The sequence below is a fragment of the Ovis aries genome, chromosome 1, assembly GCF_016772045.2.
Source record: "Ovis aries strain OAR_USU_Benz2616 breed Rambouillet chromosome 1, ARS-UI_Ramb_v3.0, whole genome shotgun sequence".
Taxonomy (NCBI): domain Eukaryota; kingdom Metazoa; phylum Chordata; class Mammalia; order Artiodactyla; family Bovidae; genus Ovis; species Ovis aries.
Genome location: NC_056054.1, coordinates 14,645,513 through 14,716,997, shown reverse-complemented (window position 1 = coordinate 14,716,997; position 71,485 = coordinate 14,645,513). Strand labels below are relative to the sequence as shown.

At 42.3% G+C, this 71,485-nt stretch overlaps 2 protein-coding genes and 2 non-coding genes across 12 annotated transcripts; 1 reads left to right on the top strand and 3 right to left on the bottom strand.

Moving 5' to 3' along the window:
- The first annotated feature begins 25,276 nt into the window (after positions 1-25,276).
- Positions 25,277-41,170, top strand: PPT1 (palmitoyl-protein thioesterase 1). The gene is made up of 9 exons (XM_004001836.4): positions 25,277-25,416; positions 29,460-29,569; positions 29,795-29,922; positions 30,405-30,475; positions 31,985-32,087; positions 35,054-35,144; positions 35,980-36,078; positions 37,835-37,906; positions 39,740-41,170. The coding sequence occupies exons 1-9, from the start codon at positions 25,293-25,295 to the stop codon at positions 39,860-39,862; spliced, it is 921 nt and encodes a 306-aa protein (XP_004001885.3). The 5' UTR covers positions 25,277-25,292; the 3' UTR covers positions 39,863-41,170.
- LOC114111355 (small nucleolar RNA SNORA79) lies at positions 39,418-39,565 on the bottom strand. The gene has a single exon (XR_003587424.1). It is a non-coding gene; the product is annotated as a small nucleolar RNA SNORA79 (small nucleolar RNA).
- Positions 41,171-41,240: 70 nt separating the features above from the next.
- Positions 41,241-68,140, bottom strand: CAP1 (cyclase associated actin cytoskeleton regulatory protein 1). 9 transcript variants are annotated; one of them, XM_042246137.1, is made up of 13 exons: positions 67,932-68,140; positions 54,619-54,740; positions 53,918-54,021; positions 52,151-52,228; positions 50,336-50,479; positions 50,156-50,241; positions 46,901-47,006; positions 45,538-45,715; positions 43,982-44,157; positions 43,692-43,815; positions 43,470-43,552; positions 43,016-43,159; positions 41,241-42,412 (listed from the first exon to the last, which is right to left on the bottom strand). In XM_042246137.1, exons 2-13 carry the CDS (start codon positions 54,728-54,730, stop codon positions 42,329-42,331), a joined length of 1,419 nt encoding a protein of 472 aa, XP_042102071.1. In that variant the 5' UTR covers positions 54,731-54,740; positions 67,932-68,140; the 3' UTR covers positions 41,241-42,328. The 9 variants fall into 9 exon arrangements, with proteins under 9 accessions (XP_042102071.1, XP_042102078.1, XP_042102066.1 ...); XM_042246144.1 differs by having other exon boundaries at positions 68,014-68,140; XM_042246132.1 differs by having other exon boundaries at positions 54,619-54,743; positions 68,097-68,140.
- TRNAR-CCU (transfer RNA arginine (anticodon CCU)) lies at positions 46,321-46,393 on the bottom strand. The gene has a single exon. It is a non-coding gene; the product is annotated as a tRNA-Arg (tRNA).
- Positions 68,141-71,485: the final 3,345 nt, after the last annotated feature.

The window sequence follows — 71,485 nt, the reverse complement described above, 5'->3', positions numbered from 1 at the left end:
TTGAAAAAGTTGGCTTAAAACTCAACATTAAGTTCATATCCCAGCGGGACGTCCAAAAAAAAAAAAAAAAAAGATCAACATTAAAAAACTAAGGTAACGGCATCTAGTCTCATCACTTCATGGCAAATAGAAGGGGGAAAAGTGGAAGCAGTGACAGATTTTCTTTTCTTGGGCTCCGAAATCACAATGGATGGTGACTGCAGCCATGAAATTAAAAGACATTTGCTCCTTGGGAGAAAAGCTATGACAAGTGTTTTAAAAAGCAGAGACATCACCTTGCTGACAAAGGTTTGTATAGTCAAAGCTATGGGTTTTCCAATAGTCATGTGTAGATGTGAGTGTTGGACCGTAAAGAAGGTTGAGTGCCAAAGAACTGACGCTTTTGAATTGCGGTGCTAGAGAAAACTCTTGAGAGTCCCTTGGACTGCAAGGAGATCCAACCAGTGAATCCTAAAGGAAATCAACCCTGAATACTCATTGGAAGGACTGATGCTGAAGCTGAAGCCCTAGAACTTTAGCCAAATGATGTGAAGAGCCAACTCACTGGAAAAGACCCTGAAGCTGAGAAAGATTGAAGGCAAAAGGAGGAAGTGGCAGAGAATGAGATGGTTAGATAGCATCACCGACTCAATCACCTGAATTGGATCAAACTCCAGGAGACAGTGAAGGACAGAGGAGACAGGTGTGCTGCAGTCCATGCGAAAGCATCAGTTCTTTGGTACTCAACCTTCTTTATGGTCCAACACTCACAAAGAGTCAGACACAACTTAATGCCTGAATAACAGCAAGAGCAGCTGCTGCTTTACCAAGCACAGCTCTAACTCTGCTTTATTCCTCTTACCTTCTGTATGAAAACCGCAAGAAATTTATATAAATTAGCAGTTGTTATTTCTCTTTGCTTTGAATAATAATTACATAGAACAACAGAAGTTCTATGCTGTTGATTTCCAGTTTAAGAATCAACCTATAGACAAAGCACAGCACAGAAGACTGGATGTAAATATTTCCCATCTTGATCATGTAAAAATAAAGAAGACAGAAGGTCTGGAGGTAAAAGTGGGGAAGATGCTGAAAGGTAGAATTTCCTGACCAGGGTCAGAAGGGAAGAGGACTTGTTTCACGGGACATTTGACATTGGCTGGGGACATTTTGACTTGTCTCACTGGCAGGATGCTAGTGGCACCTAGTGGGGAGAAGCCAAGGATGCTGCGTAGCATCCTAAAATACATTGGGCAGTCCTCCACACGAGAGAAATATTCAGCCCCAAATCTCTGCAGTGCCATGGCTGAGCCATCTTGATCTAGAGTAAAAAGCAAGGTCCTTACCAAGGCTGATACAGCTCCTCCTGATCTGATGCTGTCTGCCTCTACTGTCAGCTCCTCCCACTCTCCACACTGATCTATTCTTTCTCAGACTCACCTGGCACATTTCTGCCTTGGGGGCTTTGCATATGTTGGTTCCTTTAGTTAGGAGACTCTTCCCCCAATAACCACACAGCTCAATCCCCCCTCTTTCTACAAGTTTTGGAAGAAATGTCCCTTCTCAATGAGATCTATGTTGACCATGTTACATAAAATTACAATACCTGCACAGGCACTAGCAATCCTTGCTCAATTCTATTTTTGTTTTCTTTTAATTCTATTTTACTTATCACTTACTAACATTTTTTTACTTTGCTTATTTATTGTATTTATTGCTGTTGTCTGTTATCCCTGTGATAAGCACCACAAGAAATTTTGTGCAGTTTGCTCACTGACCTACCCCTAGTGCCTGGAATACTTCCTGAAGTGAAGTGAAAGCTGCTCAGCCATGTCCAACTCTTTGCAACCCCATGAACTATACATTCCATGGAATTCTCCAGGCCAGAATACTGGAGTGGGTAGCCTTTCCCTTCTCCAGGGGATCTTCCCAACCCAGGGATTAAATCCAGGTCTCCTGCATTGCAGGCTGATTCTTTACCAGCTGAACCACCAGGGATGTCCAAGGAACACTGCCTGGCATATCTTTACGATCCCAAGGACTGTAGCCCACCACACTCTAATGTGCATGGGATTTCCCGGGCAAGAATACTGGTGGGTTGCCCTTTCCTTCTCCAGGGGATCTTCCCAGCCCAGCGATTGGACTCCTGTCTCCTGTGCCTCCGGCACTGCAGGTGGATTCTTAACCTGCTGAGTCATTAGGGAAGCCCACCAGTAACGGTCAATAAATATCAATTGCATGAGTTAAATGGATGAACTTGACAATTTCCAAAGCTTTTTAAAGTATTTAGGTATTTTCAGTGTCATTTTCAGCAAGATGAATGGACCTAGAGATTATCGTACTAAGTCAAGTAAGTCACAGAGAGACAAATACCACATGATATCACTTATATGTGGAATCTAAAATATGACATAAATGAACTTATCTGTGAAAGAGAAACAAACTTCAGACATGGAGAACAAACTTGTTGACAAGGGGGAGGGGCCGAGGAGGGATGGATTGGAAGTTTGAGATTAGTAGATGCAAACCATTATAAATAGAATGGATAAACAAGGTCCTACTGTGTATAGCACAGGGAATTCAACATCTTGTGATAAACCATAATGAAAAAAATAATAAAAAGTATGTTGTATACATATACATATATGTATATGTATGTATAACTAAATCATTTTGCTGTACAATAGAAATTAACACACTGTAAATCAATTATACGTCAATAGATTTTTGAAAAAGCATATATATCTTCTCTATTCACTACCAATTTCAAAATTCCAAAAGACTTTTAAAAATCAAGAATTTTCTAAAAATCCACATTACGTATTATAAATTATACCTAACAATACATTCTCACCTGCAAACAAGATTTTCTTTTCGAGAGTCTATGGATTGAATTAGGAAACTATCAAACTATCTGTGCTGGTCTCCAGGAAATAAATTGCGTAGCCAGTTAAACACCAACTGGGTTCCCAGAATCTCATTGCTTCCATATTGAATATTCAAGATAAAATTGCATTCTCATAAAGCACTGGACTGCTTACTCTAGCTCTGTTCATTGTATTTTGAAAATATACTGCATTTAGATTAACAAAATTAAGTCAATCACTGTTCATTTTTTTTGCCTGTAGATTTTCCAAATAACTGCAAATAGAGAAAACACTTTCCCTGTAAAAACATACGGGCTTCCCGGGTGGCTCAGCTGGTAAAGAATCTGCCTGCAATGTGGGAGACCTGGGTTGGGAAGATCCCTTGGAAAAGGGAACAGCTACCCACTCTACTATTCGGGCCTGGAGAATTCCATGGACTGTATAGTATAAACATACACACATGTGCACACAAATTACAGGAAAAATTATCCTTAAAAGCAATAGTTTACTTTTGTTCATAAAGATTTGGAAAACTCCCAAATAATTTCCATGAGTCAGGCAGCTTTTATTTGGCAGTCAACAACCCCACCACATAGAGTCAAATAATTCTTCATTTTCACCCACAGTAACTTAAAAATTAGTTAGGAAGACAACTTTTGCTTGTTTTTCACTTTGTAATATATCTGGTCAACAAATATATAATTTTTAAATTGATATGTTGATAAATTATGAATCTTCTTAATTAAGATGAAATAAGTAGTGTGTGTCAATTGTTAAATTGGAATAAGTTTAAATTTATCTCTGTGTATCATAAATATAATTTAAACAAAGTTAACAATGAACTGTATAGTAATAATATGTTTAGAAACATGCTAAACTAAGTTTTGTTATAGTATAAGTTACCCTGAAAGGGGTTCAAAAATCAAGAAGATGTATTAAATATTGATCTCTAGTATGAGTATTTTAATATATTTTAACGTTATTATATTCTGTGCTTTGCTCAGTACATGGTACTAGCATGGTACATTTGTATTGTCTTGAGCTCTAAGATTATTTTGTTTTCAGTATCTAAATATGCAGCTGTTGCCTACCACTTTACATTCTGAAATATGGTATAATTATTCCTTGCTCTCCTCTTTAAAAAAAAAAAAAGTAGGAAAATATTAAGGTCTACTGATAAATCTGACGCCATAGAAGCCCAGAATCTTGGAACCAAAAGGACTGAACAATAACTTAGCTTGTTGTACCCCACTTCCAATTGTTTTTTTTTTTCAAACTTTAAACTTTTTATTTTGTATTGTGGTATAGCCAATTAACAATGTTGTGGTAGTTTTAGGTGAATAGCAAAGGGACTCAGCCATACATAGACATATATCCATTCTCCCCCATCCAGGCTGGCACATAACGTTGCCACTCGCAGTTTTATAAGTGAAAAAACTCTGGTCAGAGATGTTGTAGACTGATCTGGCTCCTTCTCTTGATCTCTTTATACCGCATCCCCTTCTCATAAGTAAAAGACGAGTTTCTCTACCAACAATATATGGCTTATTAGATTTATTTATGTTCAAGCTTATATAAAAAATATATGAAGCAACTCACAGCCAGAGCACATAAACTATAAATTGAAATGTAGGACCATATCAACTGAAAAAGCTAGGCACCCAACTTTTTTTTTAGCACATGCAGGCTCATACCACATAAAATCCTTTATAAAAGTTGACTTCTCAGAATTGTGGCTCCAGGATGCCTTTGTGTCTTGTGAGTTCAGAAGTCTCATAAGAATTTGCAAGTCATAGGTAGCAGTGAGATTAGCTACTTGGTTCTCTGGAGTAAAGACTGTTGGCTTCAAATTCTGTTTCCTACCTGCCCTTCACCTTGACAACTTCATTGTCCTCGATTTTTCATCTGAAAATTGAGGCTGATTGGTCTCACTTCAGAGGGCTCTTGTTGGCTTCATTACATAATCTTCATAAACTTCTGTGAAATAGAAAAGATGCATGTTGTTCTTTGCCCCCAGTTCCTGGTACAGAACTCCTGAAACCTTTGTAATTTCTCAAGTGACAAGAGCACTAGGAACATCTTTTGCTCTAATATTTGGTCTTTGTCTCTGGTTCCTGACACAGAACTCCTAAATCCCTTGAAATTTTGAGGGCAACAGGAGTGTTTTTGTTTTAACGAGACAACTCTTAGGAGTCTCCTGTGGTGGGCTGGTCACCAGAAAGACCAAGCCATGATTAGATGCTTGGAAATTTCAACCCCACCCACATCCATCCTTTGGGAAGGGAACTGTAAACTGAGTTAAGATCAATCATGCCTATACAATGAAGCTTCCTTAAAAACCCCAAATGTGGAGGGTTTGGAGAGCTTCTGGGTTAGTGAACACATTTATATACCAGGAATGTGGCACAGTCCAGCTCTACAGACCTGACCGTATATATTTTTTCATCTCTCTATTCATGCGTATCCTTTATTATAATCTTTACAATAAATTTTATAATAAACCAGTAAACAAAAGTGTTTCCCTGTGTTCTATGAGCCATTCTAGCAAGCTATTGAACCCAAGGAGGGAGTCCTGGGAACTCAGATTTACACCCGGTTGGTCAGAAGTACAGTTAACAACCTAGGACTTATGATTAGCATCTGAAGAGGGCAGCCAGTCATGTGAGATTGAGCCCCTTTACTTTGGCGATCTGACAAGATAGCATCAGAATTGAGTTTAAACCATAGGATGATGGTTTAAACTCCTTGACATCATCCAGGTGATGTCATGGAATCACTTGTGTGGAAAACCCACACATCTGGTGTCAGAAGCAGTGTTAAAGTAGTGTGAGAGTAAAAGAGAAAGATACAGCAGGAGTGTAGATTTTTCTTTATGACCTCTAACAAAATTCACAGCTGCTGGGACTTCCCTACTAGTCCAACGGTTGAGAATCCACCTGCCAATGCAAGGAACACAGGTTTGATCCCTGGTCCGGAAGGATTCCACATGCAGTGGCGCCACAGCCAGCTAAGCCCGTGTGCCACAACTACTGAAGCCCAAGCCCTAGAACCTGGGTTCTGCAACAAAAGAAGCCACTACAATGAGAAGCCCTCACACAGCAACGAAGAACAGTACTTGCTCTCTGCAACTAGAGAAAGTCTGTACACAGCAATGAAGACCCAGCACAGGCAAAAAACCAAACAAAAAATTGATGGCTCATAGTAAGTGCTCAATAAATATCAGTGATGTTGACCTTAAAAATAAAATAGTTATTTCACCAGCAAAAACGGGTTTATTCAGGAACAGCTGGGGAATTGCAATTTGGACAAACAAGTTATAGCAAAAGCCATAGGCAAACCCAATAACAAAATGAGAGCAATGTTGCTTTACAGAGAGAAAAAGGAGGAAGTTGGAAGGGATTGTTTGCAATGAAAATCTATTGGAGAAAAGTGAGAGTTCAGGGTGACGAAGATTTCTCATTGACTGAGCTGCTGGTGTAGTCAATTTCTTGTAGGAGATGCAGTGCACATCTTTTCCTGTTCAGTTCAGTCGCTCAGTCGTGTCTGACTCTTTGCCACCCCATGGACTGCACCATGCCATTCTTCCCCATCCATCACCAACTCCTGGAGCTTGTCTGGCTCAAGCCCATTGAGTCAGTGATGCCATCCAGCCATCTCATCCTCTTTCATTCCCTTCTCCTCCTGCCTTCAATCTTTCCCAGCATCAGGGTCTTTTCCAATGAGTCAGTTCTTCACATCAGGTAGTCAAAGTATTGGAGTTTCAGCTTCAGCATCAGTCCTTGCAATGAATATTCAGGACTGATTTCCTTCAGGATTGACTGGTTTGATCGTGCAGTCCAAGGGACTCTCAAGAGTCTTCAACACCACAGCTCAAAAGCATCAGTTCTTCTGTGCTTATCTTTCTTTATAGTCCAACTCTCACATCCGTATATGACTACTGGAAAAATCATAGCTTTGACTAGATGGACCTTTGTCAGCAAAGTAATGTCTCTGCTTTTTAATATGCTGTCTATGTTGGTCATAACTTTTCTTCCAATGAGCAAGCGTCTTTTAATTTCATGGCTGCAGTCACCATCTGCAGTGATTTTGGAGTCCCCAAAAAATAAAGTGCGTCACTGTTCCATTGTTCCCCATCTATCTTTCCTGTTGGAGCCTGTAACTGATGGTTGTTTCCTGTGGATTCTTTCATCGAGGTCTGTAATTGACAGCTCTTCGTGTAAACCACGTGGAGTGCTACTGCAGTGAGAGCGCGCCTTCCTGGCCTATTGACTCCACTTTAGTGAGATTTCCATTTATTAATTTTCACAGTGATAGTGATCTGTCTTTGTCCTTACTCTGGGCCTCCAGGGAAGTTACAGCTACCAACAAACACTAAGCAAATACATAGCTTTCAGGTGGTTTTGATCCAACCCTTAGGTGGCGTTAAGAGCACCTACATGAGGGACAGATTCTGCACTCACTCCTGCAAGGCCTCCTTCTTCTGCCTGAAATGTTCTGTTCATCGTCAACTCCAATGCTGCAAAGTAAACATATCTTTCATATTGCAGGCCAAGAGTGACTTCCAAAAGAAAACTTTCACTGACCTCCCAGTCTAGGTCAAGTCCCCTTTCTAGAACTGATAGAACTAATCAGAAGTGTAATGTCATAATTTTTTCACAGATATTCCATTTGTATCTGCCTCCCCACCAAACTACAGGTCCCATGACGGCAAGACCTACTCCTTTTTGCTCATCTGTTTCCCCAGGACCCAACTTAGTGCCAGGAATACAGGAGGCATTCAAAAAACACATTTTATGAATGTGTGTCCCTCATGTTATCATCCATATATTTAAGTTCTTTTTGTTCGAATTTAATTTTTCAGTTAATTTTGTAGTTGAAAAATACTTTTTGCACTTATTATAATAGACTTCTGGAAAAAATATTCATTTTTATTTATTTATTTGGCTGCACTGGGTCTCAGTTGCATGACATGGAATTTTCTATTTTCATTGGCATTTTTGGGATTTTTAATTGGAGCAAATGGGATCTAGCTCTCCAACCAGGAATTGAAAGGGCTCCCTGCAGTGGGAGTTTGGAGTCAGCCACTGGACCACCAGGGAGGTCCCTACAATAGACTTTAATGGGTGTTGGTAGCATAGAACTGAACCTTGCACTCTCTGGTAAAATCCAGGCACACTGATTTGCTGGCAGAGGTGCCCTTAAAACAAGTTCCAAATAGAAGATCTATATAAGACAAGCTACATTTGCCAAAGTTTTTGTACTGTGGTGTTTCTGCGTCAGTTCAGTTCAGTTCAGTAACTCAGTCTTGTCCGACTCTTTGCGACCCCATGACCTGCAGCACGCCAGGCCTCCCTGTCCATTACCAACTCCCAGAGTCCACCCAAATCCAAGTCCATTGAGTCTGTGATGCCATCAAGCCATCTCATCCTCTGTCATCCCCTTCTCCTCCTGCCCCCAATCCCTCCCAGCATCAGGGACTTTTCCAATGAGTTAGCTCTTTGCATCAGGTGGCCAAAGTATTGGAGTTTCATCTTCAACATCAGTCCTTCCAATGAACACCCAGAACTATCTCATTTAGAATGGACTGGTTGGACCTCCTTGCAGTCCAAGGGACTCTCAAGAGTCTTCTCTAGCACCACAGTTCAAAAGCATCAATTCCTTGACGCTCAGCTTTCTTTCGGAGAAGGCAATAGCACCCCACTCCAGTACTCTTGCCTGAAAAATCCCATGGATGGAGGAGCCTGGTTGGCTGCAGTCCGTGCGGTTGCGAAGAGTTCGACATGACTGAGCGACTTCACTTTGACTTTTCACTTTCATGCATTGGAGAAGGAAATGGCAACCCACTCCAGTGTTCTTGCCTGGAGAATCCCAGGGACGGGGAAGCCTGGTGAGCTGCCGTCTCTGTGGTCGCACAGAGTCGGGCACGACTGAAGTGACTTAGCAGCAGTAGCAGCAGCAGCTTTCTTTCTAGTCCAACTCTCACATCCATACACGACCACTGAAAAAACCGTAGCCTTGACTAGACGGACCTTTGTTGGCAAACTAATGTCTCTGCTTTTTAATATGCTGTCTAGGTTGATCATAACTTTTTTTCCAAGGAGTAAGCGTCTTTTAATTTCATGGCTGCAATCACCATCTGCAGTGATTTTGGAGCCCAGAAAAATAAAGTCAGCCACTGTTTCTACTAGCAAGATTAAAAACTCAGTGCACTCATCCAATTCGTTCTTATCTTTAGATTTTTTTCCTAATGGCCACAATCATATTATTCTATTAAGGCCCACTGATCATTGTAACTCAGTTTATCTATTTATTATAAGTTTCCATTCAACTATTACTAACAGTTGAGTTATCACATTTTGATAGATGGTATCAAAAAGCTCTGAGGCTAACCAGCAGTCAGGGATTGCTGATCTCTGCATAGGTCAATTAATGTTGTATAGTCTGCAAGTTTTGGTAATTGCTCTTATGATGAAATAATCATATGTGCATTTAAAATTTCACTTTGATAAGAATCTTTGTTTTAAGCAAATAAATGACCATGTCCGCTTGAATAGACCCTGTCTACCCTGTTGGCTTAGTGTTTCTGGCTAATATCCATTAAAGCTGAGTTTCAAGCATCCCAGTGCTTTCCAGGGCTAAACTGCTGCCTTTTATTTTGTTTCTCAGCAGAAAAGAGCACCTCCTCAAAGAAAATATGAATAAATGGGCCTCTCTTTTGTTCTGAATGGTTCTCAAGTGAGCTAGGAGAGTTGAGAGTAGAAGAAATTCCAATTCTTCCTCCACAAGAGGCAATTGAAAGGATCTCTCTTAATAGGAGGGTATTAATAGAAATAGAAAGGCAGAGATATACCCAAATGAACAGTTTCAACGAATAGCAAGGAGAGATAAGAAGGCCTTCTTAAATGATCAATGCAAAGAAATAGAGGAAAACAATAGAATGGGAAAGGCTAGAGATCTCTTCAAGAAAATTGGAGATATCAAGGGAACATTTCATGTAAAAATGGGAACAGTAAAGGACAGAAACGGAAAGGACCTAACAGATGTAGACGAGACTAAGAAGAGGTAGCAAGAACACGCAGAACTGTACGAAAAAGGTCTTACGACCTAGATAACCACAATGGTAGGGTCACTCATCTAGAGTCAGACATCCTGGAGTTAGGAAACATTACTTACCAACAAACCATTACTTAGGAAGCATTACTACCAACAAAGCTAGTGGAGGTGATGGAATTCCAGCTAAGCTATTTCAAATCCTAAAAGATGATGCTGTTAAAGTGTTATACTCAATATGTCAGCAAATTTGGAAAACTCAGCAGTTTTCCACAGGACTGGCCACAGGACTGACATTTTCGGGTCAGTTTTCATTTCAATCCCAAAGAAGGGCAATGACAGAGAATGTTCAATGTACTTTACAATTGTTCTCATTTCGTATGCTAGCAAGGTAATGCTCAAAATCCTTCAGCAGTATGTGAACCAAGAATTTCCAGATGTTCAAAGGGGTTTAGGAAAGACAGAGGAACCAGAGATCAAATTGCCAACATTCATTGGATCATAGAAAAAGCAAAGGAATTCCAGAAAAATATCTACTACTTCATTGACTATGCAAAAGCCTTTGATTGCGTGGGTCACAGCAAACTGCGGAAAATTCTTAAAGAGAAGGGAGTACCAGACCACCTTATCTGTCTCCTGAGAAACCTGTATGCAAGTCAAGAAGCAATACTTAGATCCAGACATGGAACAACTGACTGGTTCCAAACTGGGAAAGGAGTACGACAGAGCTGTATATTGTCACACCACCTATTTAACTTATATGCAGAGTACATCTTATGGAATGCCAGCCTAGATGAATCACAAGCTGGAATCAAGATTGCTGGGAGAAATACCAACAACCTCAGATATGCAAATGATACCACTCTAATGGGAGAAAGTAAAGAGGAACTAAAGAGCCTCTTGATAAGGGTGAAAGAGGAGAGTGAAAAAGCTGGCTTGAAACTCAATGTTCAAAAAATGAAGATCATGGCATAGGGTCCCATTACTTCATGGCAAATAGAAGGGGGAAAAGTGAAAGTGGACCTTGGGCTCCAAAATCACTGTGTATGGTGACTGCAGTCATGAGATTAAAAGCTTCTTGCTCTTTTCCAGTAGTCATGTATGGATGTGAGAACTGGACCAAAAAGAAGGCTGAATGCCAAAGAAGTGATGCTTTTAACTGTGTTGCTGGAGAACACTCTTGAGAGTCCCTTGGATAGCAAAGAGATCAAGCCAGTCAATCCAAAAGGAAATCAGTCCTGAATATTCACTGGACAGACTGATGCTGAAGCTGAAGCTCCAATACTTTGGCCACCTGATGCGAAAGGTTGACTCATTGGAAAAGACCCTGATACTGGGAAAGATGGAAGGCAAGATGAAGCAGCAAAAGATGAAATGGTTAGATAGCATCACCGATTTAATGGACATGAATTTGAGAATACTCTGGGAGATTGTGAAGGACAGAGGAACCTGGTGTGCTGCAAACCATGGGGCTCACATAGAGTGTCAGATACAACTCAACAACAGTGACAAATTAATAGAAAGGAGAAAGGTACTTGTTTATTGGGTACAAACAGAGAGAAAAGAAAGCAGGGCACCAACAGCCTCATTCTCCCTAATTGCTCTTCTTTCTGCCAACCATGTTCTCTCTGGAGACAGAGGTATCTGGAAGGGCTGCTCATGGGCCCTCCTGAACCAAGACCATTCCTGTGCTAAGTAAGGATAAGGTATGTAATCAGAAAGAGAAATCCGCTGAGTTATCTGTGGTCCCAGGATATCATCTGAGTGAGCAGGTTGTACCCAGCAGGAGGCCTATTCCCTGAACACTCAGTCCTCTTAGAGCATTTCCAATCCTCTCTGCCACTGCACTCTCTCCCACTTTCCTATGTGAACAGACTAACCCATGTACTCCTTTCCTCATTTCTCAGGGTGTCACCATCATAAGCAGAATTTTCACAACTCCTTTATGAAGGCTTAGACTCTGGAGTCAGGCTCCATCTGACTTAAACAGACTTTTACGTGAAGTACAAACTTTGGATGTTCAAGGGATACAGTTTTATCAGTTCAAGTGATCATGGGAGAAGCTGGGAGTGAGGAAGGGAGAGTTACCTCTCATTCTAGAGTGTTCAAAACCAGAGCTGTCTTTAACCCTTATCTAAGGCCCACTCATTTAATCATTCATTCACTCAGTGTTGGTTATTGACTTATACTATGTAGACTATGAACTATTTTGTGTGTTAGGAACATAGTAGAAAACAAGACAAAGTTCTTGCTCTTAGGTAGATTACAAAGCAAGTCATAAAATCATGGATATAAAACAGGTGGAAAATAAACAGGAAGAGGGAAATAAATAATTATATATGTATATTTAACATATATTATTTGCTGAAAACTCCCAGAAGGCGCTAGTGGTAAAGAACCTTCCTGGCGATGCAGTTAGATACAAGAGAAATGGGTTCGGTTCCCTTTCCTCCTGGGAAGATCCCATGGAGGAGGAAATGGCAACCCACTCCAGCATTCTTGCGTGGAAAATCCCAGGGACAGAGGAGCCTCACAGACCACAGTCCGTAGCGTTGCACAGACACAACTGAAGTAACTTAGCACCGCTGCCTCTCTACATAGGTGACCACTGAGTGGCGATGAGGACGAAGTGAGGTTGTCAGCCACGCAAATACTTGGGGGAAGAGCATTTCAGGCAGAAGGAATAGCAGGCATCTTAAGGTGAGAGTCTGCTCGGTGGGCTCATGGAGTAGCTGAAGGCCCGTGCGCTAGAGCTCAGGGATGATAATGACGGGGGAAGAGATGCAGCCAGGGACGTGAGGCTGGAGGCTAGGGACAGGTCATGTAGGGTCTTGCAGGCATCGTAAGGATATTGGGTTTTATTTTAAGTGCGATTGGACCTTACTGGAAAGTTGAGGAGTAGCATCATCTGATTCACATGTTCAAAGAATCAGTCTGGTTGCTTGTGGAGAACAAATTGTAGGGGCCAAAGTGGAAGCAAGGAGACTAGTTTCGGGGCCTTTGCAGGAGCTCAGGAGAGAAATAACAGGCAAGAATGGTAGCCGTAGAGGTAGTGAGATGTTGCCAGATCCCGAATATGTTTTGCTGATAGGATTGGGTGGGGTTCTAAGAGAAAGAGAAATGGGAAGGGTGACTCCAGAGGTTTTGATCTGAGCAACTGGGTGAATATAGTGTCACTTACAGAGACAGGAAACCATGGAAGAGAAATAGGGTTTGGGCGGGGGGGGCGGTGCGTGTAGGGAGGGTTGCAGTAAAGAGGAAGGGTAGCCCAGAGTTCATTTTAGACATGTTGAGTTTGAGATGACTGTTAAACAACCAAGTAAAAATGCTGACTAGGCAATTGAAAATACTTATCTGAAGTTCAAGGGGAAAAAGTCAGGGCTAGAGGCATAAATACAGAAGAGTTCAGTATATAGATGTTATTTATTTATTTGTATTATGAAACAACTTCTAAACATATACAAAAGTAGAGAGAATAACATAACTATCCTGTACATACCTATCGCCTAGCTTCACCAGTTACTAATATTTTGCTAGTCTTGGCCCATCTTCCCCTGCTCCTCTCAGGGCTGGAGCATTTTAAAACAAATTCTGGATATTTATTGCTTTCCCCATAAATATTTCAGTATATAATGGATTGTTTTTAAACAAATGACATTGCCACAGAGTGTGTATAAATAGAGACGAGGTCAGAGACTTGATCTATGACTCTGCCTTGGAGATTAGGATTAGGAACCACTTGAGGGGGCTGAGAAGGAACAACAAGTGAGGGAAAGGGTAGGGAATGTGGGATCTTGAAAGCAATGTGAAAAATGGGTTTCAAGAAGGAGGGAGGATTTGGACTTCTCTGGTGGTCCAGTGGGTAAGAATCCGCCTGCCAATGCAGGGGACGCGGGTTCAGTCCCTGGTCCAGGAAGAACCCACATGCTGTGGAGCAACTAAAGCTATGCACCGCAACTACTGAAGCCTCACTCCAGAGCCCATGCTCGACAAGAGACGCCACTTCAACGAGGAGCCTGTGCACCGTAACGAAGAGCAGCCCTCGCTCGCCACAGCCAGAGAAAGTCCGCAGAAAGCAATGAAGACCCCGTAGAGCCAAAAAAATTAATTCATGAATTAAAATACTAGGAAAAAAAAAAAAGAAGGAGGAGGAGGGAAGGATCAATTGTGCTGAATGCTGCTGAGAAGCTGAGAAAGATGAGGACTGAAAAAAAAACCCTTGCATTTAAGGAAGTTGTGATCACCGGCGACCTCGATAAGAGCAGGTTAGCACAAGAGCTTGATTAAAATGGATTTAAGAGAAAATGAGAGGAGAGGCAATAGAGACTCCTAGTACACAAAGCTTTTAAAAGGGATCTATTTTTTTCCCGTAAAGAGAAGGTGGGAAACGGAGTCATTACCAGAGGATGGTGTGAGGCTCAAGGGAGGCATCTTTTAAAGAGAGGAGAAATGACAGCATGTTGGTAGGCTCATGGAAGCAATAAAATAGGGTAATTCTGATGATGTAAAGTGAGACAGAATAAATTCATGAGCTAATTCCTGGAGTAGGCAAGAGGAAGTGGGATTTAGGGTTTTAGATCACTCATTTCAGTAGCTACAGGAAATTCTGAAGACCCAGGCCTTGCCTCTTATAGGTCAGGTCTTAGGGTAGAGACCCTTCTTTATCAGCACTAGTTCTGGAGAATGAGCATCCTTGTCCAAAAAATGATTGGGCTTGTCATCAAGATAGATGGGATCCTCTCTCCCTAAGTGGAATCAGTTGGTTGTGTCTTACTCATTGTCAAATCTCCATGGATCTAGTGATTCCCACAGCAAGCCCAGTCCCAGTTATGCAGAGATATGAATCACTCCCTCCAATAAATAGCAATAAAGTTGAGTAGATCAGATATTAAGAATAGAAAGCTTAAAAAAAAATCTCCCTTCATATTATTCATTTTGTCTGGAGAAGCTGACTCTAACTCAGAGGTGGAGTGGATCAGTGCACACGTGACCACAGTCAGAGGTCCAGGGGTGGACTTATGATCTAATCCAATCCAATCGTAGCTTTTTTAGAAACCCTAGGCTAAAGATTCCTGATGCCAAACCCTGGAGCTTTCGGCATCGATCAGTTAACAAAAGCAGTCAATATTACAGATGTAGGGAAAAAAATGCAGGGACATCAGGAGGGGAACGAGCATGGGGTGAAATGGGAGATTGGGACTGGCATACATACTCTATTATGTATAAAATAGATAACAAATGAGAACCTACTATATAGCACAGGGAACTTAACTCAGTGCTCTGTGGTGACCTAAACGGGAAGGCAATCCAAAAAAGAGGGGCTATATGAATACATTTAGCTGACTCACTTTGCTGCCCAGCAGAAACTAACACAGCATTGTAAAGTAACTATACTCCAGTAAAAAAATTTTTTAATACAACTGGATAATCATGCCAGCCAGATACATTGAATGATATATTTCACCAGTAAAATGAAGGTCAAGGTAAGAAAGTGTTTATGTTTGCTGTATCCTCATTATTACACCTGGAATGATATTGTAAAATAGAATAATGAATTCCTTGTGTCACTCAATAAACATATATCTCATAAAAAAAGAAGTCAGTTTTACGACTGACTTTTTGCCAACATTTCAGAAGGCAGAGATAAGGGATGAAAATATATTACATCCTTGTTGAGCTGTTGGATTAGTGTATTACCTGAAGTTCTGATACCAAGTTTTAGCACAGTTCTGAAAATTTTTCAATTATGTCGAATAATATATTTCCCTTTATTGCTTATAGGAATATTGCTTAAACGGAATATATTCCCTTTAGGGCTTCCCTAGCGCCCGCAACAATAAAGTGTCTGCCTGCAATGCAGGAGACCTGGGTTCAATCCCTGGGTCGGGAAGATTCCCCTGGAGAAGGAAACGGCAACCTACTCCAGTATTCTTGCCTGGAAAATTCCAGGCACGGAGGAGGCTGGTAGGCTACAGTCCATGGGGTCACAAAGAGTTGGACACAACTGAATGATTTCACTTTATTGCTTAAGCCAGTTTGTGTTGGGATTTCTATTATTTGCAGCCAAATCATTATAACTGAAGCACAACGAAAGGCACTGTTCTCTATGAGGTTATACATTTATTAGACATGTTTATCATAGACTAGTTCTGTGTCAGGCATGTGCTATGCACCCGGGAGACAGTAGTAAACAAGGATGTGTCTTCACAATTTAAAAGCAACCCCCCAGGCGCTTTCTTCTGGAGGATTGTTGGACCCTTTGTTCTTTGCTATGAGCCCCTGACATTCAATCCTTGCTTCTCTCTTCTCAGAGCTGACACCTCCTGCCTTCACCACATGGGACCTTCTCTAAGCAATTTTGTCTTAAAGCATATTTGTCTTCTCAGCCCTCCTTGTCATGTCACTGTTTCAGTTGGAAGTCAGTCAGGGAAACAGAAACTATTTTAGATATTTCAAGCAGGAAGGAATTTATTTCGGGGAAATAGTTTTTTTTTTTTTTCTCAAACCATTGGAAGAGCTGGAGGGTTGAAGCTCAGAGTAAGTCGTCCTTTGTTCTCAGACCTGTCACTAGCTTTCAATGAGTCAGAAGTTTTAGGAACTGCCATGATTACTCCTGCAAGCGGCACGGAGGCGTGGGGAACTACTTGGAGACTACTGCAAAACCTCTTGTCTTCCTGCTGCTGGTCAAGAAGCAACAATATATAGCTTCCACTTCTCGTTTGCTTTCCAAATCTCATCTGAATGACTCATTGGCTGGCAGTAACCTGAACTCCACTGGTGAATTTCCAACAGACAATCAGACACAGCCATTCATCAAAGGAAGAACCTAACCACTTTCTTTTAAGGAATTGTCTGCTAATCACAGTATACCTGCTCTTTGAAGGCAGTGGGGATTTGACTGGAGCAGGTTCCTAGAGAGAATAGTTTACTCAACAAAAAGTAGATCTTGTATAAAAGGAACCAAGGGGTGGGGAGTGGGAAAGCAGCTTCAGTTGGAAACAATTCAGTAATTTTTGTTATTTTGTTGTTCAGTCTCTAGGTCATGTCTGACTCTTTGTGACCTGGTGGACTGCAGCACACCAGGCTCCTCTGTCCTTCACTGTCTGTCTCCCAGAGTTCGCTCAAATTCTTGTCCAATTTACCTTCATTCATGCACCTAACTTTCCAGGTTCCTGTGCAATAATGTTCTTTATAGCATCGGACTGTCACCACCAGACACATCCACAATTGAAGTCATTTCCACTTCGGCGCAGCCACTTCATTCTTTCTAGAGTTATTCGTAATTGCCCTCTGCTCTTCCCCAGTAGCATACTGGACACCTTCTGAGCTGGGGGGGCTCATCTTCTGGTGTCATATCTTTTGGACTTCTCATACTGAGCATGGCGTTCTTGCAGCAAGATTACTGGAGTGGTTAATATTGCCTCCCCTAGTGGACCATGTTTTGTTAGAACTCTTCCCTATGACCCACCCATCTTGAGTGGCCCTGCGCGGTGTGGCTCATAGCTTCATTGAGTTATGCAAGCCCCTTCTCCACCACAAGGATCTGATCTGAAGGGGGAATCAGAGATCACCTACATCCCAGGCACCTGCGAAGAAGACTGCATGATGATTTGATCTTCACTTCTTGTTCACTTAGAGCCCAAAGTTAAGGGACAGGTCTGCTGGGAAAACACACACACATGCAGAGGAAATTCAAGCTAACTCCCTATATAAGAATGTGCATGGGCAACCAGGTGTCTAAAGAGGCATAGAAGCAAACAAACAAAACAAGTTCTTGTATAAAGAAATGAGACTTGTCATCATTAGCAATGAATGTCATTATGAGGGAATAATTGTTTGAACCTAGTATTGTTAAGAAGAAATTGAGCCAGATACTAGTTATTGCTACTGCTAAGTTGCTTCAGTCATGTCCAACTCTGTGCAGCCACATAGATGGCAGCCCACCAGGCTCCTCCGTCCCTGGGATTCTCAGGCAAGAACACTGGAGTGGGGTGCCATTTCCTTCTTCAGTGCATGAAAGTGAAAGTGAAGACGCTCAGTCATGTCCGACTCTTAGTGACCCCATGGACTGCAGCCTACCGGGCTCCTCCATCCATGGGATTTTCCAGGCTAGAGTACTGGAGTGGGGTGCCATTGCCTTCTCCAGATACTAGTTAAAGGCTGTATAAAGACAGATTTTATTTAGTACCATTGCAACACGGCAGTGAAACTAAATTTAACTAAAACTCATTTTTGAATACAACAAAGACAGCTGGAAGAGCAGAGTGAGGGGGTCAGTGAACGGAAGTTATTAAGGGAAGAGACCGGAACGGTAGAGGGATTCTTGAGAAACATGTGTAACAGGATTCTATGGCTCAGCGGGTAAAGAACCCACCTGCCAATGCAGGTAATGGAAGAGATGTGAGTTCAATCTCTGGATCAGGAAGATCCCCTGGAGAAGGACATGGCAACCTGCTCCAGTATTCTTGCCTGGAGAATCCCATGGACAGAGGAGCCTGGCGGGCTACAGTCCATATGGTTGCAAAGAGTTGGACATGACTGAAGCAACATAGCATCCATAGCACGCAACAGAATTTTTGTTTGTTTGTTTTACTTACTTGGCTGTGCTGGATCTTAGTTACAACATGTGGGATCTAGTTCCCTGACTAGGGATTGAACCCAGGCCTCCTGCAAAGGGAACTCGGAGTCCTAGCCCTTGGACCACCAGGGAAGTCCCACAACAGGATTTTTGCTAAGAGCAGGCCAAGGACTTAGATATTAAGGGTAGGGAATCAGTAACTTCATGAGGTATCAATGGTGATGAGATACTAAGAATGGGGCAAGTCTTGCTAAACTAACTCGGCAGGATTCTTGCTAAAACTGGGCTAGGCAAGAGCCCAAGGATGAAGAAAAGTCAAAAAGAGGACTCAGAGTAGCCTGTCTAAAATTTGGTCAAGGAGTCTTTGTCAGAATTCTGTACACAGTCAAACTGCCAGCTGAATGTGAGGGCGAAATAAGAAACAAGTAGAATGCAAAATGTGTAACATTATATACTCTATGTGAAAAAATACTCACAGATACACTTCCGCAAAATGAAAATCGAATCTAACAAAGATCTATATAACATCGGATAAAAAAGATAGAGTATAAGACTAGACAAAGTGAAAAGGCTTGGGGAAAAAAAATTAAAGATCCATAAGATCCTGATACATGGAAGGCTTCCATTTGAGCTACAAAGTTTTGATGATATATGGATATATTTCTATCACTAAGGATCTAATCACATTACTTGGTTCTACAACTATTACTTATAGAATTATAATATGTGGTCACTTGAAATCTCTGTTAATTTTATTGAAAAATCAGTGGGTGTCTAGATCTTGGTCATTAATAATCATGTTTTTTATTTTTTATTTTTTTTTTCATGTTTTTTAATAGCAAGCAACTTTACCAAATTTTAATAATCCATAAAAAGTGTTTGCATTTCTCATCTGCAAAAAAAGAGAACTGAAACTTATGAGTGTTCAGATACTTCTCCAAGTTTTCATTGTTCCCTGCCTAATCAGGGAATGTATATGTATCTTATTAACTTTCAGTATTCTTTGAAGCTACATGGGAATTCAGACTTTGCAAGCTCTCACTTCCTATTATAATATTAATAAGCATCAGAAGCTACTTACTAGAATAACAATCTGGAATTGACTTAAATTGAAAGAACTTTGTCTCATACTAAATGGTTCCTCTTAAAACCAACTCCAAAGGAAGAAAGAACTCTGCTGGTACTTCTCTACACGGATACTTTGAACTATTTGATTAAAAACTGCTTGGGCAGGGAATAAACTGAAGAGATCAGTGGAAGAGACAGACGAGAGGTTGAGCTTTGTGGGATGGACGGTATTTGCCTGGAATAAGGATGATGAGCCCATTCGAGATGGTGTGAATGATGTTGGAGAAGGAGCAGAGAAGGGAATTTCAGGCAACATCTCTAGTAGATCAGACCAGTGAATTCACGATTAGAGGGGGAGATAGGTTTGGAAAGATAGTTTGGGATTTTTGTTTTTTGAGAGCAAAAGGATCAACCATATCCTGAAGACTAGGGAGAAGTGTTGAAATTTTTTCAATTTGGCTTTAAGAAAAATTATGCTGTTGTTCTTGTAAAAGATACATTTTCATGATAAAGAATTTAAGCAATGCAAAACACATACACACAAAGGAAAAATATTTTAAATCCCTCAAAACTCACCATCTAAAATAACCACTATTAACCTTTGGCTAACTTCATTCTAAATATCTTTACATGCTCTATTACATACAGAATGATAGATAAATAGGAATGTAAATGATATATCTAATGTTTTTAAATGGCATCAGAATTTATGTGCTATTTAAAAATTTCCTTGCAGGCAGATGCTTTACCGTCTGAGCCACCAGGGAAGTCCATATTTAAAGATTAACATGTGTTAAATTCAAACTTAGTTGAATTTAACAGAATTTTAAAAAACTAGAAGAAAAGCTAGACATCAAATAAGGGTTTATTCACAACAAGAGCTATCATTTCTTAAAATATCAATTTAAGGTTAGAAAAAGTAGTTTTGATATTGTTATCCTGTTGTTTTCAAAAAACATGTTTTAAATTAAAATCAGTTGATCCTCAATTCTTAAAATCTTCAGTTCAGTTCAGTACAGTCGCTCAGTCGTGTCTGACTCTTTGCGACCCCAAGAATCGCAACACACCAAGGCCTCCCTGTCCATCACCAACTCCCTGAGTTTACTCAAACTCATGTCCATCAAGTCGGTCATGTCATCCAGCCATCTCATCCTCTGTCGTCCCCTTCTCCTCCTGCCCCAATCCCTACCAGCATCAGGGTCTTTTCCAATGAGTCAACTCTTTGCATGAGGTACCCAAAGTCTTGGAGTTTCAGCTTTAGCATCAGTCCTTCCAATGAACACTCAGGACTGATCTCCTTTAGAATGGACTGGTTGGATCTCCTTGCAGTCCAAGGGACTCTCAAGAGTCTTCTCCAACACCACAGTTCAAAAGCATCAATTCTTTGGTGCTCAGCTTTCTTCACAGTCTAACTCTCACATCCATACATGACCACTGGAAAACCATAGCCTTGACTAGACGGACCTTTGTTGGCAAAACAATGTCTCTGCTTTTGAATATACTATCTAGGTTGGTCATAACTTTCCTTCCAAGGTGTAAGCGTCTTTTAATTTCATGGCTGCAGTCACCATCTGCAGTGATTTTGGAGCCCAGAAAAATAAAGTCTGACACTGTTTCCACTGTTTCCCCATCTATTTCCCATGAAGTGATGGGACCAAATGCCATGATCTTAGTTTTCTGAATGTTGAGCTTTAAGCCAACTTTTTCACTCTCCTCTTTCACTTTCATCAAGAGGCTTTTCAGTTCCTCTTCACTTTCTGCCATAAGGGTGGTGTCATCTGCATATCGGAGGTTATTGATTTTGCCCTATTTCTTAACTGACTGAATTTCACTCTAGGTATTTCTCTTTTCTATAAGTTCTTTTATATTTGTGGGAACTGCCCAATACCTTTACTTTTGAATGACATCTTGACTGGGTTTACAATTCTTAGATCACAGATTTGTCCTTTCAGAACCTTATAGACAATGCTTCACTGTCTTCTGTCTCTGAGTGTTGCTGTTGAGATATCTGAGGACAGTCTGACTTTTTTTCTTAGAGATGATCTGCCTTTTTTTTCTGCCTGGATGTCTGAATTTCAATAAAATAACTGAAATACATCTCAGGGTTAAATATTCTGTATCGAATATTTGGCCTTTCAAGCTACAGACTAACATCATTTTAGAGGAACTTACGTTCTTATATTTTTTAATACTTCTTATTCCATTAAGAGTTCTTAACTCTGAGGATACCAATAACTTCTATCTTCCATATCTAGTAGCTTCTTTCTGATTGTTTTAATCTCTTGGTGCTTTTTCATTTGCCTTTAATGTAATTATTTCAATCGTTTTCCACATCAATAATTCAACTTCCAGCCATGTCTATTCTGTTCCTTGCTGTTTTAATGTATTTATTAGTTCTTTAATGACACTGGTTTGGTCTCTGCTTTATCATATGTGTAATTTTGCTGTCCATCTCTGTAAGTTGTTTTATTGTCTCATTTTTGAGTTTTGCCTACTGAGTTTATCTTCTTTTTAAATTATTTTAGTGCTCAAAGCACTTGGGGTGATTTTTTCCGATTCTCTATTTGCCTCCTGAATTCCTTCCTACTTGATCTGAAACTGGTTTGATTTTCCTAAGGAACAGCAACTTGAGGCTGTTATTTTTCTATGACTCATAAGCTAGTTTGAAGGAGAGGAGGGGGCAGAACTTAGGGGAGGTAGGATGCAGTCTTTTTGTTAGAATACAAATATTCTGCAGTCACTTCTGAGGTTTCAAGGGTCTATTTCAGAATTCACTCTACTATGGGAAAGAGCCTCCCCTGATTCACTAGGCTTTCCTGGAGTCTTCACTGCTACCTAAAGACTTGGTCTAGTCTTCACTTCTCACTCCACCTTCTCCCCAGCAGCCATTTTCACATTTCCGGAGAGAAGACATAAAAGATAAGGAAGCCACTTACTTTTCTCTCAGGATATATGTGCATATGTATGTGTTAATTTCTAGGATTTTGAGTTTTAACAGTATGAGTATTGATGGAATGCTCCAGACCAGAATCTTCTGTATCTTTCCTTGACTGCCACTTGTTGATATTTAAGACATTAAGCTGTTACTCTTTGCTTGCTGTGGATGAAATTTTAACTTTTAAAAACTTTCTTGGGTATTGGTGGAAACAGAGTCTATGAGAAAGCTTTATTTCATTGCCTTCACCGAGAAACACAATAATTTTTAACATACATATATCTTTTACTGATTTTAAAAGTTATGTATCTATTATACATATTCATTGTGTTGTATACCTCAAACTAATACAATGTTGTAGCTATATTTCAAAAAAACTGGGGGATAAACAAGTTATATATCCTTCCTGTAAAAATTAAAACCATACAGAAGTGTATAAAACACAAAATGAAAGTGCCTTATAATTGGCAACTAAAAACTGTCACTCGCCATGTGGTGCTACAAGAATGAAGTCACTAGCCACTGCAATCTTTGACCTTCAGCATCCCCTGAAGGGAGTTCAGGGTGGAGATCAGGAATGAAGCACTGTGGGCTCTGGAAACAACTGGCAGAACAGGTCTCCAGGTAGTCAGAGATTTTCAGAAGATTTTATGAGCCCCAATTTTTGCATCTTCTCATGCCCAGGAAAGCACTGAAATCGTTAATGAAGCATCTGCTCCTCCTGACTAGCAGCTACCTTAGAGTGAAAAGCAGCCACCCTCTGCCAAAGTAAGTGCTTGACTGCAGGTCTCTTGCTTCTCCGAAATCACATTATACACTGACATCCCCCTGCTAACCTCTTTGGAGCAGATCCTCGGAGCTCTCTGAGAAGTTATCTCTGGGCTATAGTCTTCACTTTGCCCCAAATAAAACTTACATCACAGCTCTCGTGTTGTGCACTTTTTTTCAGTGGACATAATAACACTGTCCCCCAGACGTCACTTTTAACAGCTTCCTGATCTTGTTATATATTTCTTTTCTTTCTGCTTGTCAGTGCTTCAGCCTTTCAGTCAAAATCAGTAGAAATATGTGAATATACAGATGTTGAAAGAACAGCTTTATTAAGCTAGGTTTTACATACCATAATACTCACCAATTTCATGTGGACAACCCAATAATTTTCAGTAAATATAGAGTGGTATATCCATCACAATATATATACTTCTTTAAACAAAAAAACTTATTATTTATTTATTTTTGACTGCATTGGGTCTTTGCATTGCTGCTTGTGGCTTTCTCTATTTGCCCTGAGTGTAGCCACAGCTTCTCTGGTTGCAGAGCGTGGCACTCAGTAGTTGCCCCTCAGAACAACATATATATTTCCTGTAGAAATACATTTCCTAGGTTTTCCTTTCAGTTCCGTTCAGTTCAGTCGCTCAGTTGTATTCGATTCTTTGCGACCCCATGAATCGCAGCACGCCAGGCCTCCCTGTCCATCACCAACTCCCGGAGTTCACCCAAACTCACGTGCATCGAGTCAGCGATGCCATCCAGCCATCTCATCCTCTGTCATCCCCTTCTCCTCCTGCCCCCAATCCCTCCCAGCATCAAAATCTTTTCCAATGAGTCAAGTCTTCTCATGAGTTTTTCCTTTAAAATAAATCAAAAACATTTTGCCATGTCACAATATACAACTTTGGGCTTCCCAGGCGGTGCTAGTTGTAAAGAACCCTCCTGCCAATGCAAGAGAGGTAGGTTCGATCGCTGGGTGGGGAAGATCCCCTGGAGGAGGGTATGGTAACCCACTGCCCTATTCCTGCCTGGAGAACCCCATGGACAGAGGAGGCTAGCAGGCTGCAGTCCATAGGGTTGCAACAGAGTCAGACATGACCTAAGAGACTAAACAACCACCACCACATATACAAATTTACCTATCCTTTAATAAAATCCACCTCACAATTTTCCATTATATAATGGATACACTTTAATTCACTTAAACTCTCCATTTAAACAATTTCAATGTTTTGCTGAAAAAAAAATCATTTTCTTCTTTTGCGGGCAAGGCTTGAGATTATTAATCTGGAGGCAAGCAAAAAGTAGGAAATGGTGGATGAAAGGTTCCTACCATAATTCAGCTTTGAGTTTATACCAGAAAGTGGCAGTGGCTTTTTCCACCATGCTTACATCCATCAGACGTTTCTGTCAATCTGGAAGTTGCAACACTTCTAGAAAACACGTACCTTCCCTCTCTATCTTAGCTTATACCAGTCCTTCTCTGGCATTTTATCTTTGCCTTTTGAAGTTCTATCTTTCCTTCACGATAGTGAACACCACACTGTCATGATTAGCCCTGGAAATTATAACTCTCCTTCAATTTCTGATAAAGAGCTGAGTCAGCTCTTTTTTCCTTCCTCCTTCCCTCTTCCTTCTCTTCCACAAAGTACTTTTCTTCCAAAGGCAGGGCGATGCAAGGGTAAGAGCAAAGCCTTTGGATCCACCTACGTACTATCTCTGTGACCTTGGTTGCTAACCCACATTCTCAGTGCCTCAAGAGTCTGACCTGTAAAATGGGGAGAAGTGTATTTGGGCGTGATGGGGATTAAAGCAGTTAGCAGATGTAAAGCGCTGAGAACAGTGCTTGATGCACAGGAAGCACTGAGTATATGTTGACACGCGTTTGATTTCTGGTGGCGAGCAGTCCACTGGGGCAACTAGCCAGGAGAGACGCCCGTCGGCCCGGAGCAACGCAGGCCGAGGCGCGGCGGATGCGACGAGCCCGCGCCCGCGCCCGCATAGAGGCCGGGGCAGGGGGGCGCGGTCACGTGATAGAGTCAAGATGGCGTCGTCCAGCTGCTTGTGCCTCTTGGCTCTCGCTTTCCTGCTGGGTTCCTGCACTTCCCTGGCGCTGGGGGATCTCGACCCGCCGGCTCCCCTGCCGCTGGTGATCTGGCATGGGATGGGTGAGTGAAGGAGGGAGTGAGACGAGAGTCAAAAAGGTTTGGCGATCCTTTCCCTCTCCAAGCCTGGGTTCGCGTCTGCAAAGTGCAAGTGTGGAGGGCGAGGACCGTGGTCACACAGCACCGGACCGGCTCCACGTTTTAGGATTTAGGGGTTACCCTGCATTGGAAAGGGAGATGCTGAGGAGGGAACTGTCTTTTGGTAAGCGCTCACAGCGGGCTGTGCACTGCGGTAGGATTTTACGCGGTGTCCTAGTTTAATCTCAGGGCAGTGGCGTCAGGGTGCAGCATCGGACTCTCGCTCGGGAAGGCAGGGTTGTGCCTGCGTGACCGCGGCATCTCCATCCTTTTGTTCATTCATGCATTGAACGCAGATTTCTTAGGCACCTGTAATTCGTTTATACTTTTGACGCGTAGCTATTGATTACCTACTGGATCCTGAGGATACAGTAAACTAAACAGACTAAATTCTTTGCTCTTTTAGAACTTCCCAGTGGAAGAGACAAACGATAAATAAATAAACATATGTCAAACGGTGATTCGTGCAATGGAGGAAAATAAAGCAGCGGAGGGGGAGGATAGAGAGTGCAAGTGGGGGCTTGCAGTTTCATAGAGCAAAGTCAGGATTTACTGAAAAAGTGATTATCTGAGCAAAGGCCTGAAGTCCATGAGAGAAGATGCCATGTGAGTATATGGTGGAAAGATCAGCAAATGCAAAGTCATGAGGCAGAAGTATCTAGTATGTCTAGTGTGTTCAAGGAGCAACACTCAGGTCAGTGTAGCTGAAACGCAGTGAATCAGAAGAAAATAGGGGTAGGAGGATGGCCTGCATGTGTTGTTGGGGCTACTAAGGCTACTGTAGGAACTTTGGCTAGAAGAGATGGGACATTATTGTGAGTTTTGAGCAGATGAGTGACATGATCTGATTTGCATTTTAAAAGCACTCTAGTTCCTATATTCCTGATGCTGGGAGTGATTGAAGGCGGGAGGAGAAGAGGACAACAGAGGCTGAGATGGTTGGATAGCATCACCGACTCAATGGACATGAGTTTGAGTAAACTCTGGGAGTTGGTGATGGACAGGGAGGCCTGGCATGCTGCAGTCCATGGGGTTGCAAAGAGTCAGACATGACTGAGCGACTGAACTGAACTGAAACGAGGTGACGGTGACTTGAAAAAGTACAGTAAAAGGGGAGATGTTGAGAAGTAGTCAACATTTGGATACAGTTTGAAGATAGAACCAGTAGGATTTGCTAACAGATTATATATGAGATAAGAAAGGAGTCAAGGATGGTTCCATGGTTTTTGGTCTGGACAGCAAGAAGGATAAGGTTGTCATTTTACCAAAATGGGGGATCCTGTAGGGTGAACAAATTTGGGGTGAAAATCAAGAATGTGCTTTGGGACTTACTAAATTTGAGATGTTTGTTACATATTCAGGAGATGTAGAGGCATTTGGAGTGTGAAGTCTTGAGACAGATACAGGCTGGAGGATTAAGTTGGGAACCTGTGGCATATGGCTAGTATTTAAAGCCGTGAGACTGGACAGAATCACGTAGGGAGTGAGGATATTCAGAAGAGGAAAGAGGTCTAAAGGCTGAGTTCTGAGGCATTCCCAGCACCTGGAGGATGAAGAGATGGAATGCATGTGTGCTAAGTCGCTTCAGTCGTGTCTGACTCTTTTGAGCCTGTGGACTATAGCCCACCAGACTCCTCTGTCCATGGGATTCTCCAGGCAAGAATTCTGGAGTGGGTTGCCATTTCCTTCTCCAGGGGATCTTTCCAACCCAGGGATCAAACCAGATTCTTTACCCTTAAGCCACCAGGGAAGCCCCCAAGGGGATGGAGAGGAATTAGCAAAGGAGACAGAGACAGAACAGCTAGGGAGAAGGTGGAGTCAGAAGAGAGCAATGTCTTGAAACCACGTGAAAATGTTTCAAGAGGAAGGGATAGCAAACTGTGAAATGCTGGTGATAGGTCAACTAAGATGAGGGCCAAGAATTGGTTACTGGATTTAGCAATGGGAAGATCACTAACGACCTTGAGTAAACCACTTTTAGGGGAGTGGTAAGAGTGAGAACCTTATTGGAATAGGTGAAAGAAAAACATTCAGAGAGGAATTAGAGTCAGTAGGTAGAGAATGTTTTTCAAGAGTCTGTGCCAGGGCCTCGGGCTACTGCAGTGGAGATAAAAGAGAACATGAGAGAGAGCTCTGTGTCCTCCCAGAGCACAGCCAGTCTATTTGGAAGCCACCTAAGTAACCCATGATTATAGTTCAGTGTGAGAAACAGAACATGCTTGAGCTCTTTTCCTTCTTTAAAAACGAATTTTTAAGTTTAGCTCTCAGGTTGAAAATGGAATGATTAAGTTCAAAATGGAAAATGATCTTAGCCCACTTATCCTACTCAGCAGTCAGTCACTTTGCCTGCTATTCTTAGTTCTTGGTTCCTTGAAACAGGAAGAAAAAAAAGTGCAGAATGTAAGTTCAATGTCAGCACTTACATGAGCTTTCTTTACTTGTCTTGGTCTAGTCCTGGCCCTAAAGAGAGAGATTTCAAGGTGCTTTGGGGCCTGTGAACCGCAGATGTGCTAGATGATAAGAGACCATGCACCTCTGCTTATTTTCAATTGTGAATTTGGGGTCCCCATGATACTGTATTGGGCTTTTGAAGCTATTACGTGAGCTGAGCAAAAAATGTTCTTTTTGTTGTTGTTGAGGGGAAACTCATGTAACATACACTTACCCATGTTAAAGTACACAGTTCAGTGGCACTTAGTGTATTCATGTTGTGCAACCACCGCTTCTCTCTAGTTTCAAAACTTTTTCATCACTGCAGAAAATATGTGTACCCCGTTTTAAGGAATCACGCTTCACCCCGTCTTCCTGTCACCCCAGGAAATGTTCAGTCTGCTTTCTGTTTCAATGGATTTGCCTATTCTGGACGTGTCATATAAAAGGAACTATACAGTATGTGACCTTTCATTTCTGGCTTATTTCACTTAAAATAACGTTTTTGAGGTTCATCCATGTTGTAGCATGTTTCAATACTTTGTTCCTTTTTATGGCAGAATAATATTTTCCTGTATATATCTGCCATAATTTGTTTATCCAGTCATCCATTGATAGACTTTTGAGTGTTTTCCACCTTTTAGCTATTAAAGATAATGCTGCTTTAAATATTCTTGTACAAGTCTCTGTAGGGACGTATGTTTTCACTTTTCTTGGTTGTGTATTTAGAGTTGAAATTAATGGGTCAAATGGTCATTGTGTCTTTAACTTTTTGAGGAACCATCAAATTGTTTTCACAGTGGCTGCACCATATTACATTTCCACCAGCAATGTAAAGAGTTCCTATTTCTCCCTATCTTTGCCAACACTTGCAATTTTCTATTTAAACATTTATTTATTTATTTATTTTTGGCTGCACTGGGTCTTCGTTGCTGTGTGAGGGCTTTCTCTAGTTGCAGTGCTTGGGCCTCTCATTGAGGGGGCTTCTCTTGTGGTGGTGCACGGGCTCTGGGGCGAGGGGCTCAGTAGTTGTTGCACACAGGCTTAGTTGCCCTGTGGCATGTAGAATCTTCTAGGACCATGTCCCCTGCATTGGTAGGCAGATTCTTAACTACTGGACCACCAGGTAAGTCTGTTATTTTCCATTTTTAAATAAGTTAATTAAAAAAAAAAATTGAAGGCTTTAAAGGCATCTTGGTAGGTTTGCATTGGTACCTCATTGTGATTTTGATTTGCATTTCCTTAATGACCAGTGGTGGTGAACATAATTTCGTGTGCTTGTTGGCCATTTGTATGTCTGCTTTGAAGAGATGTCTGTTCAAGTCCTTTTCCTATTTTAATTAGATTATCTTCTTGCTGACTCGTAGAGTTCTTTGTATATTCCAGATGTTAAACTCTTATGAAGTATGTTTTGCAAACATTTTCTTCTGTGTGTTGTCTTTGCATATTTTCATTAATGCCTTTGAAGTACAGAGTTTTAAAAAGTTAAATAATGTTGTTTTCACTCATAAGTTTCCATGATTGTCTTTGTTGTCTAGGAGACAGCTGTTGTAATCCCTTAAGTATGGGTGCTATTAAAAAAATGGTTGAGAAGAAAATACCTGGAATTCACGTCTTATCTTTAGAGATTGGGAAGACTCTCAGAGAGGTGAGGCGCTTCACAGTTCTGTTCCTTTGAAGGCTTGCTGACTGATTTCATAGAATGTACTATTAAAATGCTTTACCTTGCATTTTTAGCGGAAGACCATACAGTGATACTTAAGTTTTTGAGTGGCTTATGAGGGTACCAGCCTAAACAAGTTTGCCTCTTAGAGAAGGTGCCAGTGCTTGTGTTCAGCCCCGTCCTTTCATTTCTCTGTGGCTTCTCTTTTAGGATGTGGAGAACAGCTTCTTTTTGAATGTCAACTCCCAAGTAACAACAGTGTGTCAGATTCTTGCTAAGGATCCTAAACTGCAGCAAGGCTACAATGCTATGGGGTTCTCCCAGGGAGGCCAATTTCTGTAAGTCCCTTTCTGTTATATCATACCACTTATATATGGTATCACGTGAAACTGACTGTTTGCCCTTTGATGCAGATAGATCTATCCGTTTAGTGTTTTTGGAATCTTCATCTTCCTTGGATGGGAAGCTCTTCTGAAATAGCCCCTTGAAAGAAGCTCTGTGGAACTTAATTTATTTTCTATGAAGGAATAAAGATTTGTGTTTGGCTGTATCAGAGGAAACTAAATCCTGAAACTTTGTGGCTTTGGGGAACCACAGATGAAGTAACTTAATCTGGGAAGGTTTTTTTTTTTTTTTAACTTAATTTTGTATTGAAGTATAGTTGATTAGCAGATAATGTGGTGAGTTTCAGGTGAACAGTGAAGGGACTCAGCCGTACATATATAGGTACCCATTCTCCCCCAGGCTCCCCTGAGAAGTTGATTATTGATGATCTGTTTCCATCTGACAGTGGAAACTGATAACCTTTTTTTTCCTCCAGGCGGGCAGTGGCTCAGAGATGCCCATCACCTCCCATGGTCAATCTCATCTCAGTTGGGGGACAACATCAAGGTAACTTTGTCCTTTTTACCTAAAATATTCTAGCATCTCTGTTTGTACAAGAAGTCAGCCATCCTCCCCCAAATCCTGTTTTTCTAAGTTATAACAGACTAGCCAGCAATGATGACAAAACAGGATTCCAGACACCTGGCATACAGGGGAGTCATTACATTACCACCTACTTTTCTCTAATATAATTGGCATGGTTTCCTGCAGTTGAGATGGTTGCAGCCCTGTAGCAGGCAGTGGTTGAGGAATTTGGAAAGTCCAACAATCTTTCCTGTTTTCTGACATGAGTGGTGTCCTATTGAATTGGGACTTAGGCAATGAATAGTGTCTAGGCTTTTTTTGTCTGTAAAATTAACAGCAGAGATGAAATCTTTCAAAAAAAAAAAAAACCCCAACAGGTTTGCTATTTAGACAGAATTAATAAACTTTTGGGGCAGATGTGTCTTGGGGTAGAACTTTATTTCTCTTCTAATGGATTTAGCTGTTAAGCTGGTTGAGTGTAGGAGCAGGATTCTCCTTATAATCAGGAGATTGGATTCATCCAATTAAGTGTTAATTGGACAAGTAATTTGGTATCGTAGGGTCCCTTTCACAGAGAGAAGCTAAAATAAGATGCTGCCCATCTTACGGGAGTTTTTCAGAGGATGAAATAAAATAACAGGTAGGAAAATACTTTTTAAAAGTATATGTTTTATTCAGATGCAAATTGGTAGAAACAGCTTTATCATTCATTCATTGATTCCATGAATATTTATTGAAAACCTCAAAACAAGACAGATAAGGTTTCTGCCTTCATGAAACTTCCATCCTTGTGTGGGGAGACTAGACATGAAACAAGTAAGCAAACAAAATAAATACAGATAGTAGTAACTGTGATAAAGAAAAAAATACAAAAAATGGAAGAATAGTGGTTATATTTGTGAAAGGCCTGGGCACTGGAACCAAACTGCTCATGTTCATATCTTGGCTCCATCACTTACTGTCTAACCTCAGACAAAGTATCTAACCTCTCTATTTAAAAGTTTCCTGTCTATAATATGCTCTAAATCATGATTTCTACTCCACAGGGTGGTTGTAAGGATTAAATTAATTATTGCCAATATATGCTTAGAATTGGTATGTCTGGTACCTCCCAAAATGTTATTGATGAGGACACAGGTATAACTGGGTTGGGGGAGGAACAGGGGTTGAGCACTGCTTGAGACCTGGGCTTCTCAGATATGACTTCTCTAAGCCAAGACCCAAGAGGTGAGAATGAGGCCCCCCAATGAAACAGTAACAGAAGCACATCCTCCGGAGGGGAGTAGGTGCAAAGGGCCTGAGGCAGAAAGGAGAGGGAACACCAGGAGGAAGCTGGTTAAAGTATCAATTCCAAATACATTATTTCCTTAAGAAATGAATGAATGAAATCAGGATCTATTTCTGGTTTTTGTTTCTGTCAATGCCCTGCACATAGTAGGTATTCAGAACATGATTATGAAAGGCATGAGTATCTGTCTTCTACTGCTGTAGGTGTTTTTGGACTCCCTCGGTGCCCAGGAGAAAGCTCACACATCTGTGACTTCATCAGAAAAACACTGAACGCTGGGGCTTACAACAAAGCTATACAGGAACGGTATGTATGGTTAGCCGAAAAGGATGCGGAACTGTCACTGCGTGATAATGTCTTATTTACTCTCATGCTAACCGTGATGCTAGGAGTAGCTGCTAGTGATATTTAAATGATATTCAGATGACTGTGAATATACTATCTGCTTCATTTTATTGTAAATCTAAAACTGCTCTAATAGTAAATTTAAAGAAAGGGAGGACATTTTTCTGTATAAGAAGAATGTAATTACATTTTCATCTTTAAAAAAAACAAGCCTATAGAAATTACTCAGGCTAAGAAACTACTGTTAATATTTGAAGGACAGATTCTTTATATTGTCAGCAGCAAAGGCTTAACCTCTTACATCAGTGTCCTCAACTACCTATGTTTGGGTATTTCAAAATACTCAGAATTACTTTTGGAGTAGGTTGTCCTTCAGTTGTTCCCAAACCTAAATTATATGTCAGGCCCCCTGAGAAATTCATTAAAAATGAATTCCAGAGCTTCATCCCTAGAAATTTGGATTTAGTAGGTCTGGAGTATTCTGGGTGATAGCTGAGATTCGGGATCAACTAGTATGGTTATGGGGCTTCCCAGGTGGCGCCAGTGGTAAAGAGCCTGCCTGCCAATGCAGGAGACGTAAGAGACTGGGTTTGACCCCAGGGTCAGGGAGATCCCCTGGAGGAGGGCATGGCAACCCTCCCGAGTATTCTTGCCTGGAGAATCCCTTGGACAGGGGAGCCTGGTAGGCTATAGTTCACGGGGTCCCAAAGGAATCAGACATAACCTAGCGACTAAACAACAACAAAGCAAAAGAATAAACTGTGATAAACTCACAAGGGCAAAGAGAGCAGGAGAGGAGAGAAGAGATGATAAAAAAGATGTCAATATGTTTTTTGAAAGAAAGCAGATGAATGAGTGATAACTGTTTTAGCAGAGCAGAAAATTCTGAAACCTTTATGTCTGTTGAAGGAAACACTGACAAGAAGGGACCAGTTCACTTTTTACAGTCTCAGAAAGAGTCAGGAGTTTAACATCTAAGATACTTTGGTGGAGTAAGTGCATGAGACTCTTCGTTGAAAATCTGTAGAAACAATGATCAGACTCCCCGAATCCCTTAAGTGTATGTCCAAGTGACTGCTCATCCCCAACCCTGACAAGAGAAGCCAAATTTATTTTCTGGAGCAGTTTAACTCAAGAAGTACCAGACTTTGGGATAATAAACACAGGATGGTGATAAGACACCATATTGAAAACCCACCTCCTCCTGTTTGATTCCCAGAATGATAGCAGCCAGGTTATTATCTTCTTGGCAGAAGTTTGATGGATCCCTCCCTGAAAAAACTGGTCCCAGAGAGATCTGCAGGTTGATATTTCACAATCCTCCAACAAATCAGGACTCCTTTGACTCCCACGTAGTGAAACCACCAGTAGAGAGCTGTCTAAATTAAAAGATGCTTACTCCTTGGAAGGAAAGTTACGACCAACCTAGACAGCATATTAAAAGCAGAGACATTACTTTGTCAACAAAGGTCCATCTAGTCAAGGCTATAGTTTTTCCAGTAGTCATGTATGGATGTGAGAGTTGGAGTATAAAGAAACCTGAGCGCAGAAGAATTGATGCTTTTGAACTGTGGTGTTGGAGAAGACTCTTGAGAGTCCCTTGGACTGCAGGGAGATCCAACCAGTCCATCCTAAAGGAGATCAGTCCTGAGTGTTCTTAGGAAGGACTGATGTTGAAGCTGAAACTCCAATACTTTGGCCACCTCATGCAAAAAGCTGACTCATTTGAAAAGATCCTGATGCTGGGATGGGTTGAGGGCTGGAGGAGAAGAGGACGACAGAGGATGGAATGGTTGGATGGCATCACTGACTCAATGGACATGGGTTTGGGTAGACTCCGGGAGTTGGTGATGGACAGGGAGGCCTGGCATGCGTCGGTTCATGGGGTCGCAAAGAGTCGGACACGACTGAGCAACTGAACTGAACTGTGTGAAGAACTTCTATTCAGCTCAGTGAAAGTGAAAGTGGCTCAGTTGTGTCCGACTCTTTGCGACCCTGTGAACAATACAGTCCGTGGAATTCTCCAGGCCAGAATATTGGAGTGGGTAGCCTTTCCTGTCTCCAGGGGATCTTCCCAGCCCAGGGATTGAACCTAGGTCTCCCGCATTGCAGGTGGATTCTTAACCAGCTGAACCACAAGGGAAGCCCAAGAAATCTGGAGAGGGTAGTCTATCCCTTCTCTGGCCGATCTTCCCCACCCAGGAATTGAACCAGGGTCTCCTGCGTTGCAGGCAGATTCTTTACCAACTGAGCTATCAGGGAAGCTCTTGTTTAAATATGAACAGTGAGCCAAGGACCGCCACCCCACCCCTCCATCAGACATCTGAGGAAAGCTTCCAAAATAGAAGACAGTCAAAACAACAAAAAGTAAAAAGGGACTTGGAAGAAACAGATGGCAATTCAAGAAGCTGAAGGAAACCTTAAACAAAAAAAAGCCTATATTATTATCTTCAGAGATAAAGAGATCATCCATGACTCTAGAAAAGAATTCAAATAAAACCAATCATTAAAGAGTAAGAGAGAGATCCTGGAAGTTCAAAGTAAGATAGCCCGGGGGACTTTCCGGATCCAGTGGTTGAGACTCTGAGTTCCCAATGCAGGGGGGCCTGGGTTCGATCCCTGATCAGGGTACTTGATCCCCCTTAGTACCAGCTAAGGCTGTGGCAGAAAGAAACAAGGTGCAGTGATGGACAGTAATGGAGGAGGTGCCTAGTTTGGCCAGAGTGGTCTTTGAAGAAATGATATTTAAGCTAGGTCTCAAGGACAAGAAGGAAGGAGCATAGGAGATGCTAAGGAAAAAGGGATCAGGCAGCAGGAACAGAAGGCTCTTGTCCCTTCGATCTCTCGGTGGCCTGTGCCCAGGGCCATGCCTCGGGCATACTGACTAATGTGCTGCTTGGTCACCTTTCCTTCTTTTTCTCCCACAGCCTGGTGCAAGCAGAATACTGGCACGACCCCATCAAGGAGGACATATACCGCAACCACAGCATCTTCCTGGCAGATATTAATCAAGAGAGAGTAAGTACCCAACCCAGGCTACCATAATTGCGCATTCCCTTTCCTGTTAGGGGCATTATAAACAGATGAGCAGTGACTGTCCAAAATATCCCAGGCAGAACCCAGGAAACGGAAGTTCTGTATTGGGGGAGGCGGTGCTTATGAGGTTCAGTTCCTTCTAGGGAGGCTGAAATTCACTTGGCTTTCTTCCTGTGGATTCTTCCTCTTGCCTAATGTTGAAGCAGCGGGGTGAACTCAATAGGTGCTGGCTGGCAGGAACCTCAACTGCCGCCTTACTGAGGGAAGCCTTTCCAGTGGATCGCTTTGGGGTCATATTTTTTCAGAAGAGTGAATTACTTAAGAGAGAGACTGCACAGGGGACTGAGTGTGTCCCAGAGATGAACATGGGAGATTCTGGCTCAATTTTTATTGGCTTATCTGGAGGTTTAAAACAAACAAACAAAACCAGAATTTGAAGAGGGGAGCGATGGGAACAGAATAGTATGGCAGAACCACTCAGAGTTTGCAGTTTCTTATTTTGCCTTGGCTTTCTCTGGCTAGAAGTCTTTGACCTATGTGATGGAGACCTGTAGAGTGCAGTGACAGATTCATGGTGGCCATTCATGGTTGCCATCTGTACGCCATGGTTGCTGGGAGCATTGTCAGTCAGATGGCATGTTAAGAAAAAGGCTGTACCTGGTGTATTCTGGGCAGGAAGCGAGAAAAGCAGCCCACTACCATGGAGAAGAAACCCAGGGTCAGGCAGACCAGAGCACTGTAAGGTTTTAATTCCCTGGCTAGAATCTGATGGTAATGATGGTAATCTGATGGTTCTTACTATTGACTTTTCCTCCAGGGTGTCAATGAGTCCTACAAGAAAAACCTGATGGCCCTCAAGAAGTTTGTGATGGTGAAATTCCTCAATGATTCCATCGTGGACCCTGTGGATTCTGAGGTGAGACGCTTCTTAGGCCACAACATGCCAGGAGACTGACGGAGAAAATGGCATTAAAACACAGCTGCCTGGGGACTTCCCTGGTGGTTCAGTGGTTAAAACTCTGTTCTCCCAATGCAGGGGATGCAGGTTCAGTCCCTGATCAGGGAACTACGATCCCACATGCTGCAACCAAGACCCAATGTAGCCAAATAAATAAATCAATTTAAAAAAAACGAAAAAAAAACCCAAAACCCACAGCTGCCTGCTGGGAAGAATTGTCAGTCCCTTCCACCCACATTTGTGTAGAGCAGGGGTTCTGAGGTCTATAAATGGGACACTCAGGGTTATAACCCCCCACAACCCAAAACTGTTTGCAAACTTATATACAGTTGACCCTTGAACAACATAGGGGTTAGGGACTCTGGTGCTTTGCACAGTCAAAAATCTACATATAACTTATAGTTGTCCCTCAGCATCCACAGTACTGAACAAAACCCACATATAAGTGGACCCAAGCAGTTCACACCCATGTTGTTCAAGGGTAAGCTGAAGTTGCATTCTCTGAGGAAGGGTCTAGAAATTTTTTATCAGATTTTCAGAGATCTGTGATCCAGAAAAGGTTCAGCAGCACCAGTCCAAAATCTGTAACTCCCTGAGGTTCACATTCACGTTCAGCCTTGACTTGGCTTTGATTTCTTTCCAACCTAATCTTACTTCATTGATCACTTCATCCCCTCTCTGACCAAGTCATATTGTGCTACTTGAAATGCCCTGCTCCTGGCACGTGTTTCTTCTTTTGTGCTCCTTTGTTCATGCTTTAGTCTCTAAAATGCCCTTCCCTGGCCTTCTCCACCTGACAAGCTCCTGTTCAGCTCAAATGTCATTTCCTCCATCCAGAAAGCCACCCTTCTTCTAGGCAGAATTTGCTCCCTCTTAAGAATTATCAGTGTTCATCACACTGTGTCAGAGCACACCACAGCCTGTGTGCTGAATCTACCCTGTACCTGCTTTTGTAGGGCCCACGAAGGAAAATGGTTTTTTTTTAAAAATGGTAGAAAAAAGTAAAAAATTTTGATAATGTAAAAATTACATGAATTACAAATTTCAGTGTCTATAAATAGTTTCATTAGAATGCAGCCATATTGAGACTTCCCTGGCAGTCCACTGGTTAAGACTCTGAGCTTCCACTGCAGGGGACGTGGGTTTGATCCCTGGCCAGGATCCCACATGCCATGCTGGGATACAGCTGGGGGCTGGTGGGGAAAGACAGAGGAAAAAAAGAATGCAGCCATGTTCATTTAAAAAATACTGTCTCGTGGCTTCTTTCGCATTACAATGGCAGTATTTAGTAGTTGCAACCACATGGCCCCTTAAAGCCTAAATTATTTTGTGTTTGTTGATTATGGAAAAGTTTGCTGACCCCCATGCTAAACAATTAGTTGTGTCTGTGCATTGGACCAGAGCTGCTTAAAAGTTGGGACTGTATACATAAATTCATCTTTGAATGTTTATACAGCACAAGGATTTTCAGAGTAGGTGCTCAGTAACTGTAGGAAGCAGCAATTCTAGGGAATGGGAAAGCTCTTCGGAATGATTAACTCATACCTCAGGATCCACCCTTAAGAAAAAATGACTCAAGACATGCTTTGTTGTCCCTCCTTGCTGCAGCCTTAGGGAGTTGTTTGTCAGTAGTCTTAGCTACTAGCCAGTCTTGAAATAGTCTGGCAGTGTGCGCGTGTCTGATCTGACCTCCTTTCTTCCTCCTCTCCTGTAGTGGTTTGGATTTTACAGAAGTGGCCAAGCCAAGGAGACCATTCCCTTACAGGAGAGCACCCTCTACACACAGGTAACTGGGGAGGAGCGGTGTAGTCCTTGTCAGCCCGACGCTGGGAGCTGCTAGGTGTTTTGGTGACATTCCTGATCCTGTACACTCTGGCACAGCAGGTGCTGTGGGCAAGGCTCGTTAGACTACTGATTGTGGCACCAGCTTATCAGGCTGGTTTACTGGTCTCCATCCTGAAGGTTGAAGGACCTGTTCCTCATGTTTTCAGGCCTGGGCAAGGGACATATCTCTAACTCCTGATAACAGGGTTAGAACTGGCTTCCTTTGCTGAGGCGCAGTCCATCACAAATCCAAAGAGCCCTCACATGACAAAAATATGGAGGGCTGTTACTTCAAAACACTAATATCAATAGATGCTGAAGTCCTGTTTTTAAACCAGGCACTGACAGGGGAAAGCTCCTGCAGGAGACTGGGAGGAACAGAGCTATGAATTTTGTTCAGCAGTGGCAACCCACTCCAGTGATCTTGCCTGGAGAATCCCAGGGACGGGGGAGCCTGGTGGGCTGCCGTCTATGGGATCGCACAGAGTCGAACACGACTGAAGCGACTCAGCAGCAGCAGAAGGCCTTTTTTTCAAGCAGCTTTTCACCACTCCCAGTTCTGGAGTCTCCCACACTCTCAGGCTTTTATCTTGGAGATACTCTTCCTAAAGTGCAGAAATGATGCATCTAAACCACTTGCCTTCTGTTCAGATCCCAAGTAATTTCAGAGGCCAATTGTCATCTCTTGACTTTTCTCCTGCCTCTGGTGCCCCACCACGGGTGAGGTAAAAGGAAGCTAGGGTTTGTTAAGTTTTGCAAGTTAGAATTAAGAACTTGTCATGAAACTCAAATTGGTGGTTTGATGCTTTTGAACTGTGGTGCTGGAGAAGACTCTTGCCAGTCCCTTGGACAGCAAGGAGATCCAACCAGTCCATTCTAAAGGAGATCAGTCCTGAATGTTCATTGGAAGGACTGATGTTGAAGCTGAAACTGCAATACTTTGGCCACCTGATGTGAAGAGCTGACTCATTTGAAAAGACCCTAATGTTGGGAAAGGTTGAAGGCAGGATGAGAAGGGGACAGAGGATGAGATGGCTGGATGGCATCACTGACTCAATGGACATGAGTTTGGGTAAACTCCGGGAGTTGGTGATGAACAGGGAGGCCTGGCGTGCTGCAGTCCATGGGGTCACAGAGTCGGACATGACTGAGCGACTGAAGAGCAGGAGCAGCATGCTGACTGCTCATCTTCCCAGCTCTTGTTCTTCAGCACCCCAGCTGTCATGACTTGTTCAGCTACAGAATGTCAAAGTGTCTGAGTTTTGTTATCTAAGAGTTGGGTATGTTTTAAGTTCTCTAGCTAATGTTCTCCCATCTTTGGCTCAGTCCCACTTGATATTTTGAGGCAGTTTTGTGCATGGCTTGCCCACTTGTAGGTGGTCCTCCAGAAGCTTTGGGAAACTTTCCAGAAAGCAGAGTATAAAACCCTGTATAGAACCACCTCAGTGGCACATAACTTTTTTTTTCCCCCCCAATTGTTTGACTCCATAAAAATCAGAAGACACTAGTGGACCACCAACCCATCCCCATGGTGTCCTAAGAGAAGACAAGTCAGCTTAGATACATGGTGGACTAAAATCCTACTACCTAAAGCTTCAAGCAGTGAGAGGAACAGCCATCAAAAACACGTTTTTAATATTAGGGAAAAGAATGGGAGGGAAGTACCCTTGTTGGCATTTCATTTACCTAAATTTTAATACTCAAGAGAAAATACTGCATTTTTGAGAATATCTCGTTAACTGTTACGATTTTACTGTGAAACCATTAAGCTTAATTATGGCCTTTTTCTCTGCAGGACCGCCTGGGGCTCAAGGCAATGGACAAGGCCGGACAGCTGGTGTTCCTGGCTCTTGAAGGTGACCACCTTCAACTGTCCGAAGAATGGTTTTACGCCCACATCATACCCTTCCTTGAGTGAAACCCTTGTAGTCTGAACCAGAGCTCAGGGAACCCCTCCCACTTCCAAACCAGTTCCCTCTATGCCCAAGCCTGAGCTCAGATCCAGCTAGCAACTAATCCTTTTCTTTAGTCATCATCGAACATGCCCCGCTTGGAAAGATCCAAGATACGAGTCTTATCCTTTGCCTCATCCTATCAGCAGATGGTGTGGAATGTCAGTTTAATTAGCTAACAGCCGTGGAGCTTGTCTTACCACCTTTGATATGGTCAGACTCTTTTAGGAATCGAGTTTGCTGCAGGTCAGTGCCAGAGCTTTGCCCAGGCCTGGAAGAGACTGAACAAACTAAACCGATGAGATAGTCTAAGATGAATGACTTTCTCAGGAAAATCTAGCCGCATCTCAAGCCGAGGGGCCAATACCCAGGCCTGAGGTATTCACATAAAATGCTTCCTTAACTGTTCTGGTGATATGACCAGTGCTCGGAAAAGTATTGCTTGGCTAATGCAACCACGTAATTTCTTTAAGGCTGCCCTCCTCTGAGTATGTTACTTTCTGTGTGTCTTGGGTATTATTTTACAAATTCTGGCAGCCCACGATCTTGCCTTGGTAGCACTGTCTCCTTAGGTAGTGATGAATTAGTTGCTCTGTCACAAAAGGAGGGAAGTAGCACCCAGTTGGATTGCTTAAGGCAGGAAGTATACATATTGCTAAACTTAGATGGGGAAGGTAGGGAGGTTTAAAGAAAAATGTAACAATTTAAAAAGGAGGCGGTAGCTGGTTCTTTCCATTCCACCCTTGATAAAGCTATCCCTTCTGAATATGACTGGTGGTCTGGATTCCAGAGTTACTCTATTGCTGGCATTAGCGAAGACTGGGAGGGGAAAAAATGTGAACAGATCAGGCTTTCTAACTTCCATCTCAAAAATGTGTATTACCAGCACACTCCAAACTGCTTCTGATGTGTTCTGTGAAAAAAAGATTGCTCAAGAAAGCTTAGGGAACATTCCATAACCCTTTTCTCTTGGAGATCTACGCACCTTAGAATATTAAGGACTCTTGAGAATTTCTGCTAAAGACATCTTAGCCCGACCCCCTTACCCCATGTAATCCTAGCACCACTTTTGGAAGACTTCTGCAGAATGCTCCGTCTGTGGAAATGATTAGCTGCGTCTGAGGGAAGCACTTTATTGAGTGCTACAAAGTTTACCTTCTGGTTTTCCTTCATCTTTCAAGACTTTTCAACTAAAACAAGGGGATGAAAGGCAAGAAGTGGGGACGGGTGAAAACAATTTTATGAAGTTGTCTAAAATAAAGAGTAGTTTCTTATCCTTGGTGTCATTTTTCTTTTCAAAGTTCTTACATTTTTGTTCAGCAAATATCATACATAAATACTAAGTGAGTTTGGTATTAATTTTATTCTATTTTCTGTATAACTTTAAGTACATAAAGGTTTATTTCCACAGGCCTCAGGAAATGGGTAGAAATCACAGGACAATCTCTCTTCCCACCAAAAAAAAGTTGCATATTTTGGTAAAGTGTTTGTCCTAGAGGAAAAACTGAAAGTTGCATTAGAAAGGCTGTGCAAGATTTTTACACAAGACCTAAAAACAGCCTGCAGTGGAGATTTTAGTCCTTTGTTCAGGTGCCCAGACAGAAGCCCAAAGTTGTGAGTATGACAGTGCCACGGAAGCAGTGAAGGTGGATGATGGGCACCTAGAATGGAAGGGGAAAGGGAAGCCACATTTCTGGGAATGGTGCGGTCTTCCTTTTTTTTTCTCTCTTTTTAAGTCATCTCTGTAGGAAGGTGCTGGGCAGGGGCCCAAGAGAGAGGGTCCGAGACTCCTTTAGCTGGCCTGGGTGCAGGGCACCACCACAGCAGCTAACACAGGACAACCTACGGTCAGGTTTGGGCAGGTGCGGGATGGAATGCAGAAGAAAAGGAATGCTTGTAGGAAATCATTTTGCTAGGAATGCTAGATGGCCAAGCTTCAGCCTTTGGTCCCGTGCAACCCTTGCCTCACTTGTCAATAGTGAAAATTAGTTTAAGTTAGAAGAACTAACTAGGATCAGCTGCTGTTACCTTCACACTCGTTGTTAGAAAAAGGTTAACTTGTGTGAACATTCTGACCTGTTAATTCCTGGGACTGCTATAGTCTTCCCCAAAGACTATTTGTTGGTCAAATAACCCCAAAGGCTGAAAGCTAAAACACACCTGTCCTGGTCTGCAGTTGCTTAAGAATGGACTGGCGTTGTGGTTGAGCTGATATGAAAGAGCTGCACCTTCCTGCGGAAGATCAACTGACCTGCTATTCCACCCCAAATCTCAGCCTGAGGTATATTTCAGTGAAGGCAGGTAGCTGTGCTTCTCAAAGCAGAGAAGCAGTTTAAGAGCAGAAAGGTAGAGGAAATCTAAAAAAGAACCATCTTGATACAGATTTATCCCATGGTGTGAGGGAGAGGGCAAGGAACCCAGTGGCACTTCGCTTATCCAGCAATTTCTGTCACTGTGGTGACCAACTTCTGCCCATTCCATAGGGTCTTGAACTGCTCAGGGACTGGGAACTCATTCTGCAAATAGAGAAATAACAAGTTTAAACCTGAGCTAGGCAACATGGAGTTAATTAAATGTTAACACTTTTCTCCCAATGCCTGTTTGCACTAAACTGTGAGAGCAAGTAGGATGTAATGAGAGCAATGGAATCCTCTTGTGAAAGCCTGGCTACGGGGGCTATGGAACTGGCAGCAGCACATCTCAGAGACCACCTCCCCCACCACTGCCACAGTGAAGGAGCCGTGCAGTGCAGGAATGAGAGCAGGGCCTCCAAAGCTAGACAGATGGAGGCTGGAGTCTATTTCCTACTGACCAGTAACCCTGGACAGCTGTTAACCCTGTGAGGTACAGATGGGAATGTGAATGGCTCAGCAGCGTGCTGTGACTCAACCCCAGTCCTTTCTGCTACCCTGAGCATCTGCTCAACCTAAGAAAGCCAGAAACCACTCTCCTTAGGGGGTCTACTTTGTGGGACCATCTCAGGCTTCCATGTGCTCGAGGTGTGCACAGCTGGGTTGGACCCACTTGGTACAGAATGTCCATCAACTAGCTTTCTCCAACACTAGCCTTTAAGCCCTTCTGTTTTCACATCATACTACTAAAGGGATCAAGAAACTTACGAAGTCACCGCCTTCTGTAGGAATGAGGACATTCATCTCAGAAGATTTGGCACTGACTATCTCACAATCCAGGGAGTTCTTGCTCAGGTAAACGTGGCAGCCATCTGTTTTGTTGATGGAAATGGTTGGCACTTTACCCATTACCTGCAGAGGAAACCAAAAGCACTGAGTTCTGGCCTCTGGAAGAACAGTTAACTGTAGGAAAAGCTTTCCGTTTCACAGGAGCACAGGAACAACTCACAGGTGTACAACAGATACTGGATACTAGGGGTGGGTGGGGATGGTGCTGGAAACAGCTCACAATAAGGGCCAACTCCTTTCCTGCCACATCCAGAGCAGCTCAGCTTACAGACCCCAGAGAGTCAGATTTCTACCACAGCAACATCTGTGGGTCGGCTGTGTCTCTTTCAATTAATCCCCGAGACCAAAGGAAGGAGCCAAGGTATCGAGTTACCTGAACTTTGACATCCTTACTATTGATTATCTCCACAATGCCCACCACGTCATCAAACACCAGACCAAGTTTCTTACAGTTATCTAGGAGAAGAAAGGGAGCAGGTTAATAGTATAACTTTAAAGGAAAGCACTCTATTAAGAATCTCTAGAAATAGGGGAGGTAGGGTGCCAGCCTTCTTGAGCTCTAGGACAGAGCCTGCCTTGGCCAAGAAGAACTCACCTACTGTAATGGAGTTAATTTTGCCCTTGATTTGCAAGGTCGAGTTCACACACTTGAATATGTAAGCCACCTGTTTCAGCTCTGTATCCTCTATCACCAGGTTGGAAACATTCTCCTGATTTTCCTGTTAAAAAGATCCCCTTTTAGGAACCTCATCACTAAGCACACCCCCAAAACCAGACTATGCCAAACTTTCTTTCTTATAATCAAAAGCCTGCACTTGTTTGGCTGTGCCCGTTTAGTCTCTGCCCCCTCTTCTTGTTCCCCAACTCTGGGTATTTTTAACTCACCACTCTCCACTTCTTGCCCTCCAGTTCAAGTAGAGCTGGCTCCTTCTTTGTGACTGGTTTGGGGGGATCTGGTTTAGATGCAGAGAAGGGTTTGGGGCCACTTCGTATCAGACCACTCTGAGCCTTCAAGGCAGGGTTCTTGTGAGTCTTCATGTCATCGGATACGTGTTTCAGGGCTGTAAGAACAACAGCTGCTTTGTTCCTGTCCTTCATACCAGCGCTTTGAGCTGAAGCAATAACCAACTTCTGCTATCAGAAGTTACACTGATCCTTAACCAAAAATTCAAAGCCAAAACCCAGAGCCTCTGAGATGTTCTCTCTCATACCGCTGGAGAAGCACTTTTATAATTCTCTTCTACCTCCAGGTTAAATTATAAAATTCCACTAAAAAATAAGTAAAATGCAGAATATGTATATATGGGGGAGATGGGGATAAAAACACAAGAAAAAGATTTAGAAAGACACTAAGTATATACTCACAAAATACATACATAGTTTTTAAAGCAATAGAGGAAGAAAAAGTACTATGTGATAATAAAAAAAATTTGGTAAAAGGAAAAATAACCTCATTCACAGCTAACTTACCACCCACCCTCAATCAGTGCTGGCACTTGAAACTTCCCTTCCGATAATTTTTCTATTCATAGTTGTTTTTTATTTAGATGCAAGCATACACACTTAGACCAAAAAAATTTGGTTTAACCAATTAACAGTAAAATTTTTCTCAAGTTAGCCTATAGTTTCTAAAAATATCTTTATTTTTTTAAGGGAAAAAAAATTCCATAATCACTCTCAATAGGCTGACACATGCCTTGCTTATGAACAGAGCCCAATCTACATAAGCAATGCTAGCTTTTTAGCATCACCACTCCATGTGGTTAGTTTTTTTTCTTTAAACACTGCATGGTTCATGGCAGAAAAAAGACTTAACAGTTGCATAATATTCCATCATGAGGAACATACCACAGTTAACCATTTCTCTTAAAGTTGGATATATAGATTGTTATACCATTCTTAGCTACTATAAATAGTAATGCCTAAAACTTGTCCTTTGAATATTTTTATAGGTAGATTCCTAGGAGAGTGTTGCATAATTTAGACTTCAACCTACTGTATATGAGAGTGTCTACCTTTTCTATGCCAACATTTGGTCATTCTTATGCAAGTTTTCCATTATGACTAATATACATCCTCGGAGGAAGTTAACCACCCCCTTCCATGATGACTTCCCAAAGAGACCATGTGGTAACATGGAAAAAGCTCTAGGGAAAACCACTGGCACCATGCCTTGGCACAATACAGTAGGTACTCTATATGTGCCCCTTAAATCACTTTCCAATGGGAAGAGAGATTCCCACAACTATAATGACCCATGTTCAATTTCCATTTAAGCCAGTTCTGCTGTCCCTTTAGGCAACCTGAAAGAATGTAACACCCCAAATGAATCTCCCATAAACAAACCATGATTCTGGTTTACAGACTGCCAGGTTGCTAGCTGGTAAGTTCTTGCCAAAACAAGTTGTTTACTGACTCCTCTTGCCAAAGCGTTCACTTACCATGTGTGATGCTCTCCCCCTGATTAATCTGCGCAAACAGTGCTGAGCGTGAAGCAGAGTCATCTGAACCTGAACTGGTGGGGACTGGGGGTGGAGGTGGGCCTGGTGGTGGAGGAGGAGGACCAGATCCAGCAGAGGGTCCAGATGGCAAGCCACTCAGTTCTTTTGCCACAGGCCCCTGGAACAGTAAGTGCAGGGAACACTGTCAACTTTTCTTCCCCTCGGTACCTGCCCCAACAGGACCTTACATGTGTCCAAGATACATGGGATTTTCACTGTAGTCCTTGATGCAATGACTAATGCTCCCGACCCACACCCAACTCAGCTCCATTTTTCCAGCTCTAAACCTAGAGTTCTAAAAATCTTAGTGTATCAGCAATACCTCAGACTTACAAAATCCAAGTTTGATTTTACCATCCCCTGCCTGCTCCCCTTCCTGTACAATCACCCCATTTCTATTTTAGCGAAAGGTATCACCGTCCAAGCTTGGCTGTTAATCATCTTCTCACTAACTCATTCTGTTCTCTTGGTTGGACCTCCCTAAGTCTGTTTCTATCAGCCTTTTGCACCATGAGTACTTACATAGTCTGAGCATAAGCCCTTGCCCCCAATCTATACACTAAGACTCTTTTTTTTTTTTTTTTTTACACTAAGACTCTTAAAGACAAATCTGATCATTACCACTATTTTGCTCAAATACCTATTATAGTTTCTTATCATCAATTAAAAAAAAAGTATTTATTTGGCTGTGCCAGGTCTTTGTTGTGGCACGTTGGGATCTAGTTCCCTGACCAGGGATTGAACCCAGATCCCCTGCATTAGGAGCGCAGAGTCTTAGCCACTGGACCACCAAGGAAGTCCCCTTATCATTTGTTACAAAGACTAAATGTCTCAACTACTTCCTTTTCAGCCTCTCCTCCTAAAACTTTGACTCTCTCTTCTTACTGAAGGCAGATGACCAACCTCTACATTTATTCTGCATTTACTTTAAGCTTTGCTGTTACCCATCTCTCCCACTTCCATCCTATACCTGACAAGTCTCAGATGAGAATATGACTCCTGCAAGTACAGTCTCTCCCAGTTGAGAATCACTTTCTCATACTCTGTAGTGTGCACCTTTGTAATAGCACTTGGCTTGGTGATTGGTACTGGGGTTTCGTATCTCTATACTTAAGCTTCCTGAGGGTTGGGATGTTATTTATTCATCTATCTCCCCTCCAGCCCAAGCATGTTCCTGACTCATGTTTACCGACACTGAATAGAACTGAGTATTCTTTCCCTTACCCTCGCTTTCTTTACTCTTTTACTCCTTTTCCTTCTCTCCTACTTTCTGGAGGAATGACAGGAGGGGATGAGAACTCACCGTTCTGCTCCAGGCTAGTCCGGTGGTATGGAACTCCTTAATGTAAGCCTGCAGCTCTGTCCATATACTCAAGTAAGCTTTGACCCAGTCCACGTGCTTTTTATCCCTGGGAAAATTAAACAACAACTCACTGCAGGCAGTCAGGGTACATTACAATAATGATTCCAGATCCTTCCTATCTATGAGCTCACATTTTCTTGCCTGTGACGCTCCTTAGGCTCTGCTCAATGGCAGCTTTTCTATCATAACTGAGCTTCTCTTTTCTTTTTTAAACCTATTCTCTTACCCTAATTAGACCAAAGTCCATACCGACAGGAACTCTGTATCTCTACCTCTTATAGCAATATGCCTTAAACTTTTTAAAGTAACAAACTGTTTTTTCAAAGCATAAGACTTTAGGCATAATCTTATATAAAAAACTAAAAAGAGCATATATTCTGTGCCTGAAGCCATGGTCAAGAGGGCTCTCAAGCATCACTCTGGATCTTCAGGACTCCAAGAAACTCAACTGTCTTGTAACACAATGCCTTAGGTCAAAAATATGCCTTCCTCCAGAAAATTAAAAATAAATCACTTCCCTTTAGGAGGAAAGATGATGCTGTAAAAGTGCTGCACTCAATGTGCCAGCAAATTTGGAAAACTCAGCAGTGGCCACAGGACTGGAAAAGGTCAGTTTTCATTCTAATCCCAAAGAAAGGCAATGCCAAAGAATGCTCAAACTACCGCACAATTGCACTCATCTCACACGCTAGTAAAGTAATGCTCAAAATTCTCCAAGCCAGGCTTCAGCAATACGTGAACCGTGAACTCCCTGATGTTCAAGCTGGTTTTAGAAAAGGCAGAGGAACCAGAGATCAAATTGCCAACATCCGCTGGATCATGGAAAAAGCAAGAGAGTTCCAGAAAAACATCTATTTCTGCTTTATTGACTATGCCAAAGCCTCTGACTGTGTGGATCACAATCAACTGTGGAAAATTATGAAAGAGATGGGAATATCAGACCATCTGACCTGCCTCTTGAGAAACCTATATGCAGGTCAGAAAGCAACAGTTAGAACTGGACATGGAACAACAGACTGGTTCCAAACAGGAAAAGGAGTACATCAAGGCTGTATATTGTCAGCCTGCTTATTTAACTTATAAGCAGAGTACATCATGAGAAACACTGGGCTGGAAGAAACACAAGCTGGAATCAAGATCGTCGGCAGAAATATCAATAACCTCAGATATACAGATGACACCACCCTTATGGCAGAAAATGAAGAGGAACTAAAGAGCCTCTTGATGAAAGTGAAAGAGGAGAGTGAAAAAGTTGGCTTAAAGCTCAACATTCAGAAAACTAAGATCATGGCATCTGGTCCCATCACTTCATGGGAAATACATGGGGAAACAATGTAAGACTTTATTTTTGGGGGCTCCAGAAGCACTGCAGATGGTGATTGCAGCCATGAAATTAAAAGACGCTTACTCCTTGGAAGGAAAGTTATGACCAACCTAGATAGCATATTCAAAAGCAGAGACATTACTTTGTCAACAAAGGTCCATCTAGTCAAGGCTATGGTTTTTTCAGTAGTCATGTATGGATGTGAGAGTTGGACTGTGAAGAAAGCTGAGCGCCGAAGAATTGATGCTTTTGAACTGTGGTGTTGAAGACTCTTGTGAGTCCCTTGGACTGCAAGGAGATCCAACCAGTCCATTCTCAAGGAGATTAGTCCTCGGTGTTCTCTGGAAGGAATGATGCTAAAGCTGAAACTCCAGTACTTTGGCCACCTCATGTGAAGAGCTGACTCATTGGAAAAGACTCTGATGGTGGGAGGGATTGGGAGCAGGAGGAGAAGGGGACGACAGAGGATGAGATGGCTGGATGGCATCACCAACTCGATGGACATGAGTTTGAGTACACCCCGGGAGTTGGTGATGGACAGGCCTGGCATGCTGCGATTCATGGGGTCACAAAGAGTCGGACACGACTGAGCTACTGAATTGCATCAGTATTAAATTACACAAGTAGCACTGCGTTGTAGTTCAAGTCTCCTCTCTTAAGTATTATTAGCTGGAAGACTTTATGATTACTGAGTGCCAAAGAATTGATGCTTTTGAACTGTGGTGTTGGAGAAGACTCTTGAGAGTCCCTTGGACTGCAAGGAGATCAACCCAGCCCATCCTAAAGGAGATCAGTCCTGAGTAGTCAATGGAAGGTCTGATGATGAGGCTCCAATACTCTGTCCACCTGATTGAAAGAACTGACTCACTGGAAAAGACCTTGACACTGGGAAAGATTGAAGGCAGGAGAAGGGGACGACAGATGATGAGATGGTTGGATGGCACAACCAACCCAATGGAGATGAGTTTGAGTACGCTCTGGGAGTTGGTGATGGACAGGGAGGCCTGGCATGCTACAGACCATGGGGTTGCCAAGAGTCGGACATGACTGAGCGGCTAAACTGAACTGAGCATAAAACCCAATTTCCTCAACTGTAAATTGTGGAGTACAATAGTGGGATATAATCAAAACACTGTGATGCTTAATTCCAGATTACTGGAAGGATCAAGGAACTGCCTGGTGTTCTGGGAGATATTTCAGACCCACATGAAGGCTCATTCCTTCAGAGTAGTCGCTCAACATATGCTGATTACTGAGGATGAACAGAGTGAAGAAAAGAAGGGTTTAGAGAGTTACGAAGCCAAGTAACAGGTGTCTGTAGTCACTCCAGCTCAAAACCAGTGATGGGAGAAGTTCACACTGGTGGACACATGTGGTCGGACATACAATAACTCCCCTTATCCAATACCTGCAGCGGTCAGGCAGCCTTCCTCTCACTTCACCTGACTATAAGAATAGTCAGGGTCACTTTATAGTAAATCTTGTTGTAACTTTTGCCATTGAGCCAGTTGGAAGTTTTCAACAAAGGAACAAAATCTTATCCACACAGGCAAAAAAAAAAAGGGGGGGGGGGCATTAGTTCATTTTCATATTCAGCAAAAGCTCCTAAACCTGTAAAGGCAAGGATGAGAAAACTCAAAAGCCCTCTACAAACCCTGGAGAAAAAGCAGAAGAGGAAGAAGAAACACTTCCTGCTTGCAAATGCAGCTTCTATGAGTCAACATCTATCACACTTTCCAAAAAGCAGCCCTGAGAGAAGAGAATCAACACAGCAGCCACAGCCAGCCTTAACTTAACCCAAAGTCCTACTCTAGCAAGTCAAGTAACCAGCTGGGTTTGTTCTTGACCCCTTGAGGACAAGCTGGACTTACACATCTTTGTACTCCTTGAGGACTCGATTTGTATAAAACATGGCAGCATCATTCATTTCCTTCACATATGGACCAGGCTTGGGAGCCTAGAAAAAGAAAAAGCTGTCAGTGACTCAGGGCCTTTCCAGTCACATTTCCTGGCCTCTGTCCCTTCCCTTCCATAGACGCTGCGCAGCTCACCATAGCCACCCAACCCAGGGCCTGGATACTTTCGCTGACAGCTGACAGGTGATTGAACAACTTGCTGCCTCGGTTCTTCTCCCGGAAGGTCACCACTTCTTGGATCTGCTCGGAGATGGGTGCCAACAAGTCAGAAAGCTTGTTCTAGAAAAAAAGAGGCAAGAAAAGACAGAGGTTAGAGTCCTTTTATGTTTTATGTTGCTCAACTCTGATCTTGTAAAGCAAGAATTCTTCATGAACTACAACAAGCATGCAAATAAAATCTGTGTTTATCTCCAAAGAGTCATATGGCTACACTACTACTCAACACCTCCTCAGAGTTCCAACTCCTCAGGCAGGATTTTGTGGTTCTTTATGATCAGGACCCATATCCCAGCTGTACCACAAAATTCTACCATTTCTGTCATTTGTCTTTTCTGTCCCACGAACAGGAGCTACTAGCTCCTTTCTGGGCCCTCACTCATGATGGGCTCGCTCCTCTCTTTCCATCTATCCACACGATCCTCTGCTTCATGAGGAACAGCCCTCCAATCCCAGCCACACTGGCCTCCTACAGCATCTCTCATCAGCAGAGCCAATTCTGACCTTACCACGCAACATTTATTAACGGACCCATGTGAACATGTTTTTCTTTCTCATTAATTCTTCAAACACAAGGGCTTTGTTTTAGCCCTATTTTATAATCTGCACAGCCCTCAACACAGTGCTAGCCATATAGCAGCTGCTGAGAAGAGATCTGCTGAATCAAATGCAATTAGAGGACTTGGCATTTGAGCAGGAAGCTTAGCATAATGGACGAATTTTGTGTTTCTGTGTTTTCATCCTTCCCACAAAGCTTGGTTTCCTGAACATCTCGATTCTCAGATCTCAGTATGAGAACAGTCTAAAGCAGGAGTTGGTAAACTTTCTGTAAAGAGCCAGACCGTAAATATTTCAATCTTTGCAGGCCATACGGGCTCTGTTGCTATTTCTTAACTCTGCTGTTGTAGTGCATAGAGCAACAACAGACAATACTTAAAAGAATGGACATAGCTGTGTTTCAAAAAAAACTTCACTTAAAATAGGTGGTGGGCCAGATTTGGCCTGCAGACTACAGTCTGCCAATCCTTGATCTAAAGTAAGGGAAATATAATAATATCTCAGCTGCCTAAATTGTTGTGAAAAGTGTGGGGTTGGAAAAAAAGGTTTAGACAGAATGCTTTAACCTTTCGTCTTTTAATTTTTAAGATTAAAAATTAGAATCTAACATATTTAACATTACTTCTGCTACTTTTACATTGTTTAGGCATGTTGAGGGTTCACAGGTTTTAATACAGCATTAGCACGAAAACTTATTTTATTACCCCTCTACCTAGGAGAGCCAAATGCAAAAAAGAAGAAACAAAACAAAACTAAAATGTGTGGCTCTAAGAAAAATCTAAATTTTCTTTAATTTATTTTCATACTTTGGCAGCATAAAATATTGAGGTAGGAATAAAGTTAAAGAGAGATGTCCAACCACTTAGGGTGAGGGGAGAAGCAATTCTTTTACGATCTCCCCAGCAGTCTTACTAATAAAAGCACATCCCCAGTGGAGCAAGAAAATCACTTTCTAGGGCCTAATCAACTTAGGAGACAATATGATGAATCTGGGCTAAGCCAAGAGGCTAGAAAAGACTGTCAGATGGCACATTCCCATAGTGGGGCTTAAAATCGGACTCTCCTGGGACTTGGTGCCTGGTAGGTCTATCTTAACATGTTGTGATAGCTCAGCAGAAAGCCCTCAAGCTGTCCTGCACATCAAACCATAACAAAACCAACCAGTAGTGAACTTACGCCTGCTGGCTGCTGGCACTGAGAGGCTGTAACCAAGAGAGCTCGCTCTAACTTCAGACCTGTGTGGACCATCTCCGCCTGAAAACAAGAGGACAGGAAAAGAATCAGCTATCAGCGACACTTCACAACTGGACGAGTCCTGATAAGAATAACCTGAAACCTCCACGTTCATGTATTCTGGCAGCAACCCAGGCACTTCATGTTGATTTCTTTAAGTAATCCAGATTTCAGGGACTGATAGCAGAATTACATATACCATTGCTCATGATGGAACCAATCAGGGTTGTATATCCAGAGCTGGAAATGAAGATACTTAGGGCTTTCAAAGAAGTCAAGTTTGCAGCTGCACATGTGGTATGAAGGGCACTGAAAAATCTCTCCTACCTCTCATCACCAAAAAAAAATTGTTTTGAAAAACCAGAGGTAGGAGTAAAAGCAAAAGCCTAAGCTTATGCCTCAAATTCTTAAGGTATTTACTCCATAAGGTTAAAGCTATTTTCAAGTATTGGACCATGACCTATCACAGATAATTAAATCAACTTTGTGACACATAATGAGTACTTAAGTGAAGTATAGTAGAACGAGTGCAATAATTTCAGTTAGAAATTATATATTTTTTAAGGTGCAATACAGGTTGCATAAACACTATTTTGTGAAACATCTATCTTAACTGGTCTTCCCAGGTGGCGCTAGTGGTAAAGAACCTGGCTGCCAACGAAGGAGACGTAAGAGACACGGTTTCGATCCCTGGGTCAGGAAGATCCCTGGATGAGGGCATGGGCAACCCACTGCAGTATGCTTGCCTGGAGAATTCCATGGACAGAGGAGCCTGGCAGGCTACAGTCCATAGGGTCGCAAAGAGTCGGACACGACTAAAGAGACTTAGCACACATGCATATCTTGGTTACAAATATGTATTTCTTACTGAGGGCCATGGACAAATGAATTTTAAGAAGCATGAAGCTATAAGCACTACCACATATAAAACTTCAAAGTCAAGTCATATTTTTTTTTCTGGGTTTGTATTTTTTAAATGTAGAACTGATACGTTTTAAACTTTTTCAAACGTTATCTACTGTATAAAGTAAAAATGCAAGCCCCATACTCCCAAGTCCCAGTCCCACTCTCTAGAGTTAACACCACTCCCAACAGATGGTATGTAAGAGGCTTCAAACAGATCTTCCAAAGATCAGGCAAACAGTTTTACCGAAGGGTCAGGCTGATCCTAAACATGGTTACTGCTTACAAAGGATCACTGAAAGACTAGCAGGAAGGTTCCGGGTCCCGAAGAGAAAGACAGAGTGGGAGTGGTGGTGACACGTGGGTAGCAGCAGGAAGGGAGGCGGGTGGAGAGCACCTGTCATTGCCTACTTCATATTCTTACTGTGGGCTAAGTGTGAAAATAACTCACATTAGCATAGCTTTAGCATAACTATCAAGCACAGCTTCATAAATGCTAAGTCATGATGATGAGTCCTTTGAATAAGCCACCCCAGGGTTGGTTATATAACATGGTGGGGTAGCATATTCTCACTACCAAGATGAGCAAAGCAAGCTATCTATATAAAAGAAGCCTATCAGAGCATGTGATAAAAGCAGAGGGCCTGGAAAAAAATGTGGAAAACTGTTTCAGTGCATAGACTTGAGTTCCTCAGTGCAGGCAGAAGCAGCCAGGAGCCTCTCAAGGGGCTCTTAAACCAAGGATGACTAGGATTTGAAGAAAGCCACCAGTCCTTAAAAGACGGAAAAAGGGCCAAACCTCCTTACATGTTTCTGCACATCTCCCCCAATCTCTTTACTGATCTTGAGGTACTCTGCCACAGGACCGGCCAGCAGTGAGTCAAACGCTTGCACATATGGAGTTGTTCCTGCTAAAGACAGACACACCACCAAGAATGGTCACACACGAGAAAGAGAGTTTGTTAAAGGCACTTCCAAAGCGGAGAGGCAAGGTAACACAGTAAACAGAAGGCTTGGGGTGTAAGTCAGGAGCTTGGCTCCAAAATCACCATTAACTTCTTATGTGATCCTAGCTAAGTCTCCTTTCCTAACTAAGCTTGATTTTTTTAATCAACAGAATGAAAATAAACAAAATTACCCCCCATCAAAGTTCCTTTTAGCCTAACATTCTGTAATTCAACTGGTACATGTGCAAAATGGTCAATCTGCCAATAATTTGAAGAGAGGAAATTTTAATATCACTTGTCATTTGACTTATACTACAGTCATTTTGCTAAAGAAAGAACAGGAAATAGCATACAAGCAGGAAGTTCTCATGTTAAAATAACTTTACCACAGGCCTCCCGGCATAGAAGTCACTTCCTCCCTTATCTCACAGGTGATGAACTTTCTAGATTAAATGTTTCAGCAAGTTAGCTCCAAAGAAGAGAATATACCAAGATAGAAAAATTGCAGGCCAGGACACCAAGTTTCACTCAAAGCATTCTACTGGCATGCATACTGCTTACCTTTTGCAGCACTGTCTCCATACCCGCAATGTGTGTCAGAGGCATGGGAGACTGCCTCCAGGCGGCCCACCACTCTCTCCAATCTTTCTACCAGATTTCGCATGTCAGCCATAATGTACCACCTGCTGAAATAGACCAAATGTTATTTGTTGCTTTAACATGACACAGAACCTAGGGAGGAAAAAGAAAAAAGAATGCCCTGGAGATGAAGAAGATGCCAATTCTGAGAAACAGAATCATTTTACAGTAAAATAAGATGGAAGATAGTCTAGCATATTTGCAGAAGCATAGAGACCTCATTAAGCAAAAGAACTACCCAGGAAACAGCGTTAACTGAAAAGCAAATATTTACTCATCCAAATACTTACTGAATATTTACTATGATATCATCAACTAAGTATTTGTGTAAGAATTTAGAATTTACAAGGAAAAATCACATATGTTTTCTCAGTTTACTAAGCCTCTCAACAACTACTTATGAATGGAAAGATAACTACTACATTCTTAAAGATAGGAAACAATTTCAATGAAGTTAAATGACTTGCCTATAGTCACAAAATTAGTTAGTTGGGAAGCCAGTACTCAAATCAAGTCTTCTGGCTCTAAGTTCAGTGTTTTTTCCTACATCCTGCTGCCTGCATGCAGAATGCCCAAGGCCAAGATGAACAGGATATTTATCCTACCCACAATAACTTATAGTCTAACAGAGAACTATACACTGTGCTCTAAAACTATTAAAAACAAACAGAAAAAAATTTAAGGTGACATAAGTTGCAGGCAAAATAACACAGGATTTCAGAGAAGAGAAGAATATATCAACTGGAAGCGTCAGATAAGGCTATCAAGGAGAAGCTGCCAATTGAGCCAGGCTTCAAAGGAGGAGGGGCAGGATCTAGACATGCAGTAGGGAAGGAAAACAAGACATATCCAGAAGGACTTGTTATAGATCTTTTCACAAATACCAACTTATTGAACTAGCCTCATTCAATGTCTAATATCCTAAAGAAAGGAAGCTCCTCTCTCCTCAAAAGAGAAGGGACCTTTTCTGGTTTGTTTCCTAAACAAGTTTATCCTCTACCATCTAGACCACTACCTGGCAGTTAGAAAGTGTTCAATAAATATTTATGAAGTCAATGAACCTGAAGTATAGAATCTCAGAACTCCAGAGGGACAAGGGTTCTGAAAGTTGCCCACAAACACATATAAGTAAGTGTTAATGTTATCAATATACATCAATATAAAGTGGCTGAGACTGTAAGTGATCTTGTAAAAATCAGTCAAGTGAAATTTGAGCCAAAGACTTGGAGAGATTTCATTCCAAAGCGTTAATCTGGTCAGGTAACTGAAGATGAATGAACTCAACTCCCTTGAAGCCACCTAAAATGACGACAGAATCACAATTCCCTCAAAGATGACGACATGACAGAATACCTCAATTTAACACATTGTCTTCCCTGTGGAAGAGAGAAGCAACTCACGAGATAAACTAAGATCATCCCTGCCCACTCTTTTCTGTGTACAGGCTCTGATCTCTCAGAGGAGTATTGTACCCCAATACGCATAGCAGCACTACTTACAACAGCCAGGACATGGACGCAACCTATGTGTCCATCAGTAGAGGAATGGACAAAGAAAATATAACATACACACAATGAAATATTACTCAGCCATAAGAAGGAACAAAACAGTGCCATATGAAGAGACACGGACAGACCTAGAGACTGTAATAGAGTAAAGTCAGAAAAACAAGCATCATACAGTATCATTTATATGTGGAATCTAGAAAAATCATACAGAAGAACTTATCTGCAAAGCAGAAATAGAGATACAGATGTAGAGAATAAACTTATGGATACCAGGGGTGGGGAGGAAGGGGGATGGGATGAATTTCGAGATTGGGATTCACATACATACACTACTATATATAAAATACATAGGCTGTATGTTGTTAACCTGCTTCTTATATGCAAAGTACATCATGAGAAACGCTGGACTGGATGAAGCACAAGTTGGAATCAAGATTGCCAGAAGAAATATCAATAACCTCAGATATGCAGATGACACCATCCTTATGACAGAAAGTGAAGAAGAACTAAAGAGCCTCTTGATGAAAGTGAAAGAGGAGAGTGAAAAAGCTGGCTTGAAACTCAACACTGAGAGAGCCAAGATCATGGGGTCTAGTCCCATCACTTCACGGCAAATAGACGGGGAAACAATGGAAACAGTGACAGACTTTATTTTGGGGGGCTCCAAAATCAACCCAGACAATGACTGCAGCTGTGAAATTAAAAGACGCTTGCTCTAGGTTATGACCAACCTAGACAGCATATTAAAAAGCAGAGACACTACTTTGTCAACAAAGGTCTGTCTAGCCAAAGCTTTGGTTTTTCCAGTAATCATGTATGGATGTGAGAGTTGGACTATAAAGAAAGCCGAGCACTGAAGAATTGATGTTTTTGAACTGTGGTGTTGGAGGAGACTCTTGTGAGTCCCTTGGACTGCAAGGAGATCCAACCAGTCCATCCTAAGGCAAATCAGTCCTAAATATTCATTGGAAGAACTGACGCTGAAGCTGAAACTCCAGTACTTTGGCCACCTGATTCGAAGAACTGACTCATCTGAAAAGACTTTGATGCTGGGAATGATTGAAGGCAGGAGGAGAAGGGGACGACAGAAGATGAGATGGTTGGATGGCATCACTGACTCAATGGACATGAGTTTGAGCAAGCGCTGGGAGCTGGTGATGGACAGGGAAGCCCTGTGTACTGCAGTCCACGGGGTCGCAAAGAGTCGGACACAACTGAGCTGATGTATAAACTGATGTATAAACTAGATAACAAATGAGAACCTACTGTGTAGCACAGGGAGCTCTACTCAGTGCTCTGTGGTGACCTAAACGGGAAGGAAATCTACAAAGAGGGGATATATGTATACATATAACTGATTCACTCTGCTGTACAGCAGAAACTAATACAACATTGTAAAGTAGCCATACTTCAATTAAAAAAAAAAAAGACAGTAACCTGGAAACTGTTAAGCAGTACAGTACAGTGGTTAAGAGCATTATTCTTTAGAGAAGTCAGATAGGTTGGGAGTCTCTGTGTCTGAGTGTTACCAAACTTTTTGAACCTCAGCTTCCTTATTTGTAAAACAGGAAGAACAGCATAAAATCCAAAGGGCTGTAGAAAGAATACGTGAGGAAATACACGTGGAATTGCTTGACTGGCTCAGGCCTGAAACATGGCTAGGATTCCATAAACATTAACTAAATTGTCTTCTTACTAATCTCAAGTCATCAAAATCCATAGGCTCTATTTTGTGTATCATAAATAGATGCCCCTTGTCTTCATCCTGATTTATAAAAATTCAGCCATCATGACTTTGCCTAGATTACTGCAATAACCTCTTCACTAGTCCTCTAATTTCAGTAACATACCCTCTTATCCATTCTTCTCCTTATTACCACAGTGACTCAGAGTAACGTCCAAACAAGGGTTTCCACAATCTGGCCCTGTTTTATTTCCCACCACTCCGCCAGTTTTATCTCCTGCCACACCTTTACTCAACACTCCACAGCAACCCAAACTACTGGCATGTTCCAGAAAGAGTTCTGCTTTCTCTCACTTTTAAGACTTTTCAATGCTATCCACTCTGCTTGGTTGCTTTCCCATCCCAACCTGTTCCTTATCTCATAACTCCTACTGCCTTTTTCAAATTCAGCTATGCTTTCACCTCCTCTAGGAGGTTTCTTCCAGTTTGGTATGCTTTCCAGTACTTTGGCCACCTCATGCGAAGAGTTGACTCACTGGAAAAGACTCTGATGCTGGGAGGGATTGGGGGCAGGAAGAGAAGGGGACGACAGAGGATGAGATGGCTGGATGGCATCACTGACTCGATGGACGCGAGTCTGAGTGAACTCCGGGAGATGGTGATGGACAGGGAGGCCTGGCATGCTGCGATTCACGGGGCTGCAAAGAGTCGGACACGACTGAGCGACTGAACTGAACTGATGCTTTCCCTTGTCAATCTGCCCCTAGAATTCTTACCATCCATTAAATCTCAGCCAAGATATCAATCTCACCAAGAAGCATTTCCAGTATGTCTCCCACAATATTTCATTATGTACTTATTTCTACCATACATTTCACACACAGCTTTAAAATCATTTAATAGTCAACAGGCAATTAGCCACTCTACAGAAGAGACCATGTCTTGCCTTTGTAATTCCAGTACTATAACTGTGGTAGGCACTATAAACACAATAGGTTAATATAGGCCCTTGAAAAAAATGATAATAATAAGGGCCTTTACCCTCTCTCCCCTCAACACAAGTCTGGCTGTCTCCTCTCTGTGTCAAGTCTGAGGAGAAGTGTGGGGTGTTTTTCCCCCTTTCTTAAAAAAAAATTTCCCCCTAATTGTAGGATCTAACAAACACTGTCTTTCAAATAAACACGGCCTTCCTGGGCACAAATTACACTGATATGGAGATTGTCAAACCAAATACCTTAAGGAAGATAACCTTATCAGATGATATAATATCAGTTAAAAACAAAATTCCCTGACTTCCCTGACAGTCCAGTGGTTAGGACTCCACAATCCCAATGCAAGGGGCACAAGTTCAATCCTCGGTCAGGGAACTAAGATCCCACACGCCCCAAGGTGTAGCCAACAAAACAAACAAAAAATTTATAAAGAAAAAAACAAAACAAAACTCCCTTATAGTTGTGCTTTACATCATCAAACTACTGCTTCTTTTGTCTAGTAATTCTATGATGTATGTTACAAAGATACTGATCCCCATCTTTAGAGGAAAGAAACTGACAGAAGTTAAAGTGAGGAGAACACAAATTCTCAGGCTCTTCCCACCACTCCACATGGCTTTTACGCGCTTAAGGGACTAACGGGTTCATCACAGCATCCAACCCCCACTGTGGCTTCAAGGTCTCTTTATGGTATCCTGAGTCACATTATTAGCAGCCTTCAATTTCTCTGTTCTCAATTTCCTCCATGGAGGCCAATATTTTTTTCACCTTCAGTAGAGATGACACATATTTGGAAGGTAAATATTTACAATAAGATTTTTCCCAATACAGAATTGCCAAAGCAGAGAACTACAGCTGTGCCTAATCTTGTTCCCTGCCATTTTTGGTTGCCAGTAGCCAAGAACTGTATGTAAGTGTCTATAAATGAATATACAGATTCCCAAGTATTTAAGCGTTCATCATAAAAGCCTCAGAAGGCAAAGCAGTCTTAATTACTCAAGTCTTAATAAAACTAGGATTCAGGAGGCCAAGGTTTGAGTCCCAACTCTGTCACGTATTGGCTGCATAACTTCAGGACAGTCATTTAATGGACCATCACCTAGCACACCTGGGGCTTCCCAGGCGGCGCCAGTGGTGAAGAACAAGCCTGCCTATGCAGGAGACCCAAGAGATACGCATTCAACCCCTGGGTTGAAAAATGGCAACCCACTCCAGTATTCTTGCCTGGAGAATCCCATGGACAGAGGAACCTGGCAGGCTTCAGTCCGAATGGTCACACAGAGTCAGACACGACTGAAGTGACTTAGCATGCGTGCACCTAGCACACAGTGATGTAAGGATCAAAGGAGTTGGTTTTATAGATGAGTAGCTCAGCTGGTAGTAAAGAATCTGCCTGCAATGTAGGAAACCCCAGTTCGATTCCTAGGTGGGGAAGATCCCCTGGAGAAGTGAAAGGCTATCCACTTCAGTATTTATGGGATTCCCTGGTGGCTCAAACTGTAAAGAACCCACCTGGAATGCAGGAGACCTGGGTTTGATCCCTGAGTTAGGAAGACCCCTGGTGGGGAGGGCATGGCAACCCCCTCCAGTATTCTTGCCTGGAGAATCCCCATGGACAGAGGAGCAAGGCGGGTTACAGTCGCAAGAAGTCAGACACAACTGAGCAACCAAGCACAGTCTCTTTGGGAGCCTTACAATGCGGTTCAAATGCGAAATGTCCTCACTGCCTACTACGTGCTGGAACACAGGCTCCAGAAGCATGGGAGATTTCTTCATTCTCCCTGCCTCTGCTCCCCTAACGGCCTCCCCCAACTAATGTCCAGCATCTAAAAAACCTGGCACATAGATGCTCATACCAGGAAAGTGCGCAGCACTGTCATAGCTACTGAAGAAATGGCAGACCCACGGTCTCTGCCATCTAGAAGCTTTCATTCTTATTGAGAAGGACAACACAAATGCCAATGGAATAAATACTGAAGACTATATTTTTTAAAGTTCTGTTAAGAGATTAACTAATTTCATTTGGATTGGGAAAAGTTAAAGTATCAGCCAATACACTGGAGCTTTTTCTTTGTAAGATGTTGCATGGTCCTAAATTACAGAGTATAAATGACTATATGCTTGGAGTTCAGAAGAAATCAATGAGGACTAGAGTTAGTCTCAGGGGTTTCAGGAGAGAATTGGGGCAGAAAAAGTAAAAGAAAAAAGAGAAGACATTCTAGAGCAATGAAAAGCAAATAGAGACCAAGGAGGCTCAGTACAGAGCGTGAGCAGACAGTCTACACAGTACTACGGGGATACACAAGGCGGGCTCGGTTATGGAGGCACTAAGAGCCAGGCAGCATTTGAATTTCGTGCTGTGATAAATGTGAAGCCTTTCAAGGATGTTGAATGAAGGAGTACTATGATGAAAGCAAAATTTTTACAAGTACTGAAAGAATCGGTTTTGGGGGGAAAGAAGGACGATATTAGGATTTAGGTTAGGTTGAAAGCTGTTCAACTAGCTGTAAAATAAAAGTGCTACTGCAAAAAACATTTTTGATATTGCAAAGGAAAAAAAAATCACTTTTAGGCCACTAAGTGACCAGCACCTGAATTAACAGTAAAATAGTTTTTCTGCTCTGAGGGAGTCTAGCAGGAGTGACAAAGCTATCTTTCACTGAATCACTGGCTTTCAGGATCGGGAAGGAGTCTAGAAAGCATAATCAGAGTCTAGAAAGCATAAGCAAGAACAAATCTTTCAACATCCTCAGCAATTAGTCAGGTAGCCTCTGTTCAAACGTCCTCAGTGTGGAGAACTCAAGACTTCTGGAGGCAGCCTATTCCATTCGCACAGCTCAAAGTATTTAAAAGTTCTTCCTTATATGGAGGCAAAACCAGTCTCCCTGCAACTTCCACCCACTGATCTTGGTTCTGCCTGCTGAGGTCACACGAAACAAGTGAGCATTAAACACAGAACAAGTATTAACTGTCTGGTACTGCTGAGTATAGTAGCATTCAGAGAAGGAAGTCAAAGATGACTCCAGAGTGGCAAATCCAAGGGAGTAAGAAAATGATGATGCTATAGGCAAGAACACGTTTCTGGCATGTTCTAGCTAAGGCAAGAACATGAGGTCAATCTTGGATACACAGTTTGAACAGAAGATGAAGTTTCCAAGTAGGAATATCCAATAAATAGTTAGAAATAAGCTTGGGGAAGGATCAAGGCTGGAGATCAATGTTTACAAGTCATCAGCAAGGAAACATCATTAAGTAACTAGAATGCATAGGCTTTTGGAGGGATATTATGCGGAACAAAAAGAAATGAGGAGCTTGATTCTCCAGCAACTTCTTTTGTGGTTTTAAACTAAGTGAAATCAGAAATGGTCAGTGACTCCTGCCAAAGCTGCTCCATATTCTCCTCATTCTAACAATTCAAACAACCCAATTCCTTCTACCTGTCATTCAGAAGTAAATGGAACCAGGTTACTCCTGCAGTTCTTGCCTCTTTTCACTAGGCAATTAAGGCAGAGGAATGAATTTCTACTTAACAAAAAGCTGCTATGGTCAAAATGTTTTCTGCTTTGTCTGGTAGTTGTTCCTGTAGGTCATACCCTTAAGTAGAATTGAAAATAAAGCAACTATACAAGTCACCCTGTATATTATTGTAGCCCACCCGATCTGCTTCAAAATGCTTCTGCTGGCCTTTACTTTGGAATTCTGTTCCCAGGATGTTATCCTAAGGAAGTAATTCTAATGTGGGAAAAGTGATAGGCATGAAGATGTTCACTGCAGTGTTAGCTTAGACTTCTAATTACAGGGAAATAGCCACATGCACTGCGGAAAAAGACTTGAAAAGAACACAAAATTTACAATATTTGCCAAGTTAGAGTGATGGATTTTTGCACAATTTCCCCTTCTGTTTTCCAAGCTTAAAAAAAAAAAAAAAGTTATATAATTTCTTTTAAACAAAAGACAACAAAGCAGTTCCACTTGGATATCTTTTCTAAGCTACACTAAACCATAAGGCATTAGTTTAGTTCTATTCCTAACAATGTAGAAATTCTCATCACAAGGCTCTAACATGTTACAGAGCAAAACCTACACATGCTAACAGGTTACTTACAAGTTGGCTTGTAACTCAGAAACCAAAGAACAGACAGCACTTTGCCCCAGTAAAGATGCTATCTAAATCTAACCCAAATCAGGAGCCACTGTTCTTCCCCAAGCATTTGGTTTCTCTGATGAAACCAATGACATTTAGTGCCCAAGTCACTGCCACCCCAGAAAGAAAGGTCTGTCTTCTAGGGAGGGAAAGAATTCTGCCTAATATCAGCACTTGTCACCCATTCCCTCAATAAACATGTCCTCTTATCTAAAGCTCCAGGAGTGTGTCAAGTTAGTAACTGCACAAGCTGAAGTCAGATTTAAGAACTAGCTGTTTCAAAGCTTTGGGGCAAAGAGATAACTTTGTGTGGTCATGGGTTACCTTCTCTCTTATATTCAATGAACATTCATTCATTTTATGAAGACTAACAGCATAAAAGCATTCAGTAGGCATCTTTTACATTATATAAGGAAAAACCACATTGGTTGATTTCAATTGGTAGTTGCTTTAAACAGAACAGCATTTCCCATTCTCATGCATAAAGATAGATTCAAGGATGTCATTTGTCCCTAGCCATGATTCAGCTACAGCTACAGATATGAAAAGATCTGTGACTGTACCTCTATAATTAACTTAAGCACAGGAATTTTACTGACCCCTGGAGGGAAAAAGACAACAACAACAAAGCTCACTCTTTCCACTAAATATTTCAACTATGTTTTGCAGTGGAATGGAAAAATGTGACACAACAGGTCTGGTAATATAAGGCGAACAAAGCTGCACTGTAGCTGAGGAGTACTTTTAGAGCTTTGATAGTTTTTATTATGTTTACGTGATGGTATATCGAGAACAAATAGTTTCATGATGAATGCTAGAGCTGCATAAACTTTATGGTCATGAAACTACAGTCGACCCTTGAACTACTTGGAGGTATGAGCACAGGGCCTCAGTGCAGCAGGAACTCCGCAAATAACTTTACAGCCAGCCCTCCATATCCATCGGTGTAAGTGAACTCTTGAAAATCCATGTTGTACGAGGGTCAACTATATAACAATTTTATCAGTCGAAATAAATGTTGAGTAACATCATAAACTACATGTAATTTAAACTAAATGATAGGGACTTTCCTGGTGGATAAGAATCCAGAAGATAATACACAGGATAAGAATCCACCTGCCAATACAGGGGACACTGGCTCCATCCGTGGTCCAGAAGATTCCACATGCCTCAAAGCAACTAAGGCCATTCAACACAACTACTGAGTCTGAGATCTAGAGCCCACAACCACTGAGTCTGAGTACTGCAACTGCTGAAGCCCATGCACCTAGAGTCCATGCTCCGCAACAAGAGAAGCCACTTCAATGAGAAGCCCATGCACTGCAACCAAGGGTAACCCCCAGTCGCCGCAACTAGAGAAAGCCTGTGCGCAGCAATGAAGATCCAGCACAACCAAAAATAAACAAATAAAATGAGAATCCCTGTTTGCCAAAGAAAGCTGCCTAAGTGCAGGCAAAGAAAACAGGAAATTTATATACCTCCAATATAGGAGAAATATAAATTGGCTGACTTTTGCTGTCAACTAATACAAATCTCATTTCTAGTGAGTGCCTAAACAATGGCTTTCTTCATTAAGATCACATTCTCTGAGAGGAAAAAACCACAAAACAGCCACGCCTTCAAAGCCCACCCAGAAATTCCTTGAATAAACAATTCTTGACGCCTCAATGAAACCCATGATCCATTTCTTGCAAAGTACCCTGCGCTTATCATGTGCCATACACTGTGTTAATCACGGCAATGGAGCCTGCTCTCAGAGAACTGAATTGAAGATAAGACACCACACAATCAGAGCTGAGATATTTTCTCATACACTATTCTCCATCCGGGAGACATCTGGCAATATCTGAAGACATTTTTGGTTATCACAGATGAAGGAATGCCCCTAGCATCTTATAGGTAGAGGCCAGGGATACTGCTGAAATCCTACAATGCACAGCATAACCCTGCAAAATGAAGAATTATTTGGCCCAAAATGTGAATTATGCTGAGGTTGAGAAACTCTGTTCTAATGTAATCATGAGCAAAAGGTAAGTGCAAAAGGTACAAATAAAATGCTAATAGTTTGGAACTCTCTAAATCAGAATGTCAATCTGTACCACCCAATGAAAACTAAATTAAGGGTCTGACTCTGGAGAATTCTGTCAATTGGACAAAAGAGTTTAGACTTGATTTTCTGGGAAAATGTAAGCCAGTGAAGGGATAACAAGATGAAAACGGTTCTTTTCAAAAAAGCAGTCTGGTTTGGTTGAAAAGCTTAAGTATCGTTATGAAAGCCAGCTTAATAGAAAATAAAGAAGCTGATGAGGGTAAGGCAAAGAAATAATCAGTAGGACTGCCTAAGATATGGCTTGAGGAGCCTCAGATTTCAAATCTCAGGATTAAATTTCAAACCAGAAGGTTCAACTTCCAATGACACTGCATTTGCTTAAGTAAAATGCATCTTTGATTCACCACGCCTCACAGACAACTGAAAGAAGGAAGTCACTTTTTAAAGGCTCAGTTCCTAGTTGAAAAATAACTGCAACTAAACAAAGGTATGTATAAGGAAGAAAAGGGATTGAAAAAAAGGCTTCAATCCTTCAGGCTGGAAACATTTTACAAACTAAACAGCTAACCTCTACAAATCAAAAATACACACACTGAAGCTGAGCAATACTACCACTTTTGATTTGTATGACAGGTTGTACCTGACAAAGTACTTTCACTACTACCATTTTATTTAAACTCCTCCAAAACATCTGACTGATGAAGTATTTCTGGGGAAGGGGGAAGAAAATTCAACTGAAATTTCTTTATACTGAACAGCAGTAACTCAAACAATAAGCAAAATGGCAACCATAGAATAAATCCAAATGCATTCAAACAAGGCATCAAAAGCCCCTGACAACCTGGCAGCACCTACCTTTTCTTTCTGGTCTTATCTTCCCCTACAAACCCGAGGCCCCAGTACTTCACTGAATAATATAAACCCCCTGCCTCCACATCTTTGTTTGTGCTGTTTCTTCTAGCCGGGATACCTTATTAGACATTTTTGCCTAGATGTACTGCAAACACCTCAAACTAAATACGTCCAAAATTTATTTTCTTTCCATGTCACCTCTCCAATTAACCTTCTTCATAGAGTACCTATCTTGGTAAATAGTACTACCACTTCCCTAAACCAGAAAATCAGAAATTGTCCTAGGTTCTTTCTATTTTTTCATTTCCATAAATAATCAGCCTCCAAATCTATGGATTCCATCTTTTTCATATTGCTCAAATTTGATTCCTCCTCTTCTTTCCATTCTCACTGTCTTAGTTCAAGCCATTGTTCAACCTTCCGAGCACCCCTCTACTTCCCCACTAAAGTCCTTCCCCTCCCCCCAACAGACAAATTATTAATAAAACATCAATCTGACCATATCATTTTCCTACGTAACAGCGTTCAAAGCCTCCCCACAGCTTTCAGGGTAAGCTCCAAATTCTTTAGCAGGGTTTACAAGGGCCTTCATATTTGATCCCACCACTGCCCACTTCCTCCACTTCTCTGAGCTTTACTGGAATTCCAGTCATGGTCTTTCAGCATCCAGTCTCCATTTCTTGCATTGGACTCTCTGGTTGGAAATTCCTTTTTCAGATTCACCATATGGCTAAATAAATCCTCCAAGACTTACTCTCCCACTTCCCCCCAAAACCTGGCTCAGGTAGTCTTCCTCTCAGAACCCTGCGCTCACACAGGGCACCTCAACACTGTAAGCTACCCACGATTTACTTGTCTGCTTCCTCCTCCACTCCAAGAAAACTACTGTAATTCTTGGTCACCAGGGCCAAGTGCCTCATTTCATATGTGCCTCACACATATTCAATAAATGACTAGTGAATGGTTAATGTGCTGGGCTCCCCATCCCCGTTTTTCACTTGAACAGGGATCCCTATAAAGAGCTTCAACTGACACAGTTCTGATACTAACCTCTGCTTTAAGTTTCTCATCCTGTCTTCATCGAGCTCTTCGTTGTTTAACACTCATCTTAAACCCTGCTTCTGCAGAAGTGATTTTCCTGAGCCCCTTGTTACATACTGCCATAGTACCCTGTTCTTTCCTAACATGCATCACATTTATAATATTTGTTAAATTCCCTGTGACCAATGTCAGATCCATGAAGGCAGGGTCCACCTTATTTTGTTTCTGCAACCCCTGGATATGGCAGAGTCCCTAACAAAGAATAAACATAATTTGTTACACTGAATTTAATCTTGTGAGGTGAGCAGAGATCTTCACTTAAAAGATGAGTAAAAATGAGGCTCAAACAATAAAGCACCTATGGCTACCGAGGCTTTGCAGTGGAGCCAGACCAAACCTGAGCCAACAGATTTTACGACCAGAAGTATGAGACACCTTCAATAAAGTTAACTTGGGTTTTCAAGATAAGAACTACAGACTAAGAAAGGGGAGGCTCTCAGATTGCAAACACAAAACCTGCTCCACTCTTAAAAAACAACAAAAAAACTCCCCAGGCATTCCAAACATGCTGTATTTTTAAATAAAAGTTCCACGCAGCGGGTAGCCTTTAAACCTGCAACTGCCTGAGACACCTACCGGAAGACCACCCCAAGGTACAGAAAGGTTCCTGGGAAATGAACGGGGGAAGGATTTGGGGCTGGTAAACTAAGGAACTGAGGTCTAGATTCAGATTGTTTCGCAGTAAGACCTTAGACAAGCCTCGTCTCTTCTGGAATCAGTTTACCCATCCAAGCAATGGGGGCGAGACCAGGAATAGTGAAGACTCTAAGGTCTCGGAGGTATCTTTCAGTCAGAGCTCCTTAGGAATCAGGCTTCTATTGACAATGATCTCCAGAACCGCTAGGTCCAGCGGAGGGAGGGCCTCCACAAGAGAGTCCGGCTCAGTTGGTCACCCTGGCCCCACCTCAAGAGACCGCGCCCAGGATCCGGGGTCGACGTAAGGGCCCCACCGCGCCGGCCCCCTCAGGAGGGCTCACCGCACGCACCTAGGTCAGAAAGGCCATTAATAACGACAAAGGCCAGTGGGCCGAGGAGTGGACCCCAGTCACTCCCCACCGTGCACACTCACCTCAGACTTCTGTCTCACCTCCGGACTGCGATCAGCCTCTCTCCACTTCCGGCAAGAACCGCCCAGCAACCTTCGCGCGACCCACTTCCGGGCCCTCACTGGGCGCGGCACCCCCACCGGAAATGAAGGGCCGGCTAAAATGCCAGCCCAGTGGAGGGAACCGGGAGGAAGTCGGGCCGCCGGGCTGGTGACTCCGCCCCTTATTCGCCACGCCCGGGAGAAAGAATTCCCCTCTAGCTTGGTAAAAGAGCCCCGCCCCCGAGGCGGGAGCGACGGGGCGTGTCTAAGGCTAGGCCACGCCCTCCAACGATAGTAGACCAAGCTAAGCTCCGCCTCCCTCTGGGCGTGGATACCTCGGTTTCGCCGTTTGTGATGTAGGGAGGCCATTGGTCTGGGCAGTGTTTCGGGAGGACCTGTGGAGGCTGCGTGTGGGGAGGGGTCGGAGGGGGCGCTCAGGCATAGCCCAGGGTTTCTGGGCGTGCCCGCCGCCGCCACCCTGCTTGCTCTGGCCGGGGCTGGGAAGGTGGAAGCGCAACTCACTTCCTGTTAGTTCGGTGCGCTCTGTGACCATAGATGGTCAGGTCTGGGGCCGCGCGGAAACCTCCGCCCCGCGGTTTAGGAGTCCTTCTTCCCCACACTCAGGGTGTGGTCCCCGAGAATAAGAGGATCGAGAGGGGAAAAAAAGATGAGCAGAATTAGAAGAGATCCTTCTTCACCTTGCTGAAACCTGGCTTCTGAGGCATTTTTGCCCCGGGCTGGGAGTTCCCAGCCGGCTGCCACTCAGTCCGGGGGAGGTTCAGCACGGTAGCCGCTAAGCGCAAGGAAGACTTCCCTTCCGTGCTCCTTGGGCCCGGGCATCTGAGCTTTGTTCTCTCAAGTCTCACGCTTTCCAACCAGTGATTATCCTCCCACAAAGATTTTATTTCCAGAAAAAAATTGGCAAGTTGCCACCCCTTCAGTTGAACGCCTCTGACAGCTCCAAGCGTCAAGTTCAATGCAAGCGTTATATGCCAGAGTCACTCATTCAATAAATACAATTCTTATAATAACGACTGCCATTTACTGCGCGCTGAGTACATGCCAGGCCTCTGCTGAAAGCTTCAAGCTCATTTTCACTTAACTTCTAATAGGAACTCTCCGCGGTAGGTACCATTATGGCCTCCAGTTTTCAAGCGAGGATACTGAATTATTTGCCAAGTTCACAAAGTGTCAGAATTTTAGAGGAAACACATTTATGTGACTAAACCCCAGAGCGTAACTCCTGTGATAGACCATATTGGAATCATCTGCTGCAATTTGGAGGCAGTGATGGCCCTGGTGGGAAGACACCAGGGGTTCCAGTCATGGCTTAGGTGCTTTACCAGGGGTCAGAATTTGGTCAGGTTATCTAAGTTCTCTAAACCTGGGCCTCTTCTCAATTTTATGACTCTCGGAATATTTAAAAGAAAAAATCACATGACAAAATATGGAACAAAAATTGGAGTATATTTTAAATACTGACATTTAACAAGAACAGTGTCTCACACATAAACTTTATTCAGACATAACATTAAAAGTTGGAAAACTCAGCAGTGGCCACAGGACTGGAAAAGGTCAGTTTTCATTCCAATCCCAAAGAAAGACAATGCCAAAGAATGCTCAAACTACCACACGGCACTCATCTCACAGGCTAGCAAAGTCATGCTCAAAATTCTCCCAAGCCAGGCTTCAACAGTCCATGAACTGTGAATTTGCAGATGTTCAAGCTGGATTTAGAAAAGGTAGAGGAACCAGAGATAAACTGCCAACATCTGCTGGATCATCGAAAAAGCAAGAGAGTTCCAGAAAAACATCTACTTCTGCTTTATTGACTATGACAAAGCCTTTGACTGTATGGATCACCACAAACTGTGGACACTTCTTAAAGAGATGCGAATACCAGAACTCCTGACCTGCCTCCTAAGAAATCTGTATGCAGATCAGGAAGCAACAGTTAGAACTGGACATGGAACAACAGACTGCTTCCAAATCCGGAAAGGAGTATATCAAAGCTATGTATCATCACCCTGCTTATTTAACTTATATGCAGAGCACATCATGAGAAATGCTGGGCTGGAAGAAACACAAGCTTGAATCAAGACTGCCAGAAGAAATATCAATAACCTCAGATATGCAGATGACACCACCCTTATGACAGAAAATGAAGAAGAACTAAAGAGCCTCTTGATGAAAATGAAAGAGGAGAGTGAAAAAGCTGGCTTGAAACTCAACATTGAAAGAGCCAAGATCATGAAATCTGGTCCCATCACTTCATGGCAAATAGATGGGGAAACAGTGGAAACAGTGACAGACTTTATTTGGGGGGTTCCAAAATCACTGCAGACAATGATTGCAGCTGTGAAATTAAAAGACGCTTGCTCCTTGGAAGAAAAGTTATGACCAACCTAGACAGCATATTAAAAAGTAGAGACATTACTTTGCCAACAAAGGTCCATCTAGCCAAAGCTTTGGTTTTTCCAGTAGTCAGGTATGGATGTCAGAGTTGGACCATAAAGAAAGCTGAGCACTGAAGAACTGATGCTTTTGAACTGTGGTGTTGGAGGAGACTCTTGCGAGTCCCTTGGACTGCAAGGAGATCCAACCAGTCCATCCTCAAGGAAATCAGTCCTGAATATTCATTGGAAGGACTGATGCTGAAACTGAAACTCCAATACTTTGGCCACCTGATTCGAAGAACTGACTCATTTGAAAAGACCCTGGTGCTGGGAATGACTGAAAGCAGGAGGAGAAGGGACAACAGAGAATGAGACGGTTGGATGGCATCATGGACTCAATGGATATGAGTTTGAGTAAACTCTGGGAGTTGGTGATGGACAGGGAGGCCTGGCATGCTGCAGTACATGGGGTCGCAGAGTCGAACATGACTGAGCGACTGAACTGAACATCAAAAGATTATATTTGAGTGCTTTGTGTGTGTGTGCATGTGCGTGCACGGGCACACGCATGTATGCATGCTAAGTTGCTTCAGACTCTTTGAGACCCTCTGGACTCTTGCCTGCCAGGCTCCTCTGTCCATGGGATTCTCCAGGCAAGAATACTGGAGTGTGTTGCCACGTCCTTCTCCAGGGGATCTTCCTGACCCAGGATTGGAACCCAGGTTGCAGGCAGATTGTTTACCATGTGAGTCAACAGGGAAGCAAGTCTGTGTGAGTAGCCCAGGGCAAGTAGCCTGCCTGGTCCTCATTGTAATCAGCTCTACATTTAGCCCTTCTAAGTCTCTTTCTGGATTAGAGACAGGAAATGCTTAAACTATACATGCATCCTAAAGGAAGGGGAGAGAAAGGAGGAAACAGAAAGGAGAAGGAAGAAAATAAGGAACAAATCTTCCCCAAATATAAATTGGGGATAGT

Excerpts from the sequence above, each read along its gene's own strand:
- PPT1 (XM_004001836.4), top strand. The coding sequence starts at position 25,293 with ATGGCGTCGTCCAGCTGCTTGTGCCTCTTGGCTCTCGCTTTCCTGCTG. Across the intron at positions 25,417-29,459 it reads GGTGATCTGGCATGGGATGG|GAGACAGCTGTTGTAATCCC; the intron begins GTGAGTGAAGGA and ends TTTGTTGTCTAG. Across the intron at positions 29,923-30,404 it reads TCCCAGGGAGGCCAATTTCT|GCGGGCAGTGGCTCAGAGAT; the intron begins GTAAGTCCCTTT and ends TTTTTCCTCCAG.
- CAP1 (XM_042246137.1), bottom strand. The coding sequence starts at position 54,730 with ATGGCTGACATGCGAAATCTGGTAGAAAGATTGGAGAGAGTGGTGGGC. Across the intron at positions 50,242-50,335 it reads CCCTGGGTTGGGTGGCTATG|GCTCCCAAGCCTGGTCCATA; the intron begins GTGAGCTGCGCA and ends TTCTTTTTCTAG. Across the intron at positions 47,007-50,155 it reads CTCAAGGAGTACAAAGATGT|GGATAAAAAGCACGTGGACT; the intron begins GTAAGTCCAGCT and ends TAATTTTCCCAG.